Consider the following 72089-nt stretch of genomic DNA (forward strand, 5'->3'; position numbering starts at 1 on the left):
AAGCGCTTATTCAAAAAGCCGTTTCTATTGGTCGAAACTCGAAAGCCGATGGGGGGGAAGAAAAAAAGGCTCGATCCCATTGGCGGCTTCCCCGCCTCGCCCACCCACATTTACGTCTTTAAGCGCGGGTTGCGATAAGCCCCGCCCCCAGGCCCCTCAGGCCCCGCCCCTGATCCCCTCAGGCCCCCTCCCCCCACAGGCCCCGCCCCTGATCCCCTCAGGCCCCCTCCCCCCTCAGGCCCCGCCCCTGATCCCATCAGGCCCCGCCCTCCCCCCCCCACACAGGTCCCGCCCCTGATCCCCTCAGGCCCCGCCCTCCTCCCCACAGGTCCCGCCCCTGTCCCACCTCAGGCCCCGCCTTGTTGTGAGGGAGGGAGGGAGGGGGCGGGGCGATGGGCGAGTGTTATTTTTCGAAATAAAGGCGGTGGCGCGAGCGGCGGCTGGGCGCGTCCGATGAGCCTGAGGCCCGCGGGCGATGGAGGAGGAGAAGAAGAGGAGGAAGAAGAAGCGGCTGCGGCGGCACTGAGCCCAGCACTAATCCTCTCCCCTTCACCCAGTCTATCTCCTACTCCCTTAATCTGCAAAAAAAAAAGAATAGGGGCACCGATGAGGTGCTGAAGGGGGGGCCGGGGCCTGTCCTTGAGTTTCTCTCCCCTCCTGTCATCCGCCGCCTCCATTTTAAATCCCTTTAATTCCTTCATTTTTTTAAATTCTGCGGCTAAAAAAAAAAAAAATTTTTTTTAAAAATATATATAATTATTATTTTTTTTAAAAAATATGAGCAGCGTTGGGGGCGCGAGCCCCACCAGGCCCAGGCCGCGCAAGAGCCTGGGGGCCGCGCAGTTGCTTCCCCTCTGCGTCCCCGGGAGAGGCAGGTCGTGCAAAGCTCTCTTCTCCTCCTCCTCTTCTTCCTGCTGCTCCGACACCCCGGTGCTGTCCCCTGTCACCAACCTGGCGCTCAACATGGTCAACCTGAAGGGCCTGGGCAGGTAAAGTGTTCGGGGTGTGTGGCGCCTCACGCTGTGGGTGGGGGTGGGGGGGGGGGGTCTGGTGGTTGTAACTTTGTGTGGGGGGTCGGTCTGTCCGTGTTTCCACCCCCGGGGGGAGTCTGGGGTCGCTCTCCTGGTAAATGTGCAAATTCCAGGGGTGCCGAGCAGCCAGGTTTTGTGCGCCGCTTGTGCAAAGTGGGGGTGGGGAGAGCCAGCACAACGTGCTCTCCCTTTGCAGGGCTCCTGCTGTTTGATAAACTTGCTGAAGAATTTGGTGTATTTGTGCAAATTGTGTGTGTGTGTGTGGGGGGGAAATGATTTAGCATTTGTGCAAATAGTGTGTGTGTGGGGGGGAATGATTTAGCATTTGTGCAAATAGTGTGTGTGGGGGGGGGAAATGATTTAGCATTTGTGCAAATAGTGTGTGTGGGGGGGGAATGATTTAGCATTTGTGCAAATAGTGTGTGTGGGGGGGGAATGATTTAGCATTTGTGCAAATAGTGTGTGTGTGGGGGGGGGGAAGTGATTTAGCATTTGTGCAAATAGTGTGTGTGTGGGGGGAAATGATTTAGCATTTGTGCAAATAGTGTGTGTGTGGGGGGAAATTATTTAGCATTTGTGCAAATAGTGTGTGTGTGGGGGGGAATGATTTAGCATTTGTGCAAATAGTGTGTGTGTGGGGGGGAAATGATTTAGCATTTGTGCAAATAGTGTGTGTGTGGGGGGGAAATGATTTAGCATTTGTGCAAATAGTGTGTGTGTGGGGGGAAATGATTTAGCATTTGTGCAAATAGTGTGTGTGTGGGGGGGAATGATTTAGCATTTGTGCAAATAGTGTGTGTGTGGGGGGAAATGATTTAGCATTTGTGCAAATAGTGTGTGTGTGGGGGGAAATGATTTAGCATTTGTGCAAATAGTGTGTGTGTGGGGGGGAATGATTTAGCATTTGTGCAAATAGTGTGTGTGTGGGGGGGAATGATTTAGCATTTGTGCAAATAGTGTGTGGGGGGGGGAATGATTTAGCATTTGTGCAAATAGTGTGTGTGTGGGGGGAAATGATTTAGCATTTGTGCAAATAGTGTGTGTGGGGGGGGGAAATGATTTAGCATTTGTGCAAATAGTGTGTGTGGGGGGGGAATGATTTAGCATTTGTGCAAATAGTGTGTGGGGGGGGGAATGATTTAGCATTTGTGCAAATAGTGTGTGTGTGGGGGGGAATGATTTAGCATTTGTGCAAATAGTGTGTGTGTGGGGGGGGGAAATGATTTAGCATTTGTGCAAATAGTGTGTGTGGGGGGAAATGATTTAGCATTTGTGCAAATAGTGTGTGTGTGGGGGGAAATGATTTAGCATTTGTGCAAATAGTGTGTGTGTGGGGGGGAATGATTTAGCATTTGTGCAAATAGTGTGTGTGTGGGGGGGGGGGAATGATTTAGCATTTGTGCAAATAGTGTGTGTGTGGGGGGGGAATGATTTAGCATTTGTGCAAATAGTGTGTGTGTGGGGGGGGGAATGATTTAGCATTTGTGCAAATACAACTGAGCAAATTGAAATCACTTTTTTAATTGTAATTTTAAGTTGAAGTGAAAATTGATGTAGCTGAGTCCAGCCAAATGTGTTTGTTTCCTTCTCTCCCTCATCCCCCATTTAAGTTGTTGATTCTTTTGAGTATTTGACTGCTGAGTTTTCTCTTTTTTTAATATATAGTAATTATGATACACCGAAACGCAGGCCAAATGGGACCCCGTTGCTGCTCAAGACGCTCTCATCTGATTCTGATGCAGGTTGGTACTAAGGCCTAGTGTTGGTGCTCAGAGCACCAATCCAGAGAAGTGAGGCAATGCATTTGGGGAGGGCACACAAGGAAAGGGAGTACACAATAAATGAGAGGATGCTGAGAGGTGTAGAGGAAGTGAGGGACCTTGGAGCGCATGTCCACAGATCCCTGAAGGTAGTAGGACAGATAGATAAGGTGGTTAAGAAGGCACATGGGATACTTTATTAGCTGAGGCACAGAATATTAGAGCCTGGAGGTTTTGCTAGAACTGTATAAAACATTGGTTCGGCCACAGCTTGAGTACTGTGTATAGTTCTGGTCACCACATTACAGGAAAGATGTAATTGCACTAGAGAGGGTACAGAGCAGATTTATGAGGATGTTGCCAGGACTGGAGAATTTGTTATGAGAAGATTTGATAGGCTGGGGTTGTTCTCTTTTTGGAACAGAGGGGAGATTTAATTGAGGTATATAAAATTATGACGAGACTAGATAGAATGGGTCGGGAGGACTTATTTCCCTTAGCAGAGGGGTCGGTGACCAGGGGACATAGATTTAAAGTAATTGGTAGAAGGATTAGAGGGGAGCTGAGGAGAAATATTTTCACCCAGAGGGTGGTGGGGGTTTGGAACTCACTGCCTGAAAGGGTGGTAGAGGCAGAAACCCACATCTCATTTTTTAAAAAAAAGTACTTGGATGTGCACTTGCAATGCCGTAACCTACAGGGCTACGGACCAAGTGCTGGAAAGTGGGATTAGGCTGGTTAGCTCTTTTTGCGGCCGGCACGGACACGATGGGCTGAATGGTGGCTTCCTGTGCTTTAACTTTGTATGATTCTATGAGCAATGTTTTTTGTGCTTGTAGTTTGTTTTTTGATTTGTGTTCTGTCAGCTTAAAATATATTGCAACCAGCAGACTGAGAGCCATCTGACTGCATAATCAGTACTTAAAAGTTTGCAAACTTTTATTAGGGATTGAGGCTAGAAGAGTAGTGAGAAAAACTGTAAGGTTATTTCTCCCATTAAATTTTTTTCCATTTTGTTCCACTTGCTATGGCAACTTTCTCTACGTGTGGCTGGCTGGCTACCAGTCTGAATTCCTTCAAGTACTCAATGGGGGGCAAATATGCAAGTTTGTTCTTGATTAACAGATGTAGTGTGACCTTTATAATCTCAATGTAATTGGCTTGGCTGTGTGTGTGTGTGCGTACACACCGGACGTTCTGTGGAGGAAACCAGCACGTCAATGCACCACCTTCCTGGTTGGATGCACGAGTCATTGTGCATGATGGATGCTTTAACTACAGTTCAGTGAGTACACACACTGGTGTGGCACTGTCCAAACAGACTCAAGGTGGAGCTATAGTCTGAGTTGCTTGATTCTCTCCTACCTGCCTGGGTGGCAGTGGCTGCTACCGTTCATTAACGTTCCCTGGGGTGGTCGGGAAGAGGCATCAATCTCCATCTTTCTATTAAACACCCCAACAGAAATGTGTGGCTGATGGGTGAAAATGGGGTTGCCATTGTTAGAAAAACCACCAGTGCCGTCTGAGCTTGCACATGGGAAAAATCGGTGAACAATTGCTGGCATTGAGCGATACTGCAGCATGAATGCTCTGTGTAGGAGGTGTGAGGAGAAAATTGCAAGGCAGGAAAACATTTGATATGCAAAGCTTTGGGAGATCACTTTTTTGAATTTGCAATTGCTTCACGTACTTGGTGTAAAAAGTGGAACACTCCAGTCAAATTCTTGCAATAATATTTAATTATAAATTTAGATAATTTGCATATAACAACACATGTGTTTGAGACTCAAAATAGATAACAATCTGCCTATTCATCATGATCCCCTGTTGCTGCGGAACGTGCTGAAGCAGGTTGGTTCTGTGCTGACAGTCTGCTGTTCGGAGAACAGTGCTACAGAAACTGGTGCGTGTATGCTGACGCTCGCCATTGTAGCTGGGGGCCCATGATTAACATCAAGTGTCCTACGTGTCTCTCCCTGTGGGACAGACAGCAGCTGCGGTCACAGGTGGATGTACAGGGAGCTATGAGCTAACCGTTCAGCTGTTAACTATTCTTGCTCCATAGACATGCTGCAGTCAAATTTTGCTTTACTTCATATGGCTGAGTGCGTTTCCACTTTTTTTTTATGTTGGTGGGGTTCACTTAGTCTTACTCTTACGCTTAGTTGTGTACGATTTGTATTTATACTGATCTTTGAATTGTCCTAATGCCTGTGTCTTACACAGGGCTTTGTATGGATTCTCCAAGCCCAATGGATGAAAAGGCAATCGATGAAACGTAAGTTTTCACCAACCTTGTGCTTCAGTTAGGGTGGTTATTGGGCTCATGGGTTATGTAAGGTTTGGAAAAAAAATACATGTGCCAGTGAGGCTGCTCCTTTGTTCTCTAACTTAGTGTCACTATTCATGTGTATGCCATGCATATGCAGTGACCGAGTTCGCAGAAACTGAGATGATCAGTATATCGGGTATATAAAATTATGATAGTGGATAGTGAGGACTTACTTCCCTCAACAGAGGGGTCAGTGACCAGGGGCATAGATTTAAAGTAATTGGTAGAAGGATTAGTTGGGAGCTGATGAGAAATTATTTTCACTTTCACTCAGCCATGTGCTAAAATCCACTTACTAGCATGAGTCTACTGAATCTCTTACTTGTGTGCAGCTCATGGTGTGGTTCCCCATCCCTCTTTTTTAGATCCTTACTTTTAACCCACATCCTAAAAGATTCCTAGACTTGTTAATACAAATGGCCTCATCTGTGTTTGTTCTTGCCCACAAGCATAGGTCGTTGTACAATAGAAGTTTACAGCACAAAAAGGAGGCTATGTAGCTTATCATTTCTGCACTTGCCCTTTGTTGGAGCAATCCAAAACTAAATCAACTGCCCCCCTCTCCCCATGTTCCTCTGTTATCCACTTTCCTAGTAAAATATATAATGGTCTCTGCTTCAACTGCTGCCTGTGGCAAAGTGTCCCATGCTCTGAAAACTCTGCATTAAATCAATTTTCCTGAACCTCTTAGTGAAAAATTTAAAATTGCTGCCCTACTTCACTCCCCAAATAGCGCATAGTCTCTTTATTCAAAACCTTACATTTAAATCTACCCTCAGCTTTAGTAGAAGCTGTCCCAATATCTGAAGTCTCCAACTATAGTTTCCCATCCTTGATCTTCCTGGTAAAAAAATATAAGCTCTCAGTGCCCTTTCTACAATGTTAAACTGCACACACCATTTACTGTAGCCTACATTTTGCTTTGTGAAAATGTAGCTTTACCTCTTGTACTCTTTATCAAAGCCCAAAACGCTACTGGCCTTTTTGTATAGCTTTATCTAGCACTTTTAGGCATTATGCGTTTGAATCCCCAGCTATCTCTGCTCATTCATGCCCTTCAGCATCTTCCCGTTGAGTGCATACACTCGTTCCTTTTTTCTCCCCCCTTACAAAATGTAGCATCTCATACTTTGCCATTCTCCACAATAAATTGCATCGGTCACCTGTCTGCCCATTCCACTAACCTGTCTGTTTTCCTGAGATTGCCTTTGGTTCTCTAAAATGTTTACAAAACCTCTTTCTTTTGACATCGGGATATTGAGATTATTGTCCCTGTAACTAAGTTGAAATCAACTATTTATTTATGCAGAGAACAAAATGGACCCAGCACCCACCCTCATAGCACTTGAACTCTTCTCCAATCTGAGCAACATGTTTTCCCCTGACCTTTTTGTTTCCTGTCCATCAACTAAATTTCTACGTGCTGCTGCATTCCTCTTGTACCACAAGTGCCTGATTTCTTTTTTTAATACAGGCTCCTGTCTGCCCATTCTACTAACCCGAACTAAATATTGGGAAGACCGAAGCCATTGTCTTTGGTCCCTGCCACAAACTCTGTTCCCCAGCCATCGACTCCATCCCTCTCCCTGGCCACTGTCTGAGGCTGAACCAGATCGTTTGCAACCTTGGCGTCCTATTTGACCCTGAGATGAGCTTCCATCACCAAGACTGCCTACTTCCACCTCCAGAACATCACCTGTCTCTGCCCCTGCCTCAGCTCATCTGCTGCTGAAACTCTCATCCATGCCTTTGTTACCTCTGGACTCACAACACTGGCTGGCCTCCCATCTGCCACCCTCCATAAACTTGAACTCATCCAAAACTCTGCTACCTGTATCCTAACTCGCACCCAAATCCTGTTCTCCCATCACCCCAGTGCTCGCTGACCTACATTGGCTCCTGGTCTGGAAACGCCTTGATTTTTAAAAAAGAAATCTCATTCTTGTTTTCAAATCCCTCTATATCCTCGCCCCTCCCTATCTCTGTAACCTCCTACAACCCACCGAGATCTCTGCACTCCCCAAATTCTTGTCTCTTGTGTATCCCCGATTTTAACCGCTCCACCATTGCTGGCCGTGCCTCCAGCTGCCTAGGACCTAAGCTCTGGAATTCCAAATCTTTTTTAACTTTATTTTAGAGAGGTGTCCACACTAGTAACCCCAAGGGTATGTGAGGTTACGCAGTATTCCAGGCCCCAGGCGACGGGAATCTGAAGTACAGTGTGCTTATTTGTCTTCTGTGTATCTATTCGATTTTCAGTATTTTTATACTGAATAGCACTTTGGGTAGCTGACGTTTTTTGGAAGTGACAGCAAGAGTCCCTGGGAGTGGTTTAACATTAGGATTTCCTCAAAGTTTGAAGTGTTTTAAGTATAAACATTTGGTTCAATTGATAAGGGAGTGGCATAGTGCTGCATGAAAGTCTTTAGGGCTTTTCAGGATGTGGTCTAGGTTTTGTGCAGATGACGCCAGTTAACAACGGTGTCCTGTATCTCTTGAAATGTTTGTGGTTTTAATGTTCGTGTTTTTGTTTTAAATCCATAGGCAGCAAATGGTAGCAGATGTTAATGCCCTTAGTAACCAGTTAGGTTTAATCTGACAAGCAAAACTAACTCAAAGAAGCCAGCGAATCTTGGCAGCAGCTCTCACAAGCGTGTCCTTGTACCTGTGCAGTTTAGGTTAGTTAAATGTGAAACGGCCAAAGGAGACCTTTGCATTTATAGTTGCAGTAACTCTGCTATATTCAGAGAAGCCAGTAATCAGTCGTGCATAGAAATAGGCAGAAGTTACAATTCAGAAATGGGCCATTCAGCCCAACCAGTCCTTGCCAGTGCTAACCCTCCATGTGAGCATATAGTACTAATCATATTTTCACACCCTATTATCCTATCACTTCAGCCTCCTGTCCAATCTAATCTTGAATGTTGACATTGTTTCTGCCTCAACCACTAACCCTGGAAATGAATTCTGCAGCCTCACAACTGTGTAAAGTTTCTCTTGCTGTTTTAAATCTCACATTTAATCTTGTATCTACTGTCCCTTGTCCTAGACCCCTTAACTACTGGAAACAATCTGCTTTTTAATCCACCCTGTCCCATCTTCTCATAATTTTTAAATACTTCTATCACTCTGGAATCTACATTGTTCCGGTGGAGGGGGAAAAAAAGCCCAAATGTTTCCAAATCTCCTTGTATTTATATTTCCTCCTCCTAAACAACATCCTAGTGAATCTGCAGTGTATCCTCTCTAAACCTTTCCTGCAGTGTATCCTCTCTAAACCTTTCCTACAGTGTGGAGCTCAATACTGCACACATTACTCTTGGAGGTTATCATATAGGCTCATTACCTGTCTGCATTTATAATCTGTGCCTCTTGCGATAAAACCTAATCCAATTAGTTTTTTTAAATGGCCTTATCAGCCTTTATTATCCTGTAAACCTAGACCTCAAATCCCTCTGCTGTCCCACAACAGCGTTTACTTCCATTCAGAGTATAACATATTTGGATTTAAAAATGTATCACCTCTCACTTACTGACACTATCTTTCTCTTTTTAGCCCAGTCCTCCATCTTAAGATCCCATTGCAGCTTCCTTTAGTCTTAAGAATTAACTATACCTCCTGTTTTGATAGTATTTGCACATTGGCAACTTGGTTCCTATATGGATATGTTGTAGTGACACTCTTTTGGAAAGCCTACCATTCGGAAACTTTACAATTCAACAGATATGGATTGTAACCAATATTAAGCCAATCTCTAAATTGAATAAACCTGGAATTTTAACATATTCAGCTCCCTGTCTGAAGTATAGGCAAACTCTTAAATGCAGGTTTTGAATTTCCATTTTAGTGAGCCATCAATTAACTTTTTTTCCAAAAAAGTGGTCAAAAGCATTCTCCAAGACTAGTATCTGCATGTTAATAGAGTAAACTCTTCTGAGAGACCTCCAGTTAATTGTGGGGTGGTGCATATCCCATCTGTTGCTAGCTTGCCAACTTAGACTGCAGGGTCGGGTACGTAGCACGTGCTGAAAGGAAAGAGCCTGCCTCTCTTGCTTGACTAGTTCTGTTGTGCTGTTTCTTTGTTATGCCACGCTTGTGTCTTCCTGATTGTGGCACTGATTAAATGCTGTCAGCTGTAGGGGTCAGCGCTGTAGGGGCCTCCCGATGGCATATGGCGACCGAGAAGTAATCTCCATCCCAGACAAAGGGGCTCATTTGCATACAGGTGGTGAGCAGCGAGTCTAGAGGCCATTGCTATGGAGATGGTAATAGCAAATTTTGACCCCTCTTTTTTGAGCAGAGGGTGCCTGCGATCTTTATTCACATTACTGCTTTATCCGCGTAGACTGCCTACATTCATCACAGCACTTTGGGGTTTGCATGCTGTTCATGGGCAGATGTGCTATCAACGAGCAATTAAGTGTTAGAGGTATGCCAAGAGTTTAAGTCCGAGTGCAGTTAGTGCCAGCAAATGTGGTACGATCTACCAATAGTGAAATAAGTGGTTGGCTGTTAAAATTGGTCAACTTGCTCTTCAGATGATCACACTGTGGTCTTTAAATGGCATGACCTACAAAAGCAATTATTTCAAGATATTGCAATACATCTTAACTGCATGAAATACTATAATTCTTTTGAGATATCCGAACCACTCCTTGCCTCGGTCGGTCTTTCCTACAGACTTAAGACCCAAGCTCAGTGTCAGGTAATTGTTTTGTGATTAACTTCATCTTGCTCTTTCTACCTTGGCCATGTACCTTTTTATCTTGACTTTTTAAAAAACTGACTCTTCTCAGATTTGGATTTTTTTATAGTTTGTACTTTTTGGGAGTTGTCTGTAGTAATGTAGCAGCCTGAACTTAAGTTTGTCTCACTTCTTGTTACAGGTTTGAAAAAGCAATATTAGAATCTGGAAATGTGATTGCCAAGTAAGTACAACTACCATGGCCCCTTCTGGCCTGTAAAGTAATGGGTTTTTAACAAATAACAGTCCAGTTAATGCAATGCAAAACAAGGTCTGACCTATTCTCCGGTGAGGAAGTGCACTTCCTCAACTAGCTGACAAACTCAAAACCACATTCAAATTCTGAGACTGTTTTTAAGTAGTAAAGCTGGAAGGTTAACTGATCGAACATGAAGTTTACGGTATATCTTTGATCTCCTGGTTTCTTTCTGACATAGCCACTCTTGCATATAGCACAAACTAAACTGATGCACCTTTTTTATAAACAGCTCTTCTCCATGGCTCCAGAAGTGCTGTTACCCTAAAGTTTCTCCTTCACAGATTGGCAGTTACCCAGAAGCATGGTTCAGCTTTCACAATTATCTTGTCACTCCTTCATTGGTAACCGCGCCCCTCCCGGCTGTCGGTCTCCAATTGAGTGTCAGACGCCAAGACCTGGATGAGTCAAAACTTTCTCACCGCTTAATGTTGGCTCTAAGCACATCTCCGGTCTCAACTTGATCTCTCCCCTCCCCCTGCTGCATCAGGCTTGGGCTCAAAAGTGTGGCGTGTCCGTACGTTACTTGACACGAAGCTCAGTTTCCTCTTCCACATCCAATCTGTCACCAAGCACGTGTTGTCTTCCACCTCCTACATTTTCCCATCTTTACCCCCTATCTCCTTCCCCTCCCACCTGTGAAAAGCACTCTTCCATGCTGTCATTGTCTCTTGGCTGAACTTCCCCAATGCTCTCCTTGCTGTTCTCCCTGCTTCCACCATTTATGAACAGTACGCGCTCCAGAATTCTGTGGCCTTTGTCCTCACCTGCTCAAAGGCCTGAACTCATCACATGTCCTTGCCAAGCTTGCGTCCTAGTGAATCTACCTTGCCCTCCACAGTCTCCAGTTTTGGAGGACACAGGATCTTTTGAATGTGTCCTCCAAAACTGGACTACTTGCCTTTCGTGCCCCCACCTTGGCACCAGTTACCTGCCCTCAAGTGCTCTCCCTTCAACTGTGCTTTCTCCTCTTCCCCTTTCTCTTCTCCAACTCCTCCACCCTTCCTTCCCCAAAAAGCAGTGACTGACTGCTTGAAATTCCCTGCCTTGTAAAGCTGTCTGAAGTGTGAGAAATGCAAGTTCTGCCCCTCCTCCCCATCTCGCTTCTGTTGCCTCTTGGGTGAATTTAAGAAAGGTGACAGCTGACTTGATCCTGTTTTGAACGATCTCCATGTACAAGCATTTTCCATTAGAGTTGTTGGATAATCGGAACTGGTTTCTCTTCTGATACCTGGCATGTTGAATGTGAATGGCAGTGCACCAAGGTACCTTTTGAGGATCAAACCTGGGATTTTTCCTCATTTACCGTAGTTCCATAACAGGCTAGGCACTTAACCAACTGAGGCATTGGAGGAGCTCCATACTAACTGGAATCTTGATTTTTAAAGAGCATTATGGACTGTAAGGGACAGAAAGAGAATCAGTTTAGTAGTTATTTGGTCTCAGCTTGGTTCTCAGGAATGCTCAACTCTCTTTAGATGCAATCATCCTAAAATTATCCAGTCAAGACCAGGATTGTAAGGCTGTAGTATTAAATATTCTATTCAGAAACTTAGAGCATGACCCTTTTTGGAGCATTTTAACCTCCCAGTCTACATTTCATACCTGTTGATTTACATTTTAGTTGAGTGCTGATGTAGCTTGCTAACTGAAGCAAGGTGATGGTTATATTGTACCCAAACTCGTTTAGGTCTTTTTAAGCACCTGTGCAATTAGTATTAAACTTTGAACTGTTCATTAGTGGGGAGAGAGAAGAGAAAGGGGGAGAAACTGAACTGTAGTTGACCAACTCTAACCCTTTGAGCTGAAGTGTTAACTGATCTTTTTCCTGTTTCAGGAAGTTCCCCATCAGAAGAATAAACTCCCTTCCGGTGAGTGCCCTTCTGTGGATGCAGTTTTTATACATTTTTTTTAATCTTGCAGGAATTCTTAAATTTGCTGGTAAATTTTAAAGATCTTGATTCTGTTGAGTTGCTTGGTATTGCCCATGAAGGTAGTGGAGACATCCATTAGATTTGGTACATTTAAAGCTTGCAGCAGCATGTCACGGGATGGCAATCACCACGCATTCTGAATGTTGTAGGCTTATGGGAAAGCACAGCCAGTCCAAGATGCTCTCACTGGTGGACTGAATGTAAGCTTGAATGAACCTGAGTAGATGCAGAATACACAAGCAGTTTTATTTTCTTTTCCACCCCACTTTGAGGTCAGCTGGGTGTCTTAAGGGTGCAGACATACATCGCTGTCTTTTTAAGTCTCCAAACCAAGCTGAGTAGAATTTATTTGAAGGCTCTGGGTTTTGCCCCCTGCCCCATAGGGGGATACCATCTCGTGTAGAGAGCAAGAAACAAAATTATTCCAGGGTTGTCTTGCCTTGCCACCTTTCCCCCCCCCAAAAAAAAAATGACATTACTAGTGAAATGATGATAGACTAATTGTATTGCTATCTTCTCCCATTGCCAGCAACCTACCTTGGCTGAGAACTCTAACCTGAAACTTTCCTGGCCTGAATGGCTGTCCCTCACAATGTAGTGCATCATTGAGCTATTGAGGGGAGCAGTGGATATGGAGCCATCAGCCATATTGCATGTCTTAGTGCTGCAACTTTGGTAAAATCCACAGCTGCCTTTGCCAGCTCTGCTGAGAAGTTGATATAGATGTCCAGATACATGGATATATTGGTTGAAATGATCTCCAGAAAAGCAATCTGACAAGAACATGAACTTCAAGGAATCATTAAACTTTAATTTTCTGAACTAGTTGGCTTTAACAGTTGTGGTCTTTGTCACTGGGTCTTGATGCAAATAACAGCACTTAATGCAAATAATGGCATCATTAGTAACATGAAGCTATGGTCGTGCCAATAACTTTCACATGCATTGTGACCATTAGTGTATATCTCATTATCCTGGTACTGCTGAGTTCCAGATGTGCAGCTGTAGTTCCTCTAAACAGATCAGGGTAAACTAGGCTTGACTTGGTACTTTTACCAATTCAAATGCACCTTAAGTAACTGGAGCTAGATATCTGCATGTCGCACTTCAACATGCTGACAATATAGAACTGAGGATTTAGATGCTCAGTGACTTAATGCTAAGCCATCTGCTTTTATGTTTTCTAGATGAGACTTCTCGGATCAAGTCCTGCACTAAAACCAAGCCAATGTGACTCTCTAGATTCAGAGGTGTTTCACCAAGAAAGTGGAAGCATCCTTGCAGCTGAAGGAAACAAAGAAAACGTAAGCTCTTTGTCTGTCAAGAATAATCTGGTCTCAATTATGCAAAGCAATTGATATTTTACACTGATTGCAAAACATCTAAATGGCATGGGACTTTTGGAACATCTTGAGCATTTAACAGTCAAGTCAGTATTGTTTTAGAATTGAAGCCTAGGAATACCAGTGTCATCTCCTGGAAACACTGTTGGAATCCTGTACACAAGTGACTATCTAACCACCTCTTCTTGTTAATAAATCTTTAATCATCCCACTGAGGTTATAAGCCTTCCATTTGAAAACTCAACCTGCTGTAGAATTTCATTGGAATATAATTCTAACATAATGGTGGATACTTTTTTTAATTTGAAAGCAAGATGAAGTGGATGTCGTCCCAGCACACCAGGCACATCTGCCAGAGAATGATTCGGGTCCGCATCTGCTTTTTGTCTCTACCTTGCATTCATAGACTAGAACATTCATCTAACTTCAGACTTCTCTTGGGTCCTTTGTATGCCACTAGGTTAACTTCAATTAAATAGGTTAAGGCTGTTAGTTAGTAGTAAATACTACCAGGTTAAAATCATGCTTGCGGTATGGTGTTCCAATCCTTCTGATAAACTGGCCAAATAGTGCAATAATTTGAAAGTGTTCGACTGTCTGCAATTTACCTCCATCAAATAACATTTAGTGATGAAAAAATTCCCTGAGGTTGGGCTTCCTGCTGCTTGGTTTTTGTACAACATTCACCTGATTCTTTCGACCTCTTCACAGGAAGGATTTGAGTTCAAAAAGCCAGTTCGACCAGTTTCTAGAAACCGTCTCTCTACCTTTTATGGCGGGAGCAGACAAGATCAGAGGCCGAGTTCTGCACCTGCATTGATGGCAAGTAACGTAACACCTTGTGACTAAAGGAGTGTTAAAAAGAATAAGAATCTTGTGGTGCTCTTGTGTTGCAGTGGTCTAAATGATGCTGAGAGATGCTTTTATGTTAGTGTGTGCTTCGGATAAGCAGCAATATAGGCTTCCAGTATCATTTTCCCCCACTTACATTATCACCTGTCACTTTTTCTTGGGTGCTGGGCACAATCTAACTAGCTCTTACAGCAACTTGTCTTATATAGTGCCTTTCATAATGCATAAAATGTCCCAAGGTGCTTTATAGGGGGTGGGCAACAGACCATGAACCATAGTGAGAATTGGAGGTGTTCAGAAATTACTAGATGTTGTTATTTCCTAATGTTGTCCTTGAGCACTGATGGCTGTGTTGATATTTGCTCTTATTGCAATCTGGAGAAATTGACCCTTCCTATTTCTAGCTTACTTACAAGCTATCTGTCTGTTCTCTCCTCTCCTCTTTCTCTTCCCTCTCCTCCCCACCCACCCCCCAAAAAAAGTCAGTTGGTTTTCCAGATATTTCAAACCCATAGGTTCCCACATCCAGTGGGATCATGTCCTTGCAGCAAGAAGGGTGAAGAAATATAGTTTTTCTGGAACAATCACTTCTGCCCTTTATGTACTTAACTGTGGTTGAGACAGCACTTGATCACCTACCCCATTTTGTGTGCCTGTGTGGTCACCTCACCCCTTTCACAAATAACTGCCCTTATTTTCCATCTCTCAATCCCATCCCACAATAATCTACATCTACCAGATCTCTTCCATCTACAATGTGATTCCAACCCTTGAGTTCACTTCTCCCCTTCCCTTGCTTTTCAGAGGGACCATTGCACTCAGGCTTTATTCATTTTCTCTCTTGTGCTACAACTGATGGAACAATTGCCCCTTTGCTTTCTACATGTTGCCCAGGACCCTAAATGTTCCCATGTGAGATTTACATGTATGCTACAACCTCATGTGCTGCTAGTTTCATCAAATTCCAATTGGGTGACTGCTTTGCTGAATATCTCTGGTCGACCATTAGTAAAACTAAAATGAAAACAAAAAAATGGTAGAAATACTCAGCAGATCAGGCAGTGTTTGCAGAGTGAGTTAAAGGTCATTGACCTGAAACATTAACTCTGTTTCTCTCTCCGCAGATGCCGCCTGACCTCTGTTTTTCAGCATTTTGTTATTTCAGATTTCCAGCATTTGTAGTATTTTGCTTTCATATTAGTAAAGCTAATCTTGGCTTTCCTTTATTAGTCGAGGCATAGAATATAAAAGCAGGGATATTATGCTGGATCTGTATAGAACACTAGTTAGGCCACAGCTTGAGTACTGCGCACAGTTCTGGTCACCACATTACAGGAAGGATGTAATTGCACTAGAGAAGGTGCAGAGGAGAATTGAGAATGTTGCCAAGACTGGAGAATTTTAGCTACGATGACAGGCTGGGGTTGTATTCCTTGGAACAGAGGCGGCTGAGGGGTAATTTAATTGAGGTGCACAAAATTGAGGGGCCTAGATAGAGTGGCTAGGAAGGACCTATTTCCCTTAGCGGAGGAGGCAATAACCAGGGGGCATAGATTTAAAGTGGTGAAGGATTAGAGCGGAAATGAGGGGGAAAAAATTTCACCCAGAGGACGGTAGGGGTCTGGAACTCACTGCCTGAAAGGGTGGTAGAGGCAGAACCCTTCAACTTATTTTAAAAATACCTGGATGTGCACCTGAAGAGCTGTGACCTGCAGGATTACAGACCAAATGAAGGAAAGTGGAATTAGGCTGGGTGGCTAGTTTCTCAACCGGTGCGGACACAATGGGCCGAATGGCCTCCTTCTGTGCCGTAAATTTTCCATGATTCTATGGCCGTGAATTTTGTGCTGGAAACAAAGCAGTACCTGATCTTTAGCTTAAAATCTGTGTAAGATATTAAAACTATACTTTTTTTCCCTTAGCTTTCACCTTTTGTGGGTGATGGGTCAGCTGATGTTGGTAGTCCAATCCTGTTGCGCCGATCCTCACTAACCTCTTCTGTTGATGATGAAGATGATGGATTTTTAGAGTTGCTTGATGAAGATATTGAGGTAAATCATTTAGCTGTTTCTAACCTGTTTGAATTGAGGGAGCTGTCTCCATATCAACTGTATTAAAATGGGGTCTCTAGTGATGGTAACTGCCTGCTTTCACAAGCATAAAAACCATTACACTTGAGAGCATGTTGTAAATTTCTGTAGTCATTTATCGGGTTTTTTTGTCCTTACAAGCGAGGTTTGTGCTTGGGGAGAGCATTTTGAGCTATGTCGCACCAGGATGAAGTACTGGTTACATTCCAGTCACACTTGCTGGGAACAGTTAAAGACAATGGGCTAAGTGTCTTGGTGTTAAGTCATATTGGTTTACGGGCTGTTATCAGTTCACTAAGTCTAGTGACAACACTGCTCTGGATTTTTCGGTGAGCACTGAAAACCCTGTAGTACAGCATTGCATTTTAAGCTTTTTCTTTGGGTTGACTGTTAGCTGAGCTTGTGGTTAGGTTAGAAAGATCAAGTGTTGGTTACCACCAAATGGGTCTAGTGCTAGCTATCTACGAGCTAACTTTTTTTTGATAATCTTTTGACTGTGGTAAGTCATAGAAAGACTTGAATTTCTACAGCGCCTTTCAGGACATCCCAAAGTGCTTTACAGCCAATGAAGTACTTTTTGAAGTGTAGTCACTGTTGTAATGTAGTAAACGTGGCAGCCAATTTGTGCACAGCAAGATCCCACAGACAGCAATGAGATAAATGACCAGATAATGTTTTAGTGGTGATCTGGCTAATATTTATCCCTCAAGCAACAAGGAGAATTTGTGCCATGGGATCTTTTACATCCACCTAAACTGGAGGCACCATCTGCCCTCTTAACATCTCATCTGAGACTCCAGTGCAACACTCCCTCAGTACTGCACTGAAGTGTCGGCCTGGATTTTGTGCTCAAGCCTCTGGAGTGGGGCTTGAACCCACAACCTTTTGACTCTGTGGCAAGTGTGCTACCCACTGAACCACAAGTCTTGATCTAGCTTGCCACTATGCCAGAAACATTCAATTGTTCATGAAAGGAAAGCTGGAGTGCCCATGTTCATTCCCAGTCCTGAGTTTTTTTTGAACATTGAAGAATGATCTTGTCTGCTAAATATTTTTTTGACAGAATGATGCTGATGTACCCTCTGGCATGGCCAGTTTGCTGACTGCTCCACTTGTGACTAGAAAGGAGATCACACAGGATGTTGAAGTGGTGAGTTTTTGGCTGTTTAGTTATAATGAGCCTTGGCAGATTTGAATACTTTCCTTCAAAAAAAAATGTATCTGCAGTTTGAAGATCAAATTCCTTTTGTTTTAAGGGAACGCCTAATAAACGGTCCTTTGACTTCAAATCTCCCACGTTGAGCCACGAAATGCGGCCCATCCTGAAGCGGATGGATCGGCCCAAAGATGAAGAAACGCCAGTGAAGAACAAGCGGAGGAGAAGTCTTGCTGGCACAACAGTGGAGGAGGCAGACGACGAAAAAGCAGTAAGCTTGAGTTTCTGGTAGGAAGTGTGGGCAAATTGCTGAATTATGGCAGGAGCATTAATACTGAGTAGCCTGAGGCCCTCTATAGTTCAATAAGGTGTTTGGATTGGCAGCCAAAGGGAACATTGTTTCTGCAATATGATTGGTTCGAGGGGGTAACAAATGCTGCTGAGCTAGCACGGCTTTTATTCTCCAAGGGTCGATCAACTGTTTAAGTGCTTTTGATAGTGCTGTGAAGAGGGATCAAATCCGAGAGATCCCAGCAACTTTTTGAACGTGGTTGTGGGCACGTAAAAGTATTGCAGAACTAGTTTGGGGAAACAATCCTGCAATAAAATGGCAAGCTCATGCCTTGAGCAGTCAATGCTGTTCTTGCTGCACAGTGCCTTTTTTAAGCTAGATGCCCCAAAACACCTGTGCTTTTTGTTGCATGACTGAAGCAGACTCACTTGAAGCTCAGTCCAATTTATTCATTGGAGAATCCTTGCCATCAGCATGCTTGAGCTTGATTGACCTCTATGCAGACACACATTCAGCAAACAAACTTCTTTCTCCTCCACCCCAACCACTGTACAATGTCATTCTTCCTCCCCTCTTCTGCCCTTCCCCCTGCCCCAGCCTACCTTTTTTATTCCTTTGATTTGGTGCCCCACTTTCTCTGCTGCCCCAGATTTAAACATCACATCATTCGCAGTGAATTGGGAAAAGTTAGCTGTGTGGTGCATCTTGTAGAATGTACAGCTTCCTATTTTGTACTTGAACTAAGTTTCAATAGTAGATGTTTAGCAATAAATGTTTTTCTGTCTGCTTGTTAACTTTACTGCTGTGTATCATTTGTCAAACTGATTCCTAAACTGACTTTCTACTGTACCCATCTAGAAACAGCGCTCTCTATTACGCTCCAAGTCTTTCTGCGATGCTGAAATTGAGAAAGTGCTTGAAATTGATGACTGCAGACGCCTGATTGGAGATTTCACAAAGGTATTGAGGATACTAACTGACCGTGGTCTTATTTGGAATTTATCCAACAGCCCTTTCCAACCTCTAGGCCCATGAGATTCACAGAACAAATAAATACAACTAGGACGTGGCTATCTGGCCTTGGAGAGCTTGATTCATAAGGCTTGAGTGCATGTGATGCTGGGGCCACAGGTTGGCCACCCATGGCTCATTAGATTAGGGGGCCGTCACTGGTGAGTCCAACCTGTACTGACCTCGCTTCAGCAAGAGTCATTAGATGGCAGTCGGAAGCAGGAACCCTGGCTATTTTGGCGTCCCCAGCTCAGTGGTGGTCCTCTGTTATCTTCACTCTTTTTAGAATTGCATAGAAACAGGCTGTTCAGTTCAAGCAGTTAGTATTGGTATTTGTCCTCCACACTAGCAGTAGTCCTAATCCCATGTGCCTGCCCTTTTCCCATATCCCTTTTAATTCCTCTTTCCTTAAACCAGCCTATTCTTAAATGTTGAAATGGTCTCCGCTTCAGTCACTAACTCTAGTAATGCATTCCACAGCCTCACAACCCTATCTAGAAAAAAGTCACCTGCTCTGCCCTAAATCTCTTGCATTTAATCTTGGTATCTTTGTCCCCTCGTTCTAGACCCATTTAATTACTCTGTCCCATTCCTTCTGTGATTTTAAACAACTATCAAATTGTCCTATAATCTCTTCTGTTCTAATGAAAACAGCACCATTTTTTTTTCTTGAGATTTCCCAGGAAGAAACCATGGATTTTCCTGGCTTCCAGATCTCAGTACTCCACTGGGTGGTGTATTCATTGAGTCATCAGGAGAACGGTGGAGAAATGTTCTTGAACTATAACAAATGTAGTCTTTAAACACCTTTCAAAAATTGGCAGGTCTCTGTTTTCCAAAGTCCTCCCAAAGATTTGGTTATTCCTGTTTAGAAACTTTGCATCTGACACTCTAGTTTATAGATGGATTCTGTGTTATATTGTCTAATTCCACATGGTGGGAGCACTGTGCTCATTAAGGTTGCAGAGGGCTTTAGCAACCTGGAAAGTACTTTGGTACGGTAGCATAGTGGTTATGTTACTGGGCTAAAATCCAGAGTCATGAGTTCAAATCCCGCCACGGCAGCTGGCGAATTTAAATTCAATTAATTAATTAATTAAATTCAATTAATTAAAATAAAAATCTGGAATTAAAACACTAGTATCAGTAATGATGGCCATGAAACTACCGGATTGTCGTAAAAACCCATCTGGTTCACTAATGTCCTTTAGGGAAGGAAACCTGCCGCCCTTACCCGGTCTGTGACTCCAGACCCACAGCAATGTGGTTGATTCTTAATTGCCCTCTGAAATGGCCTAGCAAGCCACTCAGTTGTAAAATCTCGCTACGAAAAGTCATAAGAATAAAACCGGACGGACCACCCGGCATCTGACCACTAGGCACCGGACACGACAACTGCAAAACACCAAGCCCAGTCGACCCTGCAAGGTCCTCCTTACTAACATCTGGGGACTTGTGCCAAAATTGGGAGAGCTGTCCCACAAGCAACAGCCTGACATAGCCATACTCACAGAATCATATCTTTCAGCCAACGTCCCAGACTTTTCCATCACCATCCCTGGGTATGTCCTGTCCCACCGGCAGGACAGACCCACCAGAGGTGGCGGTACAGTGATATACAGTCAGGAGGGAGTGGCCCTTGGAGTCCTCAACATTGACTCTGGACCCCATGAAATCTCATGGCATCAGGTCAAACATGGGCAAGGAAACCTCCTGCTGATTACCACCTACCGTCCTCCCTCAGCTGATGAATCAGTCCTCCTCCATGTTGAACACCACTTGGAGGAAGCACTGAGGGTAGCAAGGGCACAAAATGTACTCTGGGTGGGGGACTTCAATGTCCATCACCAAGAGTGGCTCGGTAGCACCACTACTGACCGAGCTGGCCGAGTCCTGAAGGACATAGCTGCCACACTGGGCCTGCGGCAGGTGGTGAGCGAACCAACACGAGGGAAAAACTTACTTGACCTCGTCCTCACCAATCTACCTGTCGCAAATGCATCTGTCCATGACAGTATTGGTAGGAGTGACCACCGCACAGTCCTCGTGGAGATGCAATCCCGTCTTCGCACTGAGGACACCATCCAACGTGTTGTGTGGCACTACCACCGTGCTAAATGGGATAGATTCAGATCAGATCTAGCAGCTCAAAACTGGGCATCCATGAGGCGCTGTGGGCCATCAGCAGCAGCAGAATTGTATTCCAGCACAATCTGTAACCTCATGGCCCGGCATATTCCTCACTCTACCATTACCAACAAGCCAGGGGATCAACCCCGGTTCAATGAGGAGTGCAGAAGAGCATGCCAGGAGCAGCACCAGGCGTACCTAAAAATGAGGTGCCAACCTGGTGAAGCTACAACTCAGGACTACATGCATGCTAAACAGCAGAAGCAACATGCTATAGACAGAGCTAAGCGATTCCACAACCAACGGATCAGATCAAAGCTCTGCAGTCCTGCCACATCCAGTCGTGAATGGTGGTGGACAATTAAACAACTAACGGGAGGAGGAGGCTCTGCAAACATCCCCATTCTCAATGATGGCGGAGTCCAGCACGTGAGTGCAAAAGACAAGGCTGAAGCGTTTGCAACCATCTTCAGCCAGAAGTGCCGAGTGGATAATCCATCTCAGCCTCCTCCCGATATCCCCACCATCACGGAAGCCAGTCTTCGGCCAATTCGATTCACTCCACGTGATATCAAGAAACGGCTGAGTGCACTGGATACAGCAAAGGCTATGGGCCCCGACAACATCCCAGCTGTAGTGCTGAAGACTTGTGCTCCAGAACTAGCTGCGCCTCTAGCCAAGCTGTTCCAGTACAGCAACAACACTGGCATCCACCCGACAATGTGGAAAATTGCCCAGGTATGTCCTGTCCACAAAAAGCAGGACAAATCCAATCCGGCCAATTACCGCCCCATCAGTCTACTCTCAATCATCAGCAAAGTGATGGAAGGTGTCGTCGACAGTGCTATCAAGCGGCACTTACTCACCAATAACCTGCTCACCGATGCTCAGTTTGGGTTCCGCCAGGACCACTCTGCTCCAGACCTCATTACAGCCTTGGTCCAAACATGGACAAAAGAGCTGAATTCCAGAGGTGAGGTGAGAGTGACTGCCCTTGACATCAAGGCAGCATTTGACCGAGTGTGGCACCAAGGAGCCCTAGTAAAATTGAAGTCAATGGGAATCGGGGAAAACTCTCCAGTGGCTGGAGTCATACCTGGCACAAAGGAAGATGGTAGTGGTTGTTGGAGGCCAATCATCTCAGCCCCAGGACATTGCTGCAGGAGTTCCTCAGGGCAGTGTCCTTGGCCCAACCATCTTCAGCTGCTTCATCAATGACCTTCCCTCCATCATAAGGTCAGAAATGGGGATGTTTGCTGATGACTGCACAGTGTTCAGTTCCATTCGCAACCCCTCAGATAATGAAGCAGTCCGAGCCTGCATGCAGCAAGACCTGGACAACATCCAGGCTTGGGCTCATAAGTGGCAAGTAACATTCGCGCCAGATAAGTGCCAGGCAATGACCATCTCCAACAAAAGAGTCTAACCACCTCCCCTTGACATTCAACGGCATTACCATCGCCGAATCCCCCACCATCAACATCCTGGGGGTCACCATTGACCAGAAACTTAACTGGACCAGCCATATAAATACTGTGGCTACGAGAGCAGGTCAGAGGCTGGGTATTCTGCGGCGAGTGACTCACCTCCTGACTCCCCAAAGCCTTTCCACCATCTACAAGGCACAAGTCTGGAGTGTGATGGAATACTCTCCACTTGCCTGGATGAGTGCAGCTCCATCAACACTCAAGAAGCTCGACACCATCCAAGATAAAGCAGCCCGCTTGATTGGCACCCCATCCACCACCCTAAACATTCACTCCCTTCACCACCGGCGCACTGTGGCTGCAGTGTGCACCATCCACAGGATGCACTGCAGCAACTCGCCAAGGCTTCTTCGACAGCACCTCCCAAACCCGCGACCTCTACCACCTAGAAGGACAAGGGCAGCAGGCGCATGGGAACAACACCTGCACGTTCCCCTCCAAGTCACACACCATCCTGACTTGGAAATATATCGCCGTTCCTTCATTGTCGCTGGGTCAAAATCCTGGAACTCCCTTCCTAACAGCATTGTGGGAGAACCGTCACCACACGGACTGCAGCGGTTCAAGAAGGCGGCTCACCACCACCTTCTTGAGGGCAATTAGGGATGGGCAATAAATGCCGGCCTTGCCAGCGACGCCCACATCCCGTGAACGAATTAAAAAAAAAAATAGCTTGCAATAATGTTTTCTCTCTTCGTGGAGGCACTGAGACACCAACCATCCTACATCCGAGCCCAGACATTGTTTTTTGCAGATTCTTTTAACATGGGACCTGTCTTATCCTGATCTACACCCTCCCACATCACTGAAATATAATCTGAAGCCGAAACCCTAGCTGATTTAACCTGATCCAGAATAGATCCTGGATCAAACCTGTGGTTTTGTTCCACAAATGGTAGCACACTAATCTCCATCAGGGATCTGCGATACAGATTTAAATGTGTTGCAAGAATATTTATACCTGTTGGGTGTGCAAGGTGTTTGGGATTACAGGCCAGCTAGATGGAAAATTCTAAAGCTTTTAAGAGCACTTGTTAGAGATATGCTTTGAAGCTCAGATTAACGCTACATTTTTAGTGTTAATAGTGTAATGTTCTCTGATTCATCACACAACGGAGCTATCAAATGGAACAATTTGTGTGCGTCACACCTACAAGTGTGACTAGTGACCTTTTTGAAGTTAGACTTGAGGTTAACCACATGACCTCCTATTCTAATACTGCAAAAGCCATAACTATTATGTCCATAATTTAGACTGAATTTTCACCATGTTAAATGTCAAGTGTGCTTTGCAGTAAAGGTACCTGTCACTGCAGAATGCCATAAATGGTATGTTTGTGTGCAAGTTTTGAAATTTAATCTGTCCAGGCTGCATCAAACTTTTTTTCTTGGATAAGCCAATACTGTGTGAACATGTTCAGATTTCTGGCTTGTCAAGCTTGCTGTCACTTGATGCCTGAACTGGGCTGTTGATGTCGTGGCATGGGAGCATTCTTTGGAGTTGTGCATATCTTCCATGTACCCTAATGCCAATGGACTTAACTAAATTTGAACTACTGATAACCAGCTTTTGACAATTTTCTTCTCTTGGGGTTTTGACTTCCTTCCGGGTGTACAGTTCCATTGATTCCGTTCGCCCTCAAATAGCTTAGCCAAATGGCCATTTACATATAGGCCTGGATGTCAACAGGTTATTTGGCTGCAGGAGCCATTGCACCTGTCTTCAGTGTCCATACATAAGCTTGCAGACTAGTAGCAAGAACTATGACTTCCACCCTCACCTTGACACTAAGTCTCTGCAGTGTTTCAACTGCTCCTAGTTGAGATCTGCTAACTCTAATCTAGGATCAAGCTTGGGATCTTCCTGATGGTTGGGTAACTGCATTTTGTAGGAAAATCTCAGATATGAGAGGAGAAGATAAGGTTGTATCTGAATTTTGAACCTGCTGCATGTACCATTTATTGTCCAAGATTTTACTATGCAGGATCCTTGATGGTTCTAGTACTGTCCTAAAAGTCAATTTTATAACCTAGTTATTACCATACTGTACATTTATCTCTGCTATTTGTAGAACCTTGCTGTATGCAAATTAGCTGCTCCATTTGGCCTACATTACACCAGTGATTACACGTGAAAAGTAATTCTCAGCCAGTGACCTAGCTAGCCTTGACTGCTTTTTGGGGCATTCCAGATTTCCACTACCCTTTGTGAAAAGTGCTTACTGAAATCACCCCAAATGGCCTGTCTCTCATTTTAAGGTTGTGCCCTTAAAGTTGCAAATCAGATGTCCGAACCCAACCAGCATTTTGTACTGTTTCTATTTAGACTAGATACGAATTTGGATGTAACCTGATTCCCAGTGTAGTGACCGAGTATTTCTTTGGGTTCAGATCTTTATAGGGAGTGGAGGAAATTAGTCACAAGTAACTTCTAGTACTAGAGAGACTAGGCACTGATGTATCCACTGTGGCTGTGATTGTATATTGTATGGACCTATAAATATAACTTGTGTGCCTCTTTGTACTCAGTTTATGAACTTTCTCTTTCCAGCCATATATATTGCCTACAGTAGAAGGAAGGCACCAAGATTTACAATATATAACTGCAGAGATGGTAAGTAGTTACAGAATGCCTTGTTGACCGACGTTGTAGAGGGCAGATATTTCCTCATTGTGGGACTAATGTGGACTAGCTGTGAAGTGCTAGCTTAAGTACTTGTTACCAACTTCCATTTTATAGTAAGTTTGTGTTGTCACTAGGCCTATTTAGCATATTGGTACAGTGCACTTTTGGAAAATTTACACGAGCTAATATTTTTACTGTGATGATTCATCTCAAATGCCATCTGCCAGTACATCACACTACTGCTGGGTGGCTCCATGTTCTCTAGGCATCACCCAATTTTCAAATACAGATCAAGCAATTTTTAAAAAAATCATCTATCTCCTTTTTGGATCTGTGATTTATGCTTTGTGTAGAATTGCACTGATATGGGACTTTCAGTTCCCTGAAGGAAGGATGTTCTCTAGGAGAACTCCCTGCTCTGAGTAATGCCACTGGATTGCTTCCATCCACCTAGAACCTAGGCAGCCAGGGCCTCTGATTTCTCATCTGAAAGACAGGAGCACACATTCAGTCCGGCACTGAAGTGTCGGCCTAGACTGTGCTGAGTCCTGAGTGGGATTTGAACCTGCAAACCTCTAACCAGATGTTAACGAAGGTCTGGATTGCGTTGGTTTCTGTCAGTTTATGATGTAGCGCTGTAACTCTGACTTTTATGGATAGTGAATGTGATACTTTCTTTTCTTTAATGCATTTCAGGTGATTCAATTGGTGAATGGAAAATTTAATGGAATAGTCGAGCGGTTCCTGCTCTTTGATTGCCGATATCCATATGAGTATGAAGGGGGACACATTAAAGTAAGTTTCTATGTGAACTGCCAAAGTACTGCATGGTAATGTCTGAAGTGATCTTGCTGAGGGTTTTATTTTGTGCACACCAACTTTCAAGATGTTATGTGTTGGAGCCTTTTATCTGAACAGTGTCTGATTCAATAATAAAGAAAACTAATGAGCTTGTGTAGTATAATGCAACTTTCTTCAGGCTGTTTAGTTTCACAGGGCCAGCAAGCATTAATCACTGCATTTGTTGCTGGCTTTCACAAGAAACATCCTATCTAAGCCATTACAATCCTCACAATGCACTTTGCGACAGGTGTCTGCAAACTGATCTAGAATTAGAATTTTTTAATCCCCCTTCCCTTATCCGTTTTCCTTTTTCTCCCTTTCCCATGCACCCCCCCCCCCCCAAAAACAAAAGCTGAGTGCCAAGTCCAGTTGTAACTTCCCTGGGCTGTGTCCTGGCTTGATATCAGCACTGACTTGAATTGAGCCAAAGGTGATCTGCTTTTTGCTACAGGGAATAATGCCCTTGCACAGTAAGCTGTCAAGGAATCTTTAAATTTAAACTTGTGGAGATAGCATGGTGACTTCATGGCACATTTGTAATTCAGCACCATCAATAGTCACAATCATGTATGTATCAAGCTGCACATCTAGCAGAAATGTGATCTGATTTGTCAATTTTTCCTTAAGGGTGCTTTAAATTTGCACATGGAGGATGAGGTGGAGAATCTTCTGCTGAAGAAACCCATTGTTCCAGTTGATGGGGCTAAGCGAGTGATTATCATTTTCCACTGCGAGTTCTCATCTGAGCGGGCCCCACGAATGTAAGTTGTAGCTTCATGCAATTAGTAGTAAATCTGCTCCAATTGGGAGCCCATCATACTAGTATTTCGAGGCACTCTACTTCCCTTGGTTGATGCATGCCATTGAGTGTACACGAACTTAGAATTTGTGCTGTTAAAGGGTAACTGAAAACCAGGCTTATTTATATCCAGGGTGTGTAAAATTCAGCCAGTGGATTACATGTGACAACTTGACCTTTTTTGTGGTTTTGTATTTGCTGATTTGTCCTATTAGAATTTTGTGGGCTTGGAAAGGGCTGTTACTAGCAGTAACTTCAATATATGCAAACTAATGGTAACATAGATTTAAACTATATAAAGGACAGCTTCTCTTGCTGGTTCTGCTATTTGATCAAATCTTTACTCACCTTTGTTCCATATCCCTTGATACCCTTGTCTAACAAAAATCTATCAATCTCAGTCTTGTAAATTTCAATTGACCCCCAGCTCCCTAGCCTTTTAGGGGATTGAGTTCTAGATTTCCACTACCTTTTGTGTGGGGGGGAAAAAGTGCTTCCTGGTTATTTTCCTAAATGGCCCAGCTCTAGTTTTAAGATTATACCCTCTTGTGGGGAACCCAGAACTAGAGAAAATAGTTTCTCCATATTTACTCTTGAATCCTTTTTTTTTATCATTTTAAACATCGATATTCGATCACTCCAAGCTTCTAAACTTGAATACAAACCAAGTTTATGCAATCTGTTAATTTAAGCTGTGATATCATTCCAGTAAATCTGCACCGTACCCCCTCCAAGGCTAACATGTTTTGAGGTTTGGTGCCCAGAATAATGCAATACTCCAAATGGGGCCTGACCAAGGTTCTGACTAATCCCCTTGAGACAAAGACCAACATTCCAATTGCCTTTTTGATTACTTTTTGTGTCTTTGCACTAGCTATGGGTATGTAATGCTTTATAGTGTGGACCTAAGTGACCTGAAGGCTAAAAGCTTGGATACTCTTGCTTTGCTGAATTAAAATATTGGGTGGTAAAGCATACCATTTGAGACTTTAGTGATCTGTAGGGAAAGGAAACCAAATAGATGGGGCCACCTGTAGGTGAGGAGCTTATGCACGATCGGGACATTTTAGTGTCCTAGAATAGGGGGTGCATTGCTTGTGTAGCTGAAGCTCGAGTAGAGTGGCTTATGTTCCTGACTAGTGGACAAACTGGTCAAGGTTTACCATTTCTGCTGGTATTGGATGAGGACAGGTTTTGACTGTTGGTCTCCCAGCATTGTCCAGGCAGGTGTATGCATTGCTTCTTTGAGGCTCCAAGAAGGCCACCACCTGTGGAAGCAAGTCCCTACATTTTGAATCAAGAGGTAAATGATTAAAAAAGGTGGTCTTTACTCAGTAACTATGCTGGCTGACTGGATCACATCAGTCTTGGGTGTAGGGAGGGAGTTGTTACAACTTTGGTGTAGAACAAAATATTTGCATGCATAAAATTGGAAGCTATTTGATAGGAACGTTGGCCTACTCCTGTTCCTTTCAGCCCCTCGAGCCTGCTCCACCATTTGATAAGATCATGGCTGCCTTTGGCCCATATCCCTTAATACCTTTGATTGCTAAAAAGCTATCTATCTCAGATTTAAATTTAGCAATTGAGCTAGTATCAATTGCTGTTTGCGGAAGAGAGTTCCAAACTTCTACAACCCTTTGTGTGTAGAAATGTTTTCTAATCTCACTCCTGAAAGGTCTGGCTCTAATTTTTAACTGTGCCTCCTACTCCTAGAATCCCCAACCAGTGGAAATAGTTTCTCTCTATCCACCCTATCTGTTCCCCTTAATATCTTAAACTTCGATCAAATCACCCCTTAACCTTCGAAACTCCAGAGAATACAACTCCAATTTGTGTAATCTCTCCTCGTAACTTAACCCTTGAAGTCCGGGTATCATTCCAGTAAACCTACGTTGCACTCCCTCCAAGGCCAATATGTCCTTCCGAAGGTGCGGTGCCCAGAACTGCTCACAGTATTCCAGGTGCAGTCGAACCAGGGTTTTATATAGCTGTAGCATAACTTCTGCCCCCTTGTACTCTAGTCCTCTAGATATAAAGGCCAGCATTCCATTAGCCTTAGATTATTTTCTGCACCTGTTCATGACACTTCAATGATCTATGTACCTGAACCCCTAAGACCCTTTGGACATCCACTGTTTTTAACTTTTTACCATTTAGAAAGTACCCTGTTCTATCCTTTTTTGATCCAAAGTGGATGACCTCACATTTGTCTACATTGAATTCCATTTGCCACAGTTTTGCCTATTCACCTAATCTATCAATATCGCTTTGTAATTTTATGTTTTCATCTCCACTGCTTACAATGCCACCAATCTTTTCGACTAAGTTTGCCGATGACAGGTATAGAAAGTCTCATATCTAAGTCGTTAATAAATATTGTGAATAATTGAGGCCCCAAGACACATCCCTGCGGGACTCCACTAGTTATATCCTGCCAATGTGAGTACCTACCCATTATCCCTACTGTCGCCTTTCGCTCAGCCAACTTCCTAACCAAGTCCATACTTTCCCTCGATTCCATGGGCTTCTATCTTAGCTGGCAGTCTCTTATGTGGGACCTTATCAAATAACATCCATTGACATTCCCCTGACCACCACTTTAGTCACCTCTTCAAAAAATTCAATCAGGTTTGTCAGGCACGACCTACCTTTCACAAATCCATGCTGGCTCTCTGATTAACTGAAAATTCTTGGTGTTCAGTCACCCTATCTTTAATTATAGACTCCAGCATTTTCCCCACAACAGATGTTAGGCTAACTGGTCTATAATTCCCCAATTTCCCTCTCTCTCCTTTCTTAAAAAGCAGAGTGACGTGTACAATTTTCCAATCTAGAAGGACAGTTCCTGAATCTAGAGAACTTTGAAAGATTAGAGTTAGGGCATCTACAATGTGCTCACCTACTTGCTTTAAAACCTTGGGATGGAAACCATCTGGTCCTGGGGATTTGTCACTCTTTAGCGCTATTTTCTTCATTACAGTTTTACTTATGTTAATTTTATTGAGTCCCTGTCCCCGATTCAATATTAGTTTTCTTGGGATTTCCGGCATGCTATCCTCTTTCTTTTTTTCTACTGTAAATACTGACGCAAAGTAATTGTTCAACATGTCCGCCATTTCCCCATTGTCAATGACAATATCCCCACTTTGTTTTTAAGGGGCCAACACTGCTCCTGACCACCCTTTTTGTTCCATAATATAACTATAAAAGTTTTTCGTATTGGCTTTGATATCCCTTGCAAGTTTCTTTTCATACACTCTTTTTGTAGCTCTTACTATCTGTTTTGTGACCCTTTGTTGATCTTTGTATCTTTCCCATTTGCCAGGATCTGTGCCATTTTTTTGCCTTTTTGTAAGCCCTTTCCTTATGTCTTATACTGTCCCTTACTACTTTAGTTGTCCATGGCTGTTTTTTTGGCAAGTAGAGTTCTTGCCCCTCGGGTATAAACCGATTCTGTATCTCGTTAAATGTTTCTTTAAACTTTTCCCACTGATCATCAGTCGTTTTACCCATTAACAGATTTGCCCAGTTTACTGTGGACAGTCTCTGTCTCATCCCATTGAAGTCTGCCTTACCCAAGTCTAGAATCTTAGCAGCTGATTCACTTTTTTTCCCCTTTCAAGCACTACCTTGAACTCGATCATGTTATGATCACTATTGGATAGATGTTCACACACAGTCAAGCTATTAACTAAATCTGGTTCATTACTCATTGCTAAATCTGATGTGGAGATGTCGGTGATGGACTGGGGTTGACAATTGTAAACAATTTTACAACACCAAGTTATAGTCCAGCAATTTTATTTTAAATTCACAAGCTTTCGGAGCCTCCGAAAGCTTGTGAATTTAAAATAAAATTGCTGGACTATAACTTGGTGTTGTAAAATTGTTTACAATTACTAAATCTAGTATGGCTTGCCCCCTTGTTGCCTCTAGGACATACTGCTGTAGAAAACTATCCTGGACACACTAGAAATTCACTACCTTTCTGACAGTTGCTAGTCTGCTTTCCCCAATCTATGTGAAGGTTAAAGTCCCCCATTAAGACCACTATGCCTTTCTTACACGCTTGTCTAATCTCTGCATTTATACAATCTAGCACTTCAGAGCTGCTGCCAGGGCTCCTATACACAACTCCCACTATAGTCTTAGATCCTTTCCTATTTCTTAATTCAACCCATAAGGTCTCTGGCTGCTGACCTCTCATTATATCCTCCTTTTATCATTGAAGTGATTTCATCTCTAATCACTAAGGCTACTCCTCCCCCTCTTCCATTTCCCTATCTCTCCTGTAGACCTTATAACCCGGTATATTTAGTTCCCAATCCTGACCATCCTGCAGCCATGTCTCAGTAATAGCTATCATGTCATACCCTCCAATTTGAATTTGCCTGTAGTTCATTTAATTTATTCCTTATACTCCGTGCGTTTCTATATGGAACTTAGTTGGGCGACACACCCTAGCCTGACCTTTGATGCTGGGTTAATCGCTTTACACCTTCTAGTTTTCACTTTCTGTAGTGCCTAAAGCACACTTTCTGCTGCTCTACGCTTTTCCCTTTCACTTGTTCTTGAACAACTGTTTGTATTGTAAATTTCCCCTGGGTCTTCTCCTCTCTTGCTTCTCTCAACTTTACTCTTTTCTGACTCCCTGCTTAGGTTCCCATCCGCCTGCCGCTCTAGTTTAAACCCTCCCCAACAGCAGTAGCAAACCCCCTTGCAAGGATATTTAGTCCCGGATCTGTTGAGGTGCAACCCATCCGACTTGTGCAGGTCCCAATTCCTCAGGAATCTAAATCCCCTCCCTCCTGCACCAACCCTCCAGCCATGCATTCATCTGATCTATTCTCCTATTCCTGTACTTACTAGCACGTGATTGTCTTTAATGAAGGAAGTAGTTAGTGATAGTTATTGGAAGGTAAGCTTAAACAATCCATTTGTTGTGCCTTTTTTAAAATTGAGGCCAAATACCAAACCTCTTGGATGTTTCTTTCTTTAATCAACCCTTCTTTCCAGGTGCCGTTTTCTACGTGAAAAGGACCGTGAGGTGAATGGCACAGACTACCCAAAACTGCACTACCCAGAGCTATACATCCTGAAGGGTGGCTACAAGGAATTCTTCCCAAAGTTTAAAGTAAGGATTATTTTGTATCCACTGTAGTGGCTCATGCCCTGCCCCTTCTTGGTGAAATAGGAATATGGGTCCACTCCTGTCTACTTTTAGACTGTAGAGAAACTTGTTCCATGCTCAAATGTGTAGTATCACTGGGTTTGTCATCCAGTCTAGATAGCTAGCTGTAGTTGCATTTTGGAGGAATTTATGGATGGTAAGTTCAGAATTGCCTGGGCTAGTGCAAAGTACAAGATCTTACATGAGCCAGTGTCTTGAGGTGGCTGCCAGACAATATCTTTTACTCACTGCATCTGTTATAGTTGTTACTCTGGGAAACCCAAGACTGGCAACACCTAACCACCACTTGATTTTTGTCGTCTTGCCTATCTTGAGCCCTGTGCTTGTTGTAAAAGTGAGTGACCATGGGTGGATTTTGCTGTTCCCAGACAATTCGTTTTGTTGCTTGGGTTTCTCTATAAAATAGCTCTTTAGAGATCTAAAAAGATGCAATGTCGGACAAGACCACATGCATAACATTGCCCTTTTCCTTTTCCTTTCCATTTAGTCCTGCTGCGAACCAGAGAGTTACCGCCCAATGAATCATGAAGATTTCAAAGAGGATCTTCGGAAGTTCCGCTTTAAAAGCAGGACATGGGCTGGTGAACGAAGCAAGAGGGACATGTACAGCCGGCTGAAGAAGTTGTGAAGATGATTACCTTTTGTGATTGGTGGAAGGCTTTCTTTCACTGAACTTCTGGGCTGGTTCCACGATACTGTACAGTAATGCCTCAAGTCACCGGCAGTGGATACTGCAGTTAATTGGGACGCAGCGGCCAGTTTCAACAGCAGTGTGATGTTCCATTACCAGTTCTGCACACTGTTGAACTAGTGACGTGGGCAGGGACCACAGATTCAATTATTTTTGTTTTAAAAAAAAAACACTTGTGCCTAGAATGGAGTAAATAACTTCCTCAACAGACACTGGAGTGTAAAGCTCACTGATGTATAAACTTGTGTAAAAGGTTGATCAACCTGATGGGTTTCTGGTTGGCTGTTTTAAAGCCATTATGTACACCTTGTGGCTTATTTGGGGTGTTGTTAATTCGGGCACTGGCGAAGAGTTTAGAATATTGCTGGAGGCTCATAGAGCTTTCTCAACAGACTGGCTAATTACATGAATAATGACTTTTTTTAGGAGAAAAGGGAAGGGGTGAATGAGTTTCTATCATCCACTTGTATGATCTTCCATCATGTAAATCTGCCCTGTGAGGCCACAGTGCCAACAGATATTGGGCCTGCAGACTTTTTTTTTAAAAACTCACTATAAAATGATTTAAGATCACTGCTAATTTACTTCCACTTGTTCCTAACGTGAATTGGGAGTAACATAACTTGACCTAATTTTTTAATAGGTTGAAGTAATCAGACGAGCTTTTTGCTTGACACTCCTGGACTGTAACTCAGTCTATTCTGTTCATCCTTTATCGTACACCGGCGTAGTCCATATTTTTCAAATGAATAGTTCTTAAATTTGAGTGTCTAGCACACAAGATGGTTAACTTTTCTGATCTTCCAAACTGTTTTAAAACCACTTTAAGTCTCGTTACATTAACAACCTTCACAGCACTTAATATTTGGATTAGGAGCCCAGCTCTCCTGACGTTCTGAACTAAAACACAGAATACATTTTGAACACATGATGCAGAATACTTGCATTCAGTGCTAAAACTAAAAAAGCTTTGCCAACATTTTCCATTTTGTGTCGTCCACATTTTGTGCTTGGCATTTCTTTGAAAATTAATATTAGTTCAATCAGGTAAATAAGTTAATGAAAATGTATGCTGGGGTTTTGCATACAAGTTCCTGGTTTTGCACAGGAAATGTGCTAAACAGTAGTGGTGCACACTTGCAAGTTTTAAATGGTAAAGAACAGTTTTTTTTTAACTTGCTATTCCAGTGCCAAGATGAACCATGGATCTATTATAGGATTTTACTCTGTTCCTGGACAATTCAAAAATCATCCTTTATGAATTTCCATCATTTTCTTACCTTTTTTAAAAATTATTTTAAAAATTTACATCCTTTCCATCTACCATGGTAGAGAAACAAGATCAGTGGTAAAATGTGAGACTAGTGACTTGAAGGGGAAGGAAAGTCTTTGGAGTTTTGGCTTTATTCAATACATTCCTGTTTATACAGGGGAGGAGGTGTGGTGTTTATGGCATTCTTTTCTGGGGTGGGCAACTAGAGATTGGCTCCAGGACTTGTCTGGTTTATGACACCATGACCATTTCAGGATTCTTACCTGTTGGTCAATCCTTTGTTCATGTAACTTTTTTTTTCTAAAAAAAAGTTTTTTTTTCCCCCCCTCAGAGGTACCTTGAACAAAGTAGTCCTCCCCCTTCCCTTAGTTTAAATGAGCCATGTCTAACTTCTGTGGGATCCAAGATAAAGCATTCAAGCTGAGTGCAGCACAACTCTCAGTGCTACTAATGGAACAGGCTCTTTTACTGAGTCATTTCAAAAGGCCTTAAGAGTGCCTGATTTCCACTGACTCAATAGTCTAAGTAATTTTTTATCATTGCCAATAGACATTATAAAGTAATTGTGAAATCAGTATACATGCAGTCCTGAAAGTTGGGTTGATTGGCTTGTTACCCTTCTGCTGTTGAAGTTCTAGTTGCAGCACTCCACCTTTGAACCTACAGGAATGTCCTAGTATTTGTACATTTCAGCACACCACAATTTCTATCTATTTATGGGCCAACTTAACTTATTACTCTACTCATAATGTACATAAGCCTTATACTTGACCAATTGCCCAACTTGTGCCTTTTTGAATGTTTCGAGCTGTAATTTCCCACCCAAGTTAGATATTAGACTAATCTGTTTATGTACTGCCTAAAATGATCAAAGCAATGTTTTTATGTTCCATGATCTGCATGCTCGTGAAAATATTTGTATATTGGTCATTACTGCCTTGGATATTGACAATTGTGAACAGTGTGAAGTGAGGGGTGGGGAGTTGGTGTAGTGTGATGCTTATTTTGCAATGTGGCTGTAATAATGCAAGTATGGTTTAATTGTATGCTCTACAGAAATGTCCCTATTTTAGCCAAACTGCCTTAAGTGCAAGAAAATAAATGGCTATAGATGGGGAAAATCAAATGGATTTTTTTTTTCCCATCAATGACAAAACATTTTCTTGGATAAAATGACACTCTTGTACTTTTGCACTGAAAGTTCCTGTATTCCCACAGGGTTAGTTCATGGGACCTGTGCTGCAATGTACTGTACAGTGTTTCATGTGTGTACAAAAGAAAAATGATAGAGGAGGATATTGGGTCTTTGAGTGCTAGCTCTTCAGTTAGAGCTATGTGCTCATTCTCTGATCAGATTACCCTCAAACTCATTCAACTTAATTCTCCCAGAGACTGAAAGCTGAAAACTTTCCCAATTCTACCCCCCCCCTAAATGGAGCAGTGTGTCTGCTCCCTTGTTACTGGTTTGCCAACCAGTGGAAACTCTTCTGCTGAAGAGCACACATGTAACCTGTCTTCTTGCAAATGTATTTCCAGCAATTTTACTTTTTAGTAGAGACAACCTTTCACTATTTACCCTCTTTCACAGTACCTTTTGCATAGTCTACCCACCCCAACACACACTTTGGCTCTATGGGGATGGAAGATTTCTTTTTAGCCTGTGTAACTATGCTGCTATCCATGGTATAGTAAACCATTACTATATTTTTCCATGCTCTGAATGGAGTTCTTACATAATTTCACTATCCACCTTCTGTGCTTTTCTATTTGGTGCACCACTATGTAAAACCCACAGTCCCGTTTCTATTTGCAAACTCTCCTGGAAAGTGGGAATGACTACTTTAAGAAATAATATCATTTCAGATTGCATCAAGGTAACAGACACATGAATTAAGTATACAATTGCAATAGTTACAAGTGAATGAAACTATCCATCCTAGGTAAAAATTTGTATAAGTATGCACACTTCCTTGTACCTTCGGGCATGTTGCTCATTAGCTTTGAAGGCTTGAATATTCATCTGGAACATCACTAGATTTGCCTATAAATTATGTAAACCTATACCTGTCAAAGGTTTTTGAGCTGTCTGAGCAAAACCTCAAAGATAAACTCCAGCATACCCACACATCCATTACCAGCTCTAGCTTGACCATATTGTGCTTCATCAGGCCTTGTTTCCTCCTGCTGAAGCTACCCATTACTTTGGTGTCATCCTGGAAAGCAAAGATAAACCCTATTTAGTTACTCCACTAGAGATTGTCTCCTCAAACCTTTCTCCCTTGCCCCTCCGGTCCTCACCATGAACAAATGTGAGGAGCTCATGAATCCTTTATTCACCAATATTGGTGCCATTGCCTGCAATTTCTGTGAGGCTTCACCAGCTGAAGATCAGTAGTACTACAGGAGAACTGGTGTCAATTGCTTAAAAATAGTCATTCCACTCATTCATTCAAGATCAGCATTAACCTTGAAGTATTGTCTCCTAGCTCTCTACCTATGTCTCCAATCTGGCTTCTGCCTCTTTAATAAAAAAAATTGAAAAATGCACACAGCCCAAACCAAAGTGACAAGCATTACTTTTTTGACTGACTCTTTTGCACTGTACCTCCTCCAATGCCTTTCCTCCTTTTGTCTAGCTCTGGGATTCCCCTCATTTGGTTCCACCTTTAGCTATCCGATCATAGCCAGAACTTCATTTATATAGTGCCTTTTACAACCTTAGGACATCCTAAAGTACTTCACAGCCAATGAACTACTTTTGCAGTGGAGTCTCTGTTGTAGAGAAATGCTTCAGCCAATTTGCATACAGTATTGAAATAAATGGCTGGATCATCTGTTTAACTTAGCTGCTCTTCAAATAGTTCTGTGGGATTTTTTACATGCACCTGAGAGTGTGGACGGGGCCCTAATTTAATGTCCCATCCAAAAGATCGTAACTCCAACAGTGCAGTACTGCACTGATGTGTCAATCTAGATTATGTGCTCAAGTTTTTGGAGTGGGGCTTGAACCTATCACCTGGCTCGGGCAAGAGTGCTGGGGCTGACAGTAGCTTCCAGCAATGGCTCAATTTCCCATCCCCCAAGGATCCAAACTTAGCCCCCTCCTCTTCCTTGTCTCTGTTGCCCCTTGGCGACTTCATGACATTGGGTGAGCTTCCACATATACGTTGATAAGGACATAAGAAATAGGAGCAGAAGTAGGCCATCCGGCCCCTTGAGCCTGCTCTGCCATTCAATAAGATCATGGCTGATCAACTCCACTTTCCTGCCCGATCCCTTGATTCCCCCAGAGTCCAAAAATCCATCTACTCAGCATCCACAGCCCTCTGGGCTAGATAATTCCAAAGATTCACAATCCTCTTGAATGGCCAACCCTTAATCCTGCAATTATACCTCCTAGTTCTAGACTCTCCAGGCAGGGGAAACAATCTCTCAGCATCTACCCTGTCAAGCCCCCTCAGAATTTTATATGTTTCAATGAGATCACACCTCATTCTTCTAAACTCCAGAGAGTATAGGCACATTCTACTCAACCTCTCCTCACACGACAACCATCTCATCTCAGGAATTAATCTAGTGAACCTTCGTTGCACTGTCTCCAAGGCAAGTATATCCTTCCTTAGATGATGAGACCCAAACTATAGGCAGTACTCCAGGTGAGGTCTCACCAAAGCCCTGTACAATTTGTCCACAAAAAGCAAGACAAATCCAATCCGGCAAATTACCGCTCCATCAGTCTACTCTCAATCACCAGCAAAGTGATGGACGGTGTCGTCGACAGTGCTATCAAGCGGCACTTACCAATAACCTGCTCACCGACGCTCAGTTTGGGTTCTGCCAGGACCACTCGGCTCCAGACCTCATTACAGCCTTGGTCCAAACATGGACAAAAGAGCTGAATTCCAGAGGTGAGGTGAGAGTGACTGCCCTTGACATCAAGGCAGCATTTGACCGAGTGTGGCACCAAGGAGCCCTAGTAAAATTGAAGTCAATGGGAATCAGGGGGAAAACTCTCCAGTGGCTGGAGTCATACCTAGCGCAAAGGAAGATGGTAGTGATTGTTGGAGGCCAATCATCTCAGCCCTAGGGCATTGCTGCAGGAGTTCCTCAGGGCAGTGTCCTAGGCCCAACCATCTTCAGCTGCTTCATCAATGACCTTCCCTCCATCATAAGGTCAGAAATGGGGATGTTCTCTGATGATTACACAGTGTTCAGTTCCATTTGCAACCCCTCAGATAATGAAGCAGTCCGAGCCGCATGCAGCAAGACCTGGATAACATCCAGGCTTGGGCTGAGAAGTGGCAAGTAACATTCGCACCAGACAAGTGCCAGGCAATGACCATCTCCAACAAGAGAGAGTCTAACCACCTCCCCTTGACATTCAACGGCATTACCATCGCCGAATCCCCCACCTTCAACATCCTGGGGGTCACCATTGACCAGAAACTTAACTGGACCAGCCATATAAATACTGTGGCTACAAGAGCAGGTCAGAGGCTGGGTATTCTGCGGCGAATGACTCACCTCCTGACTCCCCAAAGCCTTTCCACCATCTACAAGGCACAAGTCAGGAGTGTGATGGAATACTCTCCACTTGCCTGGATGAGTGCAGCTCCAACAACACTCAAGAAGCTCGACACCATCCAGAACAAAGCAGCTCGCTTGATTGGCACCCCATCCACCACCCTAAACATTCACTCCCTTCACCACCGACGCACTGTGGCTGCAGTGTGTACCATCCACAGGATGCACTGCAGCAACTCGCCAAGGCTTCTTCGACAGCACCTCCCAAATCTGCGACCTCTACCACCTAGAAGGACAAGAGCAGCAGGTATATGGGAATGACACCACCTGCACGTTCCCATCCAAGTCACACACCATCCCAACTTGGAAATATATCGCCGTTCCTTCATTGTTGCTGGGTCAAGATCCTGGAACTCCCTTCCTAACAGCACTGTGGGAGAAACTTCACCACACGGACTGCAGCGGTTCAAGAAGGCGGCTCACCACCACCTTCTCATGGCCAATTAGGGATGGCAATAAATGCTGGCCTCGCCAGTGACGCCCACATCCCATGAACGAATTTTTTAAAAATTGTATTATGACTTCCTTACTCTTGTACTCCAACCCCCTTGCAATAAACGCCAACATACCATTTGCTTTCCTAATTGCCTGCCCAGTTCTAGCTTTCCACCTCACTGCTACTGTGCTGTTAGATTGCTTGTCCAACATCCAGTCTTGGATGAGTATTAACTTACACCAGCTGAAGACTGAAGCCCTCACCACCGACTCCATGTTTCTCCCTGGCCAATGTCTCAGGCTCAATCAGACTGTTCGTTATCTCAAAGACCACCTACTTCCAAGTCTAACATTGCTCACCTCGGCTCCTGCCGTAGCCCATCAGCCACTAAAACTCTCATCAGTGCCATTGTCACCTCCGTACTCAATTGCCCCAATGTTCTCCTTGCCAGGGACAATATTTCACACTCTATATACTTCAGCTTGTCCAAAACTCTGCTGCTCATATCCTATCTGCACCAAGTCCTGGTCACCTGCCATTCCCACCTTCACTGATACACCAGTAAAAAATGTCTGAGTCAGCTTGTCAAATGTCATGAACGGGATTTTACACCAGTTGTGTATGCGATGGCCGCTGTTATTTGTTTCTGAACTCACCCTAAGGTGCAAATGGGAATAGAGTTACATTACAGTATCGGTAATAAAAACGGAATTATCATTTGGAACAAAGTCTAGAAATTACTGTCTGCGATTTGTGTCCAAGCACCGAACACATTCGCATGACATTCCTCTGTGTGGCTCAGCTGCACAGGAGGGGAGGAAGAAGAGTGGCAGGGCTATAGTGATAGGGGATTCAATTGTAAGGGGAACAGAGAGACGTTTCTGCGGCCGCCAACGTGACTCCAGGATGGTATGTTGCCTCCCTAGTGCTAGGGTCAAGGATGTCACGGAGCGGCTGTAGGGCATTCTGGAGGGGGAGGGTGAACAGCCAATAGTCGTGGTCCATATCGGTACCAACGGCATAGGTAGAAAAAGGGATGAGGTCCTGCAAGGTGAATTTAAGGAGTTAGGAGATAAATTAAAAAGCAGGACCTCAAAGGTAGTGATATCAGGATTACTACCAATGCCACGTACTAGTGAGTACAGGAACAGGAGAATTGACCAGATGAATGCGTGGCTGCAGGGATGGTGTAGGAGGGAGGGATTTAGATTCCTGGGACATTGGGACCGGTTCCGGGGAAGGTGGGACCTGTACAAGCATGACGGGTTACACCAGAGCAGGACCGGGACCAATGTCCTCGCGGGGGTGTTTGCTAGTGCTGTTGGGGAAGGTTTAAACTAGAATGGCAGGGGGATGGGAACATGAGCAGGGAGACAGAGGAGGGAGAAACAAGGATAGAAACAAAAGACTGAAAGGGAAGAAGCAATAGTGGAAGGCAGAGAAAACAAGGGCGACAAACAAATTGGGCCATAGTGCAAAATAAAACTAAGATGACTAGCAATCTTAAAAAGACAAGTCTAAAGGCATTGTGTCTTAATGCGCGGATCATTCGCAATAAGCTAGATGAATTAACAGCGCAGATAGATATTAACGGTTATGATATAGTTGCGATTACGGAGACATGGCTGGAGAGTGACCAAGGATGGGAACTGAATATCCAGGGGTATTCAATATTTGGGAAGAACAGGCAAAAAGGGAAAGGAGGTGGGGTAGTGTTGTTAGTAAAAGAGGAAATCAATGCAATAGTGAGGAAAGATATTGGCTCGGAAAATCACATTGTGGAATCTATATGGGTGGAGCTAAGAAACACCAAGGGACAGAAAACGTTGGTGGGGGTTGTCTATAGGCCCCCAAACAGTAGTGGAGATGTAAGGGGGGGCATTAATCAGGAAATTAGAGAAGCATGCAAGAAGGGTACAACTATAATCATGGGTGACTTTAATCTATATATAGATTGGTCAAACCAAATTAGTAATAATACTTTAGGGGAAAATTCCTGGAGTGTGTACGTGATGGATTTCTAGACCAATACGTTGAGGAACCAACTAGAGAACAGGCGATCCTAGACTGGGTATTGTGCAATGAGAAAGGATTAATTAACAATCTTGTTGTGCCGGGTCCCTTACGGAAGAGCGACCATAACATGATAGAATTCTTCATTAAGATGGAGAGTGAAGTAGTTGAATCCGAAACTAGGGTCCTGAATCTAAATAAAGGAAATTACGAAAGTATGAGGTGCGAGTTGGCTATGATAGATTGGGGAACTTTACTAAAAGGGATGACGGTGGATAGGCAATGGCTAATATTTAAAGAATGTGAGCAGGAATTACAACAATTATTCATTCCTGTCTGGCGCAATAATAAAACAGGAAAGATGGCTCAACCGTGGCTTACAAAAGAAATTAGGGATAGCATTAGATCCAAAGAGGAGACATATAAAATTGCCAGAAAAAGCGGCAAGCCTGAGGATTGGGAGCAGTTCAGAATTCAGCAGAGGACAAAGAGATTGATTAAGAGGGGAAAAATAGAGTACGAGAGTAAACTAGCAGGGAACATAAAAACTGACTGTAAAAGCTTCTATAAATATGTCAAGAGAAAAAGATTAGTGAAGACAAATGTAGGTCCCTTACAGTCAGAAATGGGGGAAATTATAATGGGGAACAAAGAAATGGCAGAACAATTAAACACATACTTTGGTTCTGTCTTCGCAAAGAAGGACATAAATAACCTGCCAGAAATGTTAGGGAACCAAGGGTCTAGTGAGAGGGAGGAACTGAAGGAAACCAGTATTAGTAAAAAAAAACAGTGCTAGGGAAATTAATGGGGCTAAAGGCTGACAAATCCCAAGGGCCTGATAATCTACATCCCAGAGTACTAAAGGAAGTGGCCCTGGAAATAGTGGATGCATTGGTGATCATCTTCCAAAATTCTATAGACTCTGGAACAGTTCCTACAGATTGGAGGGTGGCAAATGTAACCCCATTATTTAAAAAAGGAGCGAGAGAAAAAACAGGGAATTACAGACCAGTTAGCCTAACATCAGTAGTGGGGAAAATGCTCGGGTCTATTATAAAAGATGTGATAACAGAACACTTGGAAGTTATTAACATGATTGGTCAAAGTCAGCATGGGTTTATGAACGGGAAATCATGCTTAACAAGTCTACCGGAGTTTTTTGACGATGTTTCTAGTAGAATAGATAGGGGAGAACCAGTGGATGTGCTGTATTTGGATTTTCAGAAGGCTTTTGATAAAGTCCCACACAAGAGGTTAGTGTGCAAAATTAAAGCACATGGGATTGGGGGGAATATACTGTCATGGACTGAGAATTGTTTTTTTTTTATTCGTTCACGGGATGTGGGCATCGCTGGCGAGGCCAGCATTTATTGCCCATCCCAAATTGCCCTCGAGAAGGTGGTGGTGAGCCGCCTTCTTGAACCACTGCAGTCCGTGTGGTGACAGTTCTCCCACAGTGCTGTTAGGGAGTTCCAGGATTTTGACCCAGCGACAATGAAGGAACGGCGATATATTTCCAAGTCGGGATGGTGTGTGACTTGGAGGGGAACGTGCAGGTGGTGTTGTCCCCATGTGCCTGCTGCTCTTGTCCTTCTAGATGGTAGAGATCGCGGGTTTGGGAGGTGCTGTCGAAGAAGCCTTGGCGAGTTGCTGCAGTGCATCCTGTGGATGGTGCACACTGCAGCCACAGTGCGCCGGTGGTGAAGGGAGTGAATGTTTAGGGTGGTGGATGGGGTGCCAATCAAGCGGGCTGCTTTATCTTGGCAGACAGGAAACAGAGAGTAGGAATAAACTGGTCTTTTTCCGGGTGGCACGCAGTGACTAGTGGGGTACCACAGGGATCAGTGCTTGGGCCCCAGTTATTCACAATATATATCAATGATTTGGATGAGGGAACTAAATGTAACATTTCCAAGTTTGCAGAGCACACAAAGCAGGGGTGGAATGTGAGCTGTGAGGAGGATGCAAAGAGGCTCCAATGTGATTTAGACAAGTTGGGTGAGTGGGCAAGAACATGGCAGATGCAGTATAACGTGGGTTATCCACTTTGGCTGTAAAAACAGAAAGGCAGATTATTATCTGACTGGTGATAGATTGGGAAAAGGGGAGGTGCAACGAGACCTGGGTGTCCTTGTACACCAGTCGCTGAAAGCGAGCATTCAGGTGCAGCAAGCAGTTAGGAAGGCGAATGGTATGTTGGCCTTCATTGCAAGAGGATTTGAGTACAGGAACAGGGATGTCTTACTGCAGTTATACAGGGCCTTGGTGAGACCACATCTGGAGTATTGTGTGCAGTTTTGGTCTCCTTATCTGAGGAAGGATGTCCTTGCCATGGAGGGAGTGCAACGAAGGTTTACCAGACTGATTCCTGGAATGGCAGGACTGACGTATCAGGAGAGATTGTGTCGACTCGGCCTATATTCACTAGAGTTTAGAAGAATGAGGGATGATCTAATCAAAACATATATAATTCTAACCAGACTAGACAGACTAGATGCAGGGAGGATGTTCCCGACGGCTGTGGAGTCAAGAACCAGGGGTCACAGTCTCAGGATACGGAGTATGCCATTTAGAACCGAGATGAGGAGAAATTTCTTCACTCAGAGGGTGGTGAACCTGTGGAATTCTCGACCACAGAAGGCTGTGGAGGCCAAGTCATTACATGTATTCAAGAAGGAGATAGATATATTTCTTAATGCTAAAGGGATCAAGGGTACGGTAGCATAGTGGTTATGTTACTGGGCTAGTAATCCAGAGGCCTGGACTAAAATCCAGAGTCATGAGTTCAAATCCCGCCACGGCAGCTGGCGAATTTAAATTCAATTAATTAATTAAATTCAATTAATTAAATAAAAATCTGGAATTAAAATACTAGTATCAGTAATGGTGGCCATGAAACTACCGGATTGTCGTAAAAACCCATCTGGTTCACTGATGTCCTTTAGGGAAGGAAGCCTGCCTATATGTGACTCCAGACCCACAGCAATGTGGTTGATTCTTAATTGCCCTCTGAAATGGCCTAGCAAGCCACTCAGTTGTAAAATCTCGCTACGAAAAGTCATAATAAGAATAAAACCGGATGGACCACCCGGCATCGGACCACGAGGCACCGGACACGATAACGGCAAAACACCAAGCCCAGTCGACCCTGCAAGGTCCTCCTTACTAACATCTGGGGACTTGTGCCAAAATTGGGAGAGCTGTCCCACAGACTAGTCAAGCAACAGCCTGACATAGCCATACTCACAGAATCATATCTTTCAGCCAACGTCCCAGACTCTTCCATTTCCATCCCCATCCCTGGGTATGTCCTGTCCCACCGGCAGGACAGACCCACCAGAGGTGGCGGTACAGTGATATACAGTCAGGAGGGAGTGGCCCTGGGAGTCCTCAACATTGACTCTGGACCCCATGGCATCAGGGGTCAAACATGGGCAAGGAAACCTCCTGCTGATTACCACCTACCGTCCTCCCTCAGCTGATGAATCAGTCCTCCTCCATGTTGAACACCACTTGGAGGAAGCACTGAGGGTAGCAAGGGCACAAAATGTACTCTGGGTGGGGGACTTCAATGTCCATCACCAAGAGTGGCTCGGTAGCACCACTACTGACCGAGCTGGCCGAGTCCTGAAGGACATAGCTGCTAGACTGGGCCTGCGGCAGTTGGTGAGCGAACCAACACGAGGGAAAAACTTACTTGACCTCGTCCTCACCAATCTACCTGTCGCAAATGCATCTGTCCATGACAGTATTGGTAGGAGTGACCACCGCACAGTCCTCGTGGAGATGAAATCCCGTCTTGGCACTGAGGACACCATCCAACGTGTTGTGTGGCACTACCACCGTGCTAAATGGGATAGATTCAGAACAGATCTAGCAGCTCAAAACTGGGCATCCATGAGGCGCTGTGGGCCATCAGCAGCAGCAGAATTGTATTCCAGCACAATCTGTAACCTCATGGCCCGGCATATTCCTCACTCTACCATTACCAACAAGCCAGGGGATCAACCCTGGTTCAATGAGGAGTGTAGAAGAGCATGCCAGGAGCAGCACCAGGCATTCCTAAATATGAGGTGCCAACCTGGTGAAGCTACAACTCAGGACTACATGCATGCTAAACAGCGGAAGCAACATGCTGTAGACAGAGCTAAGCGATTCCACAACCAACGGATCAGATCAAAGCTCTGCAGTCCTGCCACATCCAGTCGTGAATGGTGGTGGACAATTAAACAACTAACGGGAGGAGGAGGCTCTGCAAACATCCCCATCCTCAATGATGGTGGAGTCCAGCACGTGAGTGCAAAAGACAAGGCTGAAGCGTTTGCAACCATCTTCAGCCAGAAGTGCCGAGTGGATGATCCATCTCAGCCTCCTCCCGATATCCCCACCATCACGGAAGCCAGTCTTCGGCCAATTCGATTCACTCCACGTGATATCAAGAAACGGCTGAGTGCACTGGATACAGCAAAGGCAAGGGGCCCCGACAACATCCCAGCTGCAGTGCTGAAGACTTGTGCTCCAGAACTAGCTGCGCCTCTAGCCAAGCTGTTCCAGTACAGCAACAACACTGGCATCCACCCGACAATGTGGAAAATTGCCCAGGTATGTCCTGTCCACAAAAAGCAGGACAAATCCAATCTGGCCAATTACCGTCCCATCAGTCTACTCTCAATCATCAGCAAAGTGATGGAAGGTGTCGTCGACAGTGCTATCAAGCGGCACTTACTCACCAATAACCTGCTCACCGATGCTCAGTTTGGGTTCCGCCAGGACCACTCGGCTCCAGACCTCATTACAGCCTTGGTCCAAACATGGACAAAAGAGCTGAATTCCAGAGGTGAGGTGAGAGTGACTGCCCTTGACATCAAGGCAGCATTTGACCGAGTGTGGCACCAAGGAGCCCTAGTAAAATTGAAGTCAATGGGAATCAGGGGGAAAACTCTCCAGTGGCTGGAGTCATACCTAGCACAAAGGAAGATGGTAGTGGTTGTTGGAGGCCAAGCATCTCAGCCCCAGGGCATTGCTGCAGGAGTTCCTCAGGGCAGTGTCCTAGGCCCAACCATCTTCAGCTGCTTCATCAATGACCTTCCCTCCATCATAAGGTCAGAAATGGGGATGTTCGCTGATGACTGCACAGTGTTCAGTTCCATTTGCAACCCCTCAGATAATGAAGCAGTCCGAGCCCGCATGCAGCAAGACCTGGACAACATCCAGGCTTGGGCTGATAAGTGGCAAGTAACATTCGCGCCAGATAAGTGCCAGGCAATGACCATCTCCAACAAGAGAGAGTCTAACCACCTCCCCTTGACATTCAACGGCATTACCATCGCCGAATCCCCCACCATCAACATCCTGGGGGTCACCATTGACCAGAAACTTAACTGGACCAGCCATATAAATACTGTGGCTACGAGAGCAGGTCAGAGGCTGGGTATTCTGTGGCGAGTGACTCACCTCCTGACTCCCCAAAGCCTTGCCACCATCTACAAGGCACAAGTCAGGAGTGTGATGGAATACTCTCCACTTGCCTGGATGAGTGCAGCTCCAACAACACTCAAGAAGCTCGACACCATCCAAGATAAAGCAGCCCGCTTGATTGGCACCCCATCCACCACCCTAAACATTCACTCCCTTCACCACCGGCGCACTGTGGCTGCAGTGTGCACCATCCACAGGATGCACTGCAGCAACTCGCCAAGGCTTCTTCGACAGCACCTCCCAAACCCGTGACCTCTACCACCTAGAAGGACAAGGGCAGCAAGCGCATGGGAACAACACCACCTGCACGTTCCCCTCCAAGTCACACACCATCCCGACTTGGAAATATATCGCCGTTCCTTCATTGTCGCTGGGTCAAAATCCTGGAACTCCCTTCCTAACAGCACTGTGGGAGAACCGTCACCACACGGACTGCAGCGGTTCAAGAAGGCGGCTCACCACCACCTTCTCAAGGGCAATTAGGGATGGGCAATAAATGCCGGCCTTGCCAGCGACGCCCACATCCCGTGAACGAATAAAAAAAAATTAAAAAAAATATGGTGAAAAAGCAGGAACAGGGTACTGAGTTAGACGATCAGCCATGATCATTTTGAATGGTGGTGCAGGCCTGAAGGGCCGAATGGCCTATTCTTGCTCCTATTTTCTATGTTTCTATGTTTTCTATGTTTCTATCACAAGCAGCAATTTCCAGGCTTATGTTCCACGTACAATGTCAAGATCTAGGGATTATGACAAAACTCCTGTTCTCTTCTGATAATTAGAAGCGGTAAAAAATATTTTCACCCGTTATTTTATGAATGAAAGCATTTAAATCTGTGCACGTAAGGATTTGGGGTTGGAAGAGAGGCTAGGCGGAAACACCCGGTATTGATCCTCTGACCCCCACTCCCATCGAGCGCAGCTCCCCGTTCAACTTGCCCTCTCTTCAATGATTTATTAATTTTCTTTTCTTTCACCTTTGTTGATTTTATCATAGTAGGTACAGCATATCACCATTCAGCCCATCGTGACTGTGCTGGCTCTTTGAAAGAGCTAACCAATTAATCCCATTCCCCTGCTCTTTCCCCATAGCCCTGTAAACTTTTTCCCTTCAAATAATTATCCAATTCCCTTTTGAAAGTTATTATGGAATCTGCTTCCACCACCCTTTCAGGCAGTGCATTCCAGATCATAGAGTCATAGAGTTATACAGCACGGATAGAGGCCCTTCGGCCCATCGTGTCCGCGCCGGCCATCAGCCCTGTCTACTCTAATCCCATATTCCAGCATTTGGTCCGTAGCCTTGTATGCTATGGCATTTCAAGTGCTCATCCAAATGCTTCTTGAATGTTGTGAGGGTTCCTGCCTCCACAACCCTTTCAGGCAGTGAGTTCCAGACTCCAACCACCCTCTGGGTGAAAAAGTTATTTCTCAAATCCCCTCTAAACCTCCCGCCTTTTACCTTGAATCTATGTCCCCTTGTTATAGTACCCTCAACGAAGGGAAAAAGCTCCTTAGTATCCATCCTATCTGTGCCCCTCATAATTTTGTACACCTCAATCATGTCCCCCCTCAGCCTCCTCTGCTCCAAGGAAAACAAACCCAATCTTCCCAGTCTCTCTTCATAGCTGAAGCGCTCCAGCCCTGGTAACATCCTGGTGAATCTCCTCTGCACCCTCTCCAAAGCGATCACATCCTTCCTGTAGTGTGGCGACCAGAACTGCACACAGTACTCCAGCTGTGGCCTAACCAGTGTTTTATACAGCTCCATCATAACCTCCTTGCTCTTATATTCTATGCCTCGGCTAATAAAGGCAAGTATCCCATATGCCTTCTTTACCACCTTATCTACCTATTCCACCGCCTTCAGGGATCTGTGAACTTGCACACCAAGATCCCTCTGACCCTCTGTCTTGCCTAGGGTCCTCCCATTCATTGTGTATTCCCTTGCCTTGTTAGTCCCTCCAAAGTGCATCACCTCGCACTTTTCCGGGTTAAATTCCATTTGCCACTGTTCCGCCCATCTGACCAACCCATCTATATCGTCCTGCAGACTGAGGCTATCCTCCTCGCTATTTACCACCCTACCAATTTTTGTATCATCAGCGAACTTACTGATCATACCTTTTACATTCATATCCAAGTCATTAATGTAGACCACAAACAGCAAGGGACCCAGCACCGATCCCTGTGGTACCCCACTGGCCACAGGCTTCCAGTCACAAAAACAACCTTTGACCATCACCCTCTGCCTTCTGCCACTAAGCCAGTTTTGTATCCAAAGTGCCAAGGCACCCTGGATTCCATGGGCTCGTACCTTCTTGACCAGTCTCCTGTGGGGGACTTTATCGAAGGCCTTACTGAAATCCATGTATACCACATCCACTGCGTTACCCTCATCCACACGCCTAGTCACCCCCTCAAAAAATTCAATCAAATTAGTCAGACATGATCTTCCCTTGACAAAGCCATGTTGACTATCCCTGATTAATCCTTGCTTCTCCAAGTGGAGACTAATTTTGTCCTTCAGAATTTTTTCCAATAATTTTCCTACCACTGATGTTAGGCTCACTGGCCTGTAGTCATCACAACTCGCTGCATTAAAAAAATGTTTCCTCATATCCCCTCTGGCTCTTTTGCCGATCACCTTAAATCTGTGTCCTCTGGTTACCGACCCTTCCGCCAGTGGGAACAGTTTCTCATTTGCTCTGTCAAAACTGTTCATGATCTTGAACACCTCTACCAAATCTTCCCTTAACCTTCTCTGTTCTAAGGAGAACAACCCCAGCTTCTCCAGTCTCTCCACATGACTGAAGTCCCTCATCCCTGGTACCCTCATCCTCAGTACCATTCTAGTAAATGTCTTCTGCACCCTCTCTAAGGCCTTGACATCCTTCCTAAAGTGTGGTGCCCAGGATTGAACACAATACTCCAGCTAAGGCCTGACCAGTGTTTTATAAAGGTTTAGCATTATTTCCTTGCTTTTGTACTCTATGCCTCTATTAATAAGGCCCAGGATCCCACATGCTTTTTTAACAGCCTTCTCAACTTGTCCTTTCAAAGATTTGTGAATGTGCACCCCTAGGTCTCCCTGTTCCTGCAACCCCTTTAAAATTGTACCATTTAGTTTATATCGCCTCTCCTCGTTCTTCCTACCAAAATGCATCACTTCACACTTTTCTGTGTTAAATTTCACCTGCCATGTGTCTGCCCATTTCACCAGTCTGTCTATGTCCTCCACATTGTTTACTACATCCTCCACATTGTTTACTACATTTCCGAGTTTCGTGTTATCTGCAAACTTTGAAATTACACACTCTGCCCCCAAGTCTCAGTCATTAGTATTTGCTCAAGAAGCTATTGCTGGGAGGAGCCACACCCACACCAACTGTAACTGCAATTTTCTGCACAACAAGGTGCCACCACCCCATTGATGTTGTAAGATCTCTACACCCTTCCCACCACAGGCATTCCAAATATGTCAACAGCTTTGTTTCTTGTTTCTCCTTCTAGCGGTTTGATATGACTGAGTGCCTTGCTAGGCCACTTCAGAGGGCAGTTAAAAGTCAATCATGTTGGTGTGGGATTGGAGTCATATATAGCCCAGAACAGGTAAGCACATACTACTGAGCACATACTATAGACATGAGTGAACCAGTTAGATTTTTAGCACAATCCAACAGCTTAAAGGTCATTTTTACTGATACCAGCTTTTTATTTCCAGATTTTTTTAAAAACTGATTCCCCTACCGATGGAAATAGTTTCTCCATATCTACCCTATCGAATCCTTTTAACATTTTAAATATCTCGATCATATTTGTTCAAGTGTCCAGTCACTCTATCCCTAATGACACATTCTAGTAGCTTCCCCACAACTAATACTAAACACTGGATAAACTCATTGAGGGGGAGTCCTTTACCTTTTCTCCACAACTGAAGGCAGCAACTCAAGGTGGGGAGGCTTTTACAGGCACTGGCAGCCCTAGGTACCTTGCACAGTTTGCTGTACTTCATGGTTTGATTTATCAGAGGGACAGTGTTCGTGGGCTATTCAACCATGGGACTCATGCGCATATCCACAGTGCCCAGGAGCAAGATCTCCTCACACCTACCCAGCCCAGAGAAGTTGATGCTACTTGCAATTATCTAATTACCCTCCACTGAGGGTTGGTTAATTGTACAACCCTAGTTTCAGTAGCTCAAAACTCACATGCAGGGTACGGTATGGTAGTAGTTATGTTATTGGACTAATAATCCAGAGACTGTGAGTTCAAATCTCACCAAGGATGTTTGAGAATTTGAATTCAATTAAAACAAAAAGGGCAGACACTCGGCTGTGACCTAGGCATGGAATCAGGACAAGACAAAGGCACACCCAGCCCGGTTGACTCTGCAAAGTCCTCCTCACTGACACTTGGGGACTGGTGCCCAAGTTAGGAGAGCTGTACCACAGACTAGTCTAGCAACAGCCTGACATAGTCATACAGAATCATACCTGTCAGCCATCGTCCCAAACTCTTCCCTCACCGTCCCTGACTATATCCTGTCCTACTAGCTAATTACCACCTACCGCCTTCCCCAACTGATGAATCTGTACTCCTCCATGTTGAACACCACTTGGAGGGTAACAAGGGCACAGAATATACCCTGGTCGAAGAACTTGAATGTCCATCACCAAGAGTGGCTCGATAGGATCCCCACTGAGTTGGCCGAGCCCTGAAGGACATAGCATCCATACTCGGCTTGTGGCAGGCAGTGAGAGAACCAACACAAGGGAATAACGTACTTAGTCTAGTGCTCTAGACTGCACTCCCCCGAGGTGTCGTCACCCTCACCGGTATTCAATACAGAAAACTGGTTTGAGAGTGCCACACTCCCGGAGGATTTCTACACTGCCTGCCTCTCCTATCCTGTCGGACGGCCACCCGTAAACTCTCTGTGGCTGCGGGGTGACCGCCTCCTGGGATGTGTGCTCCAGGAAATTCTCATGCCCTGCAGTGACTCCACTCGCTCCTCAAGCTCAGAAACCCTGAGCTGGAGTTCGAGTGGCCAGAGGTACTTCCTGCTTTCATGGTTATCCAGGACACATGAAGTGTCATGGAGTTCCCACATGACACAGGATGTGCAGGCAATGGGTCTCACATGTTCCATCATTTTACTTAAAAGTCTATCTACTTATGTTATATATAGCTTTATATATATGTTTTAGTTTAGTATCCCCTTAACTCCTAGTTATTATTTATATATATTTTTATTTAATGCAATTCAGATCCTTTTAATGTTGGTATCCTCTACTTAATTAATTTTATCCCCTTAGATCTAATTCATTATTCTAATTATTTATTTATATATTTACTGATTTACTGTTGCCCCTTGGTTTAAATTTCTTAGCATCTCCTTCTCCCTATGCACCAAATTCCCATTTTAAAGCCTTAACTCTGTTTGCAATTCACTTCATTTCACCAAGTTCTGTGCCCAAGCTCTCATGGGGTATGGTTCATCTTCATGGGGAATGGTTCATCTACATGGGGTATGGTTCATCTACATGGGGAATGGTTCATCTACATGGGGAATGGTTCATCTACATGGGGAATGGTTCATCTACATGGGGTATGGTTCATCTACATGGGGTATGGTTCATCTACATGGGGAATGGTTCATCTACATGGGGAATGGTTCATCTACATGGGATATGGTTCATCTACATGGGGTATGGTTCATCTACATGGGGTATGGTTCATCTACATGGGGAATGGTTCATCTACATGGGGAATGGTTCATCTACATGGGGTATGGTTCATCTACATGGGGTATGGTTCATCTACATGGGGAATGGTTCATCTACATGGGGAATGGTTCATCTACATGGGATATGGTTCATCTACATGGGGTATGGTTCATCTACATGGGATATGGTTCATCTACATGGGGAATGGTTCATCTACATGGGGAATGGTTCATCCACATGGGATATGGTTCATCTACATGGGGTATGGTTCATCTACATGGGGAATGGTTCATCTACATGGGGAATGGTTCATCTACATGGGGAATGGTTCATCTACATGGGATATGGTTCATCTACATGGGGTATGGTTCATCTACATGGGGTATGGTTCATCTACATGGGGAATGGTTCATCTATATGGGATATGGTTCATCTACATGGGGAATGGTTCATCTACATGGGGAATGGTTCATCTACATGGGATATGGTTCATCTACATGGGGTATGGTTCATCTACATGGGGAATGGTTCATCTACATGGGGAATGGTTCATCTACATGGGGAATGGTTCATCTACATGGGATATGGTTCATCTACATGGGGTATGGTTCATCTACATGGGGAATGGTTCATCTACATGGGGAATGGTTCATCTACATGGGGTATGGTTCATCTTCATGGGGTATGGTTCATCTACATGGGATATGGTTCATCTACATGGGGTATGGTTCATCTACATGGGGAATGGTTCATCTACATGGGATATGGTTCATCGACATGGGATATGGTTCATCTACATGGGATATGGTTCATCTACATGGGGAATGGTTCATCTACATGGGATATGGTTCATCTACATGGGATATGGTTCCACTACATAGGATATGGTTCATCTACATGGGGAATGGTTCCACTACATGGGGAATGGTTCATCTACATGGGATATGGTTCATCTACATGGGATATGGTTCATCTACATGGGATATGGTTTCACTACATAGGATATGGTTCATCTACATGGGGAATGGTTCCACTACATGGGGAATGGTTCATCTACATGGGATATGGTTCCACTACATGGGATATGGTTCATCTACATGGGATATGGTTCATCTACATTGGATATGGTTCATCTACATGGGGAATGGTTCATCTTCATGGGGTATGGTTCATCTACATGGGGTATGGTTCATCTACATGGGATATGGTTCATCTACATGGGGTATGGTTCATCTACATGGGGTATGGTTCATCTACATGGGATATGGTTCATCTACATGGGATATGGTTCATCTACATGGGGAATGGTTCCACTACATGGGATATGGTTCATCTACATGGGATATGGTTCCACTACATAGGATATGGTTCATCTACATGGGATATGGTTCATCTACATGGGATATGGTTCATCTACATGGGGAATGGTTCATCTACATGGGGTATGGTTCATCTACATGGGATATGGTTCCACTACATAGGATATGGTTCATCTACATGGGATATGGTTCATCTACATGGGATATGGTTCATCTACATGGGGTATGGTTCATCTACATGGGATATGGTTCATCTACATGGGGAATGGTTCATCTACATGGGGAATGGTTCATCTACATGGGATATGGTTCATCTACATGGGGTATGGTTCATCTACATGGGATATGGTTCATCTACATGGGGAATGGTTCATCTACATGGGGAATGGTTCATCTACATGGGGAATGGTTCATCTATATGGGATATGGTTCATCTACATGGGGAATGGTTCATCTACATGGGGAATGGTTCATCTACATGGGGAATGGTTCATCTACATGGGGAATGGTTCATCTACATGGGGTATGGTTCATCTACATGAGATATGGTTCATCTACATGGGGAATGGTTCATCTACATGGGGAATGGTTCATCTACATGGGATATGGTTCATCTACATGGGGTATGGTTCATCTACATGGGATATGGTTCATCTACATGGGGAATGGTTCATCTACATGGGATATGGTTCATCTACATGGGGTATGGTTCATCTACATGGGGAATGGTTCATCTACATGGGGAATGGTTCATCGACATGGGGAATGGTTCATCTACATGGGATATGGTTCATCTACATGGGGTATGGTTCATCTACATGGGGAATGGTTCATCTACATGGGGAATGGTTCATCTACATGGGGTAGGGTTCATCTTCATGGGGTATGGTTCATCTACATGGGATATGGTTCATCTACATGGGGTATGGTTCATCTACATGGGGAATGGTTCATCTACATGGGATATGGTTCATCTACATGGGATATGGTTCGTCTACATGGGGTATGGTTCATCTACATGGGGAATGGTTCATCTTCATGGGATATGGTTCATCTACATGGGGTATGGTTCATCTACATGGGGAATGGTTCATCTACATGGGATATGGTTCATCTACATGGGATATGGTTCCACTACATAGGATATGGTTCATCTACATGGGGAATGGTTCCACTACATGGGGAATGGTTCATCTACATGGGATATGGTTCATCTACATGGGATATGGTTCCACTACATAGGATATGGTTCATCTACATGGGGAATGGTTCCACTACATGGGGAATGGTTCATCTACATGGGATATGGTTCATCTACATGGGATATGGATCATCTACATGGGATATGGTTCCACTACATAGGATATGGTTCATCTACATGGGATATGGTTCATCTACATGGGATATGGTTCCACTACATGGGATATGGTTCATCTACATGGGATATGGTTCATCTACATTGGATATGGTTCATCTACATGGGGTATGGTTCATCTACATGGGGAATGGTTCATCTTCATGGGGTATGGTTCATCTACATGGGGTATGGTTCATCTACATGGGATATGGTTCATCTACATGGGGTATGGTTCATCTACATGGGGTATGGTTCATCTCCATGGGATATGGTTCATCTACATGGGGAATGGTTCCACTACATGGGATATGGTTCATCTACATGGGATATGGTTCCACTACATAGGATATGGTTCATCGATATGGGATATGGTTCATCTACATGGGATATGGTTCATCTACATGGGGAATGGTTCATCTACATGGGGTATGGTTCATCTACATGGGGAATGGTTCATCTACATGGGGAATGGTTCATCTACATGGGGAATGGTTCATCTACATGGGATATGGTTCCACTACATAGGATATGGTTCATCTACATGGGATATGGTTCATCTACATGGGGTATGGTTCATCTACATGGGATATGGTTCATCTACATGGGGAATGGTTCATCTACATGGGGAATGGTTCATCTACATGGGATATGGTTCATCTACATGGGGTATGGTTCATCTACATGGGATATGGTTCATCTACATGGGGAATGGTTCATCTACATGGGGAATGGTTCTTCTACATGGGGTATGGTTCATCTACATGGGGTATGGTTCATCTACATGGGATATGGTTCATCTACATGGGGAATGGTTCATCTACATGGGGAATGGTTCATCTACATGGGGTATGGTTCATCTACATGGGGTATGGTTCATCTACATGGGGAATGGTTGATCTACATGGGGTATGGTTCATCTACATGGGGTATGGTTCATCTACATGGGGAATGGTTGATCTACATGGGGTATGGTTCATCTACATGGGGAATGGTTCATCTACATGGGGTATGGTTCATCTACATGGGGTATGGTTCATCTACATGGGATATGGTTCATCTACATGGGGTATGGTTCATCTACATGGGGTATGGTTCATCTACATGGGATATGGTTCATCTACATGGGGTATGGTTCATCTACATGGGATATGGTTCATCTACATGGGGAATGGTTCATCTACATGGGGAATGGTTCATCTACATGGGGTATGGTTCATCTACATGGGATATGGTTCATCTAACTGGGGTATGGTTCATCTACATGGGATATGGTTCCACTACATGGGATATGGTTCCACTACATGGGGAATGGTTCCACTACATGGGGTATGGTTCATCTACATGGGATATGGTTCATCTACATGGGATATGGTTTATCTACATGGGATATGGTTTATCTACATGGGATATGGTTCATCTACATGGGATATGGTTTATCTACATGGGGTATGGTTTATCTACATGGGGTATGGTTCATCTACATGGGGAATGGTTCATCTACATGGGATATGGTTCATCTACATGGGATATGGTTTATCTACATGAGGTATGGTTTATCTACATGGGATATGGTTCATCTACATGGGGTATGGTTTATCTACATGGGGTATGGTTCCACTACATAGGATATGGTTCATCTACATGGGATATGGTTTATCTACATGGGATATGGTTCCACTACATGGGGTATGGTTCATCTACATGGGATATGGTTTATCTACATGGGGTATGGTTTATCTACATGGGATATGGTTCATCTACATGGGGTATGGTTTATCTACATGGGGTATGGTTTATCTACATGGGGTATGGTTTATCTACATGGGATATGGTTCATCTACATAGGATATGGTTCATCTACATGGGGTATGGTTTATCTACATGGGATATGGTTCATCTACATGGGGTATGGTTCATCTACATGGGATATGGTTTATCTACATGGGGTATGGTTTATCTACATGGGATATGGTTCATCTACATAGGATATGGTTCATCTACATGGGATATGGTTTATCTACATGGGATATGGTTCCACTACATGGGGTATGGTTCATCTACATGGGGTATGGTTCATCTACATGGGATATGGTTCATCTACATGGGGTATGGTTCATCTACATGGGGAATGGTTCATCTACATGGGGTATGGTTCATCTACATGGGGTATGGTTCCACTACATGGGATATGGTTCATCTACATGGGATATGGTTCATCTACATGGGATATGGTTCATCTATATGGGATATGGTTCATCTACATAGGATATGGTTCCACTACATGGGATATGGTTCATCTACATGGGATATGGTTTATCTACATGGGGTATGGTTTATCTACATGGGATATGGTTCATCTACATAGGATATGGTTCATCTACATGGGATATGGTTTATCTACATGGGATATGGTTCCACTACATGGGGTATGGTTCATCTACATGGGGAATGGTTCATCTACATGGGGTATGGTTCATCTACATGGGGTATGGTTCATCTACATGGGATATGGTTCATCTACATGGGGAATGGTTCATCTACATGGGGAATGGTTCATCTACATGGGATATGGTTCATCTACATGGGGTATGGTTCCACTACATAGGATATGGTTCCACTCCATGGGATATGGTTCATCTACATGGGGTATGGTTCATCTACATGGGATATGGTTCATCTACATGGGGTATGGTTCATCTACATGGGATATGGTTCATCTACATGGGGTATGGTTCATCTACATGGGGTATGGTTCCACTACATAGGATATGGTTCCACTACATGGGATATGGTTCATCTACATGGGGTATGGTTCATCTACATGGGATATGGTTCATCTACATGGGATATGGTTCCACTACATGGGGTATGGTTTATCTACATGGGGTATGGTTCATCTACATGGGGTATGGTTCATCTACATGGGGTATGGTTCATCTACATGGGATATGGTTCATCTACATGGGGTATGGTTCCACTACATGGGATATGGTTCATCTACATGGGGTATGGTTCATCTACATGGGGAATGGTTCATCTACATGGGGAATGGTTCATCTACATGGGGTATGGTTCATCTACATGGGGAATGGTTCATCTACATGGGGTATGGTTCATCTACATGGGGAATGGTTCATCTACATGGGGTATGGTTCATCTACATGGGATATGGTTCATCTACATGGGGTATGGTTCATCTACATGGGGTATGGTTCATCTACATGGGGTATGGTTCATCTACATGGGGAATGGTTCCACTACATGGGATATGGTTCATCTACATGGGGTATGGTTCATCTACATGGGGTATGGTTCATCTACATGGGATATGGTTCATCTACATGGGGTATGGTTTATCTACATGGGGTATGGTTCATCTACATGGGGAATGGTTCATCTACATGGGGTATGGTTCCACTACATGGGATATGGTTCATCTACATGGGGTATGGTACATCTACATGGGATATGGTTTATCTACATGGGGTATGGTTTATCTACATGGGGTATGGTTCATCTACATGGGGTATGGTTTATCTACATGGGGTATGGTTCATCTACATGGGGAATGGTTCATCTACATGGGGTATGGTTCATCTACATGGGGTATGGTTTATCTACATGGGGTATGGTTCATCTACATGGGGAATGGTTCATCTACATGGGGTATGGTTCATCTACATGGGGTATGGTTCATCTACATGGGGTATGGTTCATCTACATGGGATATGGTTCATCTACATGGGATATGGTTCATCTACATGGGGTATGGTTCATCTACATGGGGTATGGTTCATCTACATGGGATATGGTTCATCTACATGGGGTATGGTTCATCTACATGGGATATGGTTTATCTACATGGGGTATGGTTCATCTACATGGGGTATGGTTCATCTACATGGGGTATGGTTCATCTACATGGGGTATGGTTCATCTACATGGGGTATGGTTCATCTACATGGGATATGGTTCATCTACATGGGGTATGGTTCATCTACATGGGATATGGTTCATCTACATGGGGTATGGTTCATCTACATGGGATATGGTTCATCTACATGGGATATGGTTCATCTACATGGGGTATGGTTCCACTACATGGGATATGGTTCCACTACATGGGGTATGGTTCATCTACATGGGGTATGGTTCATCTACATGGGATATGGTTCATCTACATGGGGAATGGTTCCACTACATGGGATATGGTTCCACTACATGGGGTATGGTTCATCTACATGGGGTAGGGTTCATCTACATGGGATATGGTTCATCTACATGGGGAATGGTTCCACTACATGGGATATGGTTCCACTACATGGGATATGGTTCATCTACATGGGGAATGGTTCCACTACATGGGATATGGTTCCACTACATGGGGTATGGTTCATCTACATGGGGTATGGTTCATCTACATGGGATATGGTTCCACTACATGGGGTATGGTTCATCTACATGGGATATGGTTCCACTACATGGGGTATGGTTCATCTACATGGGGTATGGTTCATCTACATGGGGAATGGTTCATCTACATGGGGTATGGTTCATCTACATGGGATATGGTTCATCTACATGGGATATGGTTCCACTACATGGGGTATGGTTCATCTACATGGGATATGGTTCATCTACATGGGGAATGGTTCATCTACATGGGATATGGTTCATCTACATGGGGTATGGTTCATCTACATGGGATATGGTTCATCTACATGGGATATGGTTCCACTACATGGGGTACGGTTCATCTACATGGGATATGGTTCCACTACATGGGGTATGGTTCATCTACATGGGATATGGTTCCACTACATGGGATATGGTTCCACTACATAGGATATGGTTCCACTACATGGGGTATGGTTCCACTACATGGGATATGGTTCCACTACATGGGATATGGTTCCACTACATGGGGTATGGTTCCACTACATGGGGTATGGTTCCACTACATTGGATATGGTTCCACTACATAGGATATGGTTCCACTACATGGGGTATGGTTCCACTACATGGGATATGGTTCCACTACATGGGGTATGGTTCCACTACATAGGATATGGTTCATCTACATGGAGTCTGGTTCATCTACATTGGCTATGGTTCCACAGACATGAGATAAGGTTCCACAAGATGTGGCGTTCCACGGACATGGGATGGTGTTCCACAAACCTGGGGTAGTGTTTATTCTTTTTCTGTTTAATTTTAATCTTTATATCTTTAGTCATCCAGGGATCTCTAGCTTTGGAGGCCCTTCCTTTCCATCTTGTGGGAATGTGTCTAGTCTGTACCCAAACCAACTCCTCTTTGAAGGCCTCCCAATGCTCATTTACTGTTATACCTGCCAATCTTTGATGCCAATCTACCCGGACCACAGCCCTTTAACTCACTGAAATTAACCCTTCTCCAGTTGAGTATTTTCACATTTGATTTTTCCTTGTCCTTTTCCATAACTATTCTAAGCCTAACGATATTGTGATCAATGTTTCCCAAATGCTCTCCCATTGAAACATGCTCCACTTGCCCCACTTCATTCCCCAGAGCTAGATCCAGCTCTGCTGCCTTCCTCGTTGGACTGGAAACATTAAATCAAGAAAGTTCTCTTGTACACATTTCAGGAATTCCTCCCCCCCTTTGCCCTTTACACTATTACTATCCCAGTCTACATTAGGATAATTGAAGTCCCCCATTATCACTACTCTAAAGTTCTTGCATCTTTCTGCAATTTGCCTGCAAATTTTCTCCTCCATCTCCTTCCCATTATGTGGTGGCCTACAATATACACCGAGTAGTGTAATAGCTCCTCTATTGTTTTTGGGTGGAGGGAACTTCAGGTTAAGACAGAGGGAAAATTAGGTTAAGGGGGAAGGAAATTCCGGTTGAGGCGGAAGGAAATTCAGGTTAAGGCGGAGGGAAGTTCAGGTTAAGGCGGAAGGAAATTCAGGTTAAGGGGGAAGGAAATTCAGGTTAAGGGGGAAGGAAATTCAGGTTAAGGCAGAGGGAAGTTCAGGTTAAGGCGGAAGGAAATTCAGGTTAAGGGGGAAGGAAATTCAGGTTAAGGCGGAAGGAAATTCAGGTTAAGGGGGAAGGAAATTCAGGTTAAGGGGGAAGGAAATTCAGGTTAAGGGGGAAGGAAATTCAGGTTAAGGGGGAAGGAAATTCAGGTTAAGGGGGAGGGAAGTTCAGGTTAAGGCGGAAGGAAATTCAGGTTAAGGGGGAAGGAAATTCAGGTTAAGGGGGAAGGAAATTCAGGTTAAGGCAGAGGGAAGTTCAGGTTAAGGCGGAAGGAAATTCAGGTTAAGGGGGAAGGAAATTCAGGTTAAGGGGGAAGGAAATTCAGGTTAAGGCGGAAGGAAATTCAGGTTAAGGGGGAAGGAAATTCAGGTTAAGGGGGAAGGAAATTCAGGTTAAGGCGGAAGGAAATTCAGGTTAAGGGGGAAGGAAATTCAGGTTAAGGCGGAAGGAAATTCAGGTTAAGGGGGAAGGAAATTCAGGTTAAGGGGGAAGGAAATTCAGGTTAAGGGGGAAGGAAATTCAGGTTAAGGGGGAAGGAAATTCAGGTTAAGGGGGAGGGAAGTTCAGGTTAAGGCGGAAGGAAATTCAGGTTAAGGGGGAAGGAAATTCAGGTTAAGGGGGAAGGAAATTCAGGTTAAGGCAGAGGGAAGTTCAGGTTAAGGCGGAAGGAAATTCAGGTTAAGGGGGAAGGAAATTCAGGTTAAGGGGGAAGGAAATTCAGGTTAAGGGGGAAGGAAATTCAGGTTAAGGCGGAAGGAAATTCAGGTTAAGGGGGAAGGAAATTCAGGTTAAGGGGGAAGGAAATTCAGGTTAAGGCGGAAGGAAATTCAGGTTAAGGGGGAAGGAAATTCAGGTTAAGGGGGAAGGAAATTCAGGTTAAGGCAGAGGGAAATTCAGGTTAAGGCGGAGGGAAATTAAGGTTGAGGCGGAGGGAAATTAAGGTTGAGGCGGAGGGAAATTCAGGTTGAGGCAGTATGGTGGAGCTGGGCCTTGCTGCCCAATTTTGCTCCCTTTTTGCGCAGGATAGGGAAGGAAAGCCCATCTCTAAGGATCTGCCTTCTGCCTTTTGCTGCAGCACTTCCATTATCTAAATCTGACAAATCTCAGCACTGTACACAGTGATGGAAATCAAGTCAAATGATTTACAGAGTTCACAGGAAAATGGATGGAATTATGAAATTTGATTGCTGGGAAAAATCAGAATCCCAAACTGAATTTTGGACCTATTCAGTCACTGGTAGTCAGTGGCCCCGCCTGTCACCGGATGAATAACAATGTAATAGGGATCGCAGCCCTGAATTTAATGATATGTTTGCTACATTTACCTGACAACTGGCACGCACTCGATGGGCCAAATGACCTCCTTCCGTGCTGTAACCTTTCTATGATTCTATGAACAGTGCCATCGACAGGCCAGCCCCTACCATGGCATCAGTGAGACACTGGCTGCTGCCCCAGAGCTTGTGATACTCACCTTCCAACATAGTTTTGCCGGTGTGTCTGGGGCTAAGGAGGCAGGAGTGAGACATGGTTAAGAGCTAGGATGCTAACTTCAGCACACAGTGTACAGAGAATTCAGCACATTAGGTGTGAGCTGTGTCTCTGAGTCAGAAGGTTGTTGGTTCAAGCCCCACTACAGGGATTTGAGCCCTAAACTCCTCAGTAAATTGATGATGTTAAGTCAGCGTTTTCAGCCCTAAACTCCTCAGTAAATTGATGATGTTAAGTCAGCGTTTTCAGCCCTAACCTCAGTAAATTGATGATGTTAAGTCAGCATTTTCGGCCCTAAACTCCTCAGTAAATTGATGATGTTAAGTCAGCGTTTTCAGCCCTAAACTCCTCAGTAAATTGATGATGTTAAGTCAGCGCTTTCAGCCCTAAACTCCTCAGTAAATTGATGATGTTAAGTCAGCGTTTTCGGCCCTAACCTCAGTAAATTGATGATGTTAAGTCAGCGTTTTCAGCCCTAAACTCCTCAGTAAATTGATGATGTTAAGTCAGCGTTTTCAGCCCTAAACTCCTCAGTAAATTGATGATGTTAAGTCAGCGTTTTCAGCCCTAACCTCAGTAAATTGATGATGTTAAGTCAGCGTTTTCAGCCCTAACCTCAGTAAATTGATGATGTTAAGTCAGCGTTTTCAGCCCTAAACTCCTCAGTAAATTGATGATGTTAAGTCAACGTTTTCGGCCCTAACCTCAGTAAATTGATGATGTTAAGTCAGCGTTTTCAGCCCTAAACTCCTCAGTAAATTGATGATGTTAAGTCAGCATTTTCAGCCCTAACCTCAGTAAATTGATGATGTTAAGTCAGCGTTTTCAGCCCTAACCTCAGTAAATTGATGATGTTAAGTCAGCGTTTTCGGCCCTAACCTCAGTAAATTGATGATGTTAAGTCAGCGTTTTCAGGCCTAACCTCAGTAAATTGATGATGTTAAGTCAGCGTTTTCAGGCCTAACCTCAGTAAATTGATGATGTTAAGTCAGCGTTTTCAGCCCTAAACTCCTCAGTAAATTGATGATGTTAAGTCAGCGTTTTCGGCCCTAAACTCCTCAGTAAATTGATGATGTTAAGTCAGCGTTTTCAGCCCTAAACTCCTCAGTAAATTGATGATGTTAAGTCAGCGTTTTCGGCCCTAACCTCAGTAAATTGATGATGTTAAGTCAGCGTTTTCGGCCCTAAACTTCTCAGTAAATTGATGATGTTAAGTCAGCGTTTTCAGCCCTAACCTCAGTAAATTGATGATGTTAAGTCAGCGTTTTCGGCCCTAAACTCCTCAGTAAATTGATGATATTAAGTCAGCGTTTTCAGCCCTAAACTCCTCAGTAAATTGATGATGTTAAGTCAGCGTTTTCGGCCCTAACCTCAGTAAATTGATGATGTTAAGTCAGCGTTTTCGGCCCTAAACTCCTCAGTAAATTGATGATGTTAAGTCAGCGTTTTCAGCCCTAACCTCAGTAAATTGATGATGTTAAGTCAGCGTTTTCAGCCCTAAACTCCTCAGTAAATTGATGATGTTAAGTCAGCGTTTTCGGCCCTAAACTCCTCAGTAAATTGATGATGTTAAGTCAGCGTTTTCGGCCCTAAACTCCTCAGTAAATTGATGATGTTAAGTCAGCGTTTTCAGCCCTAACCTCAGTAAATTGATGATGTTAAGTCAGCGTTTTCAGCCCTAAACTCCTCAGTAAATTGATGATGTTAAGTCAGCGTTTTCGGCCCTAACCTCAGTAAATTGATGATGTTAAGTCAGCGTTTTCGGCCCTAAACTCCTCAGTAAATTGATGATGTTAAGTCAGCGTTTTCAGCCCTAACCTCAGTAAATTGATGATGTTAAGTCAGCGTTTTCGGCCCTAAACTCCTCAGTAAATTGATGATGTTAAGTCAGCGTTTTCGGCCCTAAACTCCTCAGTAAATTGATGATGTTAAGTCAGCGTTTTCGGCCCTAAACTCCTCAGTAAATTGATGATGTTAAGTCAGCGTTTTCAGCCCTAACCTCAGTAAATTGATGATGTTAAGTCAGCGTTTTCGGCCCTAAACTCCTCAGTAAATTGATGATGTTAAGTCAGCGTTTTCGGCCCTAAACTCCTCAGTAAATTGATGATGTTAAGTCAGCGTTTTCGGCCCTAAACTCCTCAGTAAATTGATGATGTTAAGTCAGCGTTTTCAGCCCTAAACTCCTCAGTAAATTGATGATGTTAAGTCAGCGTTTTCGGCCCTAAACTCCTCAGTATATTGATGATGTTAAGTCAGCGTTTTCAGCCCTAACCTCAGTAAATTGATGATGTTAAGTCAGCGTTTTCGGCCCTAAACTCCTCAGTAAATTGATGATGTTAAGTCAGCGTTTTCGGCCCTAAACTCCTCAGTAAATTGATGATGTTAAGTCAGCGTGCCACATGATCCTCAGCTAAAATGATGACTCACTGTCATGTCACCAACCCCGGCTGGGACTCTTGACAGTGGAGAAATGTACAGCTCGAGCAAGGGTTCAGGGTAGAGATGGAGACACCGCACCGGAAGGCGCCAGCTGGAGTCTGCGCTCTACCCAGAAGAGGAACGGGGTGATATCGGTTTACTTTTCTGTAAATTACTGCTTAAATACCGAAATGTATTAGAACTCGCTTGCGTTTAAAATAAAGAACCGTTGTACCCAATTTTGGTGTCATTTCTGAACTCCTACACGTGTTTCCTACGTGACAATAGTGTCTACACTTCAACAGTACCTCATCGGTTGTAAAGCGCTTTGGGATATCCTGAGGTCGTGAAAGGCGCTATATAAATGCAAGCCTTTCCTTTTATTCTTTTGCACATACTTACAGGCAGCAAAATTCCCTCTCCATCAAAGCACTAGAGAGAGTAAAAGAGAGAGAGGGAGAGACAGCGAGAGGTAGAGAGAGAGAGGCCTACACCTGCATCATAGACCCTGAGAGTGTAAACAGAAATGATACTGCTGGGCACCAGACTTCAGGAATGGGGTAATTTTAAACCCTCCACGATGGGGCAGGAGAGGGGGTTAAAAATGTGAAACCCGACCCCAGCCCGCTCCGAACGTGCCGACTTCAAGTTTAGCTGCGGAAGATTGTGGGGCGGGCGAGTAACCTGCTCTGGAGAGGCGGGTCAGTGATTATAACATGTTAATGAGGCTCCGTTCCTCAGATTTTGCCAGCCATTTAAATTTAACTGCTGCGGGACGGGTTTTCCAGGTGAAGGGAGGAGGGAATGGCCAGACCCAGCAGGTAAGTGCCTTTCCAGCACTGCTTGTGGGCCAGGAGGAACGGCAGTGCTCCCCCCCACCCCTCAAGCAAACATTTTGCCGCGATCTCTACCGCCCCCCCCCAGACCCACAATCTACCCCCGCAATCCCACCCTCTCCACGATCTCTCCCCCAGCGATCTCTGTCTCTCCCCCCGATTTCTCCCCTCGCAATCTCCCCTCCCCGCGAACTACCCCCTCAATCTCTCTCCACGATCTCTCCCCCCGCAATCTCTATCTCTCCTCCCCATGATCTCTCCCCCCGCAATCTCTATCTCTCCTCCCCATGATCTCTCCCCCCGCAATCTCTATTTCTCCCCTACGATTCCTCCCTCTGCAATCTCTATCTCTCCTCCCCATGATCTCTCCCCCCGCAATCTCTATCTCTCCCCTACGATTCCTCCCTCTGCAATCTCTATCTCTCCTCCCCATGATCTCTCCCCCCGCAATCTCTATCTCTCCTCCCCATGATCTCTCCCACTGCGATCTCTATCTCTCCCCCCATGATCTATATCTCTCCCCCCGTGATCTATATCTCTTCACTGTGATCTCTATCTCTCCTCCCCATGATCTCTCCCCCTGTGATCTCTATCTCTCCCCTGTGATCTATATCTCTCCCCCCGTGATCTATATCTCTTCACTGTGATCTCTATCTCTCCCCCATGACCTCTCCCCCACAATCTCTATCTCTCCCCCGTAATCACCCTCCCCCCGCGATCTCTCCCAGGCAATAGCCCCATTCAATATGGAAATTGTGGTCCTATGACGTTAATGGGTGCACAGTGCGGAATCCAACCACTTCCATGGGTGATGGCAAAGAAGAGGCCTTATAAACATAGCCCTACAAACATAGCCTTAAATTTAGAGCCAGGACTTTCAGGAGTGAAGTTAGCAAACACTTCTACACACAAAGGGTGATAGAAGTTTGGAACTCTCTTCCGCAAACAGCAATTGATGCTAGCTCAATTGTTCATTTTAAATCTGAGATTGATAGATTTTTGTTAACCAAAGGTATTAAGGGATATGTTGCTAAGGTGGTTATATGGAGTTAGGTCACAGACCTGCTATGATCTCACTGAATGGCGGAAGGACTAATGGATCGAGGGGCTGAATGACCTACTCCTGTTCCTATCTTCTTATGTTCCTCTAATAAAGTTTCAATACTCTACAGGGAGTGGGCTGGCTGGCTGGCTGACAGGCAACAGGAAGGGCACTGGCAGAGTGACAGGGGTGGGGCAGGAATGCTGTCATCCTGAGAGAGAACAGCAGGTTCATGTTCCATGGAGCCACTGCCACTTGCTGCCTCCTGTTATGCGCCACCTTCTCCTGCAAGAAAGCGTCAGTGAGTCAGTGAGTTGGGTGATGTGGCTGTCATGGTTGAATAGCTGCCAGTGTGTATGACCTAATTTGTGGGTGTGCGGCTTGCAACAGTGGTAATGTGTGAGGGTGAGAGGAAGCATCTGATTGGAAGAGTTGAGTACTGATTGGAAGAGTTTGTTGGTATGTGGGTGATGGGGGTGTAGTGTGTGAAGCAGTGGATGCAGCTAATGGTGCAGCTGGTAGGAGACGCCACTTGACAGTTGACCTCACTCACCTTGACCACTCGTGTCAAAGCATTGAACTTCTTCCTGCACCGCATCCATGTTCGTGGTGCTATGCACCTGGCATTGACTTTGTCCCCTACTGCCTCCCACTGCCTCGGCAGCATATGTCTGGAGGACCTCTTGCTCCCCCTCCCACGGATATAGGATGCCTTCCTTCTGTCCATCTCTTGCACCAAGGCCTCAAGTGCATCATCAGAGAACCTTGCTGCATGCACTCTCGCAGGCCCGGTACAAACTCAGATCGGCAGATTGGTGAGGTCTGGCATGCAGATTGGAGGATGTGGGATTTAGTGGTGCGCAACCTTTATTCAATGTTTTAACATAACTCAACAGTTGTAAACATAGGGACAGGTGCCGCATCTGTGTTTTACGTGTGCGATGTATGATCTACGTTCAGACGCGTGCGGACCCATATCTTATATTTTGCGAATAAGAGGTGCAGGATGCCTTTAAGAGGTGCCAGCCATTCGCGATATCGGGTCCCCCCTGCTGGTGAGCAGTCACTCAACAGCACAGCTCGGCCTGGCTACTCGCAGCAATCATGTAAAACAGCAGGCAGCACTAATGTTACATGCTGCCTGCATCCCAACGACCGGATGTGGGTTAATCGTGCACCGCGACCCCCGCGCCCAGTTTTGGGGGTTATCCAATATAACCCCCACAATGTTTTAACTTTTATTAAATATATATAGAAACATAGAAAATTTACAACACAGAAGGAGGCCATTTGGCCCATCGTGTCTGTTCCTGTCGAAATAGAGCTACCCAGCAAATCCCACTTTCCAGCACTTGGTCCGTAGCCCTGTAGGTTACAGCACTTCAAGGTGCACATCCAAGTACCTTTGAAATGCAATGAGGGTTTCTGCCTCGACCACCCTTTCAGGCAGTGAGTTCCAGACCCCCACCACCCTCTGGGCGAAAAAAAATTTCCTCAGCTTCCCTCTAATCCTTCTACCAATTACTTTAAATCTATGCCCCCTGGTTATTGACCTCTCTGCTAAGGGAAATAGGTCCTTCCTGTCCACTCTATCTAGGCTTCTAATAATGTCATACACCTCAATTAAATCTCCCCTCAGCCTCCATTGTTCCAAAGTAAACAACCCCAGCCTATCCAATCTTTCCTCATAGCTAAAATTCTCCAATCCTGGCAACATCCTCGTAAATCTCCTCTGCACACCCTCTAGTGTAATCACATCTTTCCTGTAGTGTGGTGACCAGAACTGTACGCAGTACTCAAGCTGTGGCCTAACCAATGTTTTATACAGTTCTAGCATAACCTCCCTGCTCTTATATTCTATGCCTCGGTTTATAAAGGAAAGTATCCCGTGTGCCTTCTTAACCACCTTGTCCACCTGTCCTGCTACCTTCAGGGATCTGTGGACATGCACTCCAAGGTCCCTTTGTTCCTCTACACCTCTCAGTATCCTCCCATTTATTGTGTACTTCCTTGCCTTGTTTGCCCTCCCCAAATGCATTACCTCACACTTCTCTGGATTGAATTCCATTTGCCACTTTTCTGCCCACCTGACCAGTCCATTGATATCTTCCTGCAGTCGACAGTTTTCCTCCTATTAACAGCACAACCAATTTTTGTAACTTCTTAATCATGCCCCCTACATTTAAGTCTAAATCATTAATACACACCACAAATGAATCCATTCAGGCCCTGACAATGGCCCTTCGGACTCAGCGTGAACAACATTCTGCCGCCTTAAACGGGCAGGCAGATACACTAGCACTGGCCTTACAAGGCTTCACACATGTCCTCCAAACTGTCGTCCAGCGGAGTGGTAGGAGTGATGTGGGCCTGGCCCAGGGGAGAGAAGAAGGCGAAAGGGGACATGGAAGTGGGGACGCCACTCAAAACGCCCCCACGTCTCACCCGTTGCCCCCTTAACAACCAGTACCCGCAATGCTGCCTTCTCTCCAGGTGGCAGATGGAGCAGTCTTTGGAGGGGCCTTCACAGGCACCGAAACCCAGAGGGCGTCGGCCCAAAGCATCTAATCGGCCAGGGCATGAACAAGAGCAACCCGCCACTACCTCTGCTGCAGCCACAGGGGATGCACCACGTAGGAGTAGTCGGAAGCGTAAGGCGAAGGTTTTGTGAGCACAAAGGGGATGCACAAAGGTGTTTGACGGTTTGTCATGTTTTTTATTTATATTTGCTTTTTGTTAAACGAACATTAAATATTATTATTGTCACCACTACTGCCACATCTTGGCCATTCTTGACTGACTTGTGTAATAAGGCCCTTTCATGAGGTTCACCATGAACACCCACACATGATGCCACCCATTGGGTCACTCTACAGTGGGCGTATGTGTAGTTGCAGGACTGCTTTGTGCAGGGTGCGGTGGGGCGGGGGCTGGTGTGGCCGCTGCTTTGTCCAGGTGGTGAGGAATGGACTCTTCGCACTGTTTGATGTTATGAGAACCGTTCACTTATCAGTGACTCCCTGGCCTCACGAGCAGCCAGGTGCGCTGCTGTTCTGCCCATGGGTTGCTCCTCCTCCTCTGCCTCCTCCTCCTCCTCCTTCTCCTCCTCCACCTCCTCCTCCTCCTCCTCAATGTGGGTGGCAGATGTGGAGGGGGCCTCCTCCAGCGGCACCCCTCTCTGTTGTGCCCTGTTGTGCAGGGCACAACAGATGACTATAATGCGTCCCACTCTGTCTGGTGCGTATTGAAGCGCTCCCCCAGAATGATCAAGGCACCTGAAGCGCATCATGAGCAGCCCTATAGCTGCTCAATTGTAGACCTGGTAGCGATGTGGCTGTCGTTATATCGACGCTGTTGCTCGGTGGTGGGGTTCCTTCGAGGTGTCATGAGCCACGTTGTAGGGAGTATGCCTTGTCCCCGAGGAGCCAGCCCTTACAGGTGTTCGGTGTGTGGAAGAGGGGCGGGATTTTGGAATCCCGGAGGAGGAAGGAATCGAGGCAGCTGCCAGGGTATCTGCCGCACACGTGAAGGAATCTCTTGCAGTGGTCACAGATGAGCTGAGTGTTGATGGAGTGATAGCCCTTCCTGTTGTTGAACAGTCCTGGCTCGTGTGGAGCTACTCGTATTGCTATATTCACAATATTTATTAACGATGTAGATGAAGGCATAGAAAGTCTCATATCTAAGATTGCCGATGACACAAAGATTGTTGTAAACAATTTTACAACACCAAGTTATAGTCCAACGATTTTATTTTTAATCCCACAAGCTTTCGGGGGCTTTCCCCTTCCTCAGGCGGTGTGGAAGTGACAATTTTGAATCCTTCGCATTTTAAGATCACATAACAAAGCCTGGTGATTACTGCCCGTTGCCAAGGCAATCACAGTGAGCAGACAGAAAGGTGTCACCTAAAAAGGCCACTGAATATACAACCCCCCAAAAAAAAAAGGAAAAAAAAAAGAAAGAAAAAAAAAGGAAAAAAAAAGAGAGAGACAGAACGAAGACAGTCAATGACCCGTTATATTAAAAACAGATAACATTTGTTCGCTGGTGGGGTTACATGTAGTGTGACATGAACCCAAGATCCCGGTTGAGGCCGTCCTCATGGGTGCGGAACTTGGCTATTAATTTCTGCTCGACGATTTTGCGTTGTCGTGTGTCTCGAAGGCCGCCTTGGAGTACACTTACCCGAAGGTCGGTGGCTGAATGTCCATGACTGCTGAAGTGTTCCCCGACAGGGAGAGAACCCTCCTGTTTGGCGATTGTTGCGCGGTGTCCGTTCATCCGTTGTCGCAGCGTCTGCATGGTCATGCCAATGTACCATGCTCCGGGGCATCCTTTCCTGCAACGTATGAGGTAGACAACGTTGGCCGAGTCACAGGAGTATGAACCGTGCACCTGGTGGGTGGTGTCCTCTCGTGTGATGGTGGTATCTGTGTCGATGATCTGGCATGTCTTGCAGAGGTTACCGTGGCAGGGTTGTGTGGTGTCGTGGACGCTGTTCTCCTGAAGGCTGGGTAATTTGCTGCGAACGATGGTTTGTTTGAGGTTGGGTGGCTGTTTAAAGGCGAGTAGTGGAGGTGTGGGGATGGCCATAGCGAGGTGTTCGTCGTCATTGATGACATGTTGAAGGCTGCGGAGAACATGACGTAGTTTCTCCGCTCCGGGGAAGTACTGGACGACGAAGGGTACTCTGTTGGTTGCGTCCCGTGTTAGTCTTCTGAGGAGGTCTACGCGATTTTTCGCTGTGGCCCGTCGGAACTGTCGATCGATGAGTCGAGCATCATATCCCGTTCTTACTAGGGCGTCTTTCTGTGTATTCGCAGGGCCTGTCCATAGGGGATGGCCTCTTTGACGTGGTTAGGGTGGAAGCTGGAAAAGTGGAGCATTGTGAGATTGTCCGTGGGCTTGCGGTAGAGTGAGGTGCTGAGGTGCCCGTCTTTGATGGAGATTCGTGTGTCCAAGAAAGAAACTGATTCTGAGGAGTAGTCCATGGTGAGCTTGATGGTGGGATGGAACTTGTTGATGTTATCGTATAGTCTCTTTAGTGATTCCTCACCGTGGGTCCATAGAAAGCAAATGTCGTCGATGTATCTGGTGTATAGTGTTGGTTGGAGGTCCTGTGCAGTGAAGAAGTCCTGCTCGAACTTGTGCATGAAAATGTTGGCGTATTGGGGTGCGAATTTGGTCCCCATGGCTGTTCCGTGTGTTTGGGTAAAGAACTGGTTATTGAAGGTGAAGACATTGTGATCCAGGATGAAGCGGATGAGTTGTAGGATGGCGTCTGGAGATTGGCTGTTGTTGGTGTTGAGTATTGATGCTGTCGCAGCGATGCCGTCATCGTGGGGGATACTGGTGTATAGTGCCGAGACGTCCATCGTGGTGAGAAGTGTTCCTGGTTCAACAGGTCCGTGGGTACTGAGTTTTTGTAGAAAGTCTGTAGTGTCGCGACAGAAGCTGGGGGTTCCCTGCACGATGGGTTTCAGGATGCCCTCGATGTATCCAGAGAGGTTC

At 44.7% G+C, this 72089-nt stretch overlaps 1 protein-coding gene across 1 annotated transcript; it reads left to right on the forward strand.

The window, feature by feature from the left end:
• The first annotated feature begins 424 nt into the window (after positions 1-424).
• On the forward strand, positions 425-34971 carry cdc25b (cell division cycle 25B). Its single transcript, XM_067981468.1, has 16 exons — positions 425-989; positions 2697-2773; positions 5018-5069; positions 10011-10052; positions 11962-11995; positions 13246-13362; positions 14113-14223; positions 16176-16304; positions 17407-17493; positions 17600-17770; positions 18650-18751; positions 24971-25033; positions 25742-25840; positions 26516-26649; positions 31707-31824; positions 32369-34971. The coding sequence occupies exons 1-16, from the start codon at positions 778-780 to the stop codon at positions 32507-32509; spliced, it is 1689 nt and encodes a 562-aa protein (XP_067837569.1). The 5' UTR covers positions 425-777; the 3' UTR covers positions 32510-34971.
• Positions 34972-72089: the final 37118 nt, after the last annotated feature.

Source organism: Heptranchias perlo, chromosome 1 (genome assembly GCF_035084215.1).
Source record: "Heptranchias perlo isolate sHepPer1 chromosome 1, sHepPer1.hap1, whole genome shotgun sequence".
In the NCBI taxonomy this organism is placed as follows: Eukaryota; Metazoa; Chordata; class Chondrichthyes; order Hexanchiformes; family Hexanchidae; genus Heptranchias; species Heptranchias perlo.

Bases quoted from the DNA above. Each gene is read 5' to 3' on its own strand.
- cdc25b (XM_067981468.1), top strand. From the start codon at position 778: ATGAGCAGCGTTGGGGGCGCGAGCCCCACCAGGCCCAGGCCGCGCAAG. The intron at 16,305-17,406 runs GTAAATCATTTA...TTTTTTTGACAG, and splicing joins TGCTTGATGAAGATATTGAG to AATGATGCTGATGTACCCTC. The intron at 17,771-18,649 runs GTAAGCTTGAGT...GTACCCATCTAG, and splicing joins AGGCAGACGACGAAAAAGCA to AAACAGCGCTCTCTATTACG.